This window comes from Myodes glareolus, chromosome 4, assembly GCF_982192425.1.
Source record: "Myodes glareolus chromosome 4, mMyoGla1.1, whole genome shotgun sequence".
NCBI classification, from domain to species: domain Eukaryota; kingdom Metazoa; phylum Chordata; class Mammalia; order Rodentia; family Cricetidae; genus Myodes; species Myodes glareolus.
Window position 1 is genome coordinate 71,924,053 of NC_142029.1, and position 70,819 is coordinate 71,994,871.

At 49.6% G+C, this 70,819-nt stretch overlaps 1 protein-coding gene and 2 long non-coding RNA genes across 3 annotated transcripts; 1 reads left to right on the top strand and 2 right to left on the bottom strand.

Moving 5' to 3' along the window:
* Window positions 1–438: 438 nt before the first annotated feature.
* Oaf (out at first homolog) lies at window positions 439–19,749 on the bottom strand. Its single transcript, XM_048417019.3, has 4 exons — window positions 19,071–19,749; window positions 3,585–3,719; window positions 2,566–2,749; window positions 439–1,373 (listed from the first exon to the last, which is right to left on the bottom strand). The coding sequence occupies exons 1-4, from the start codon at window positions 19,335–19,337 to the stop codon at window positions 1,114–1,116; spliced, it is 846 nt and encodes a 281-aa protein (XP_048272976.3). The 5' UTR covers window positions 19,338–19,749; the 3' UTR covers window positions 439–1,113.
* Window positions 10,532–12,184, top strand: LOC125388653 (uncharacterized). Its single transcript, XR_007228304.3, has 2 exons — window positions 10,532–11,227; window positions 11,699–12,184. It is a non-coding gene; the product is annotated as an uncharacterized LOC125388653 (long non-coding RNA).
* Window positions 19,750–19,898: 149 nt separating the features above from the next.
* On the bottom strand, window positions 19,899–44,396 carry LOC125389087 (uncharacterized). The gene is made up of 3 exons (XR_007228388.3): window positions 44,271–44,396; window positions 28,672–28,864; window positions 19,899–24,714 (listed from the first exon to the last, which is right to left on the bottom strand). It is a non-coding gene; the product is annotated as an uncharacterized LOC125389087 (long non-coding RNA).
* Between the last annotated feature and the right edge of the window lie 26,423 nt (window positions 44,397–70,819).

Genomic DNA, 70,819 nt, shown 5'->3' on the forward strand with positions numbered 1-70,819 from the left:
AGTAGCAATGAAAATAATTTTGTGGTGTGTGTGTGTGTGTCACCACAACATGAAGAACTGTGCAACATGAGGAAGGCTGAGAACCACTGATCTAGCCCCTTTTATGTTTAAGTGTGGGAGCGCTTGGAGGCCATAAAGGAGTGGCAGATCCCCATTATGCTGAAGTTACAGGTGTCTGTGAGCCTTCCCACCCTCGACGTGGGTGCTAGGAATTGAACTTGGGTCCTCTGGAAGAGCAGCAAGTGCTCTTAACTACTGCTTCTTCCAGGTCCCCTTGTTTCATCACCTTAAGCACAGAACCGCTCCCAGACAGCACAGTAGGAGCTTTAGAAGTTGCTTTGCCCAAACTGGCTCTAATTGTGCAGAGGCGCATTTCTGACACTAGGAGGCAGCATTGGGCAAAAGTTCTCTCAGAACGCCTACGCCAGCGCCATTAGGTGAGGGAAACCTTTTTAAAAACTTTTATTTCTGGTACAAACGATAAATATTTTGCATTAAAAATCTGGAATTCAAGTTTTCCTTGTACTTCATGCTCCCTTCATGCCCTAGAACCTTGCCAAAGTACTTCAGTCCAACGGGAGGAAGAATTGGTGCTTGCTGAAGCAGCCAAGTTTGGTCCCAGGAAAGGCACATGTGGCGATTTCTGGGGCAGCAGTCTCCTGCTCCCCGGTGCCTCGGAGGCAGAGAGAAAGCATGGGAGTTGGGACATGAGTCCGCAGAAGTTCCTCTCTGGTCAAAGGTCTCCTTGCTGGTGGGGAAGGCATGATGTCACACATACACCCCCAGAACAAGTTCCACAGAAGAAACCTGGGCCCGTGCATTTTGATTGCATGTATGTGGGACATTTCAGGGGACATGAAGAGGGGAGGATACCAGTCTGCAGAATGGTTTATCCCTCTCTGTCCCCCAGATGGGCACAGATAGGCATCAGGGCTGCCCAAGGTTGTCCCTGTTGGGCGACACCCTTTCACAGTCAGGCAAATGAGGCCATGGTTTCAGCGTCTGAGGCACAGGAAGGGACCTAAGGCCCCAGATAGGGTTGCCACATCCTCTGGTGGCCAGTGAAGAACTTGCGGGGCCCAAGCAGCTCTCCTTGGTTCAAGCTCCCCACAGTTAGGGGTCCTCATCCCAGAGGCACAACTGCCTCTGGGGTACATAGAAGTCAAAACTGTAGTTTTTCCTGCAGCTTCGGATGCCGCACTTGTAGGGTGCTGGCCGGTCACGGCTGTGGCAATACTTGAGCATGCAAGGGTACCAGGCCAGGCTCAGACTGTAGCGGCAGGCACAGGGCTTTCCTCGGTCCCTCACTTGCCCACAGCGGGGCAACTCCATCTGCTCCTTGGGGAGGGCCTCGAATATTGAACCGTCCACACCTGGGGGAAGAGGCATACATGAAGAAGGTAGGAACATCTACAGCCCAGCACAGCCTTCTCTCCTGTCTCCCCTTCCAAGGCAGCCTGTGGACGGACACAGGGCTGAGACCCAGGCCTGAGGCAAGGCTAATGGGTTACACTAAACCATAGCCATCCTCCTCCACGGAGTCTCAACTATGTGCCAGGGATTCAAAGTCGGTCCAGAGAAGTTCACTGACATGGCTGGAGTCATACAATGAAGGGGGTGGGAGTAGGGGGTCAGGACCTAAAGCAGGCCTGTCTGATTTCACAGACTACACTGGGTCAAGCAGCCACCAATGCTTTAAATAAAACTACCTGAAGGACATCACCTGAGTGGGCAGGGCAGGGATGGGATAATAAAAGCAGAGTGGGGACAGGTATGAGAAGAACACGCATGCGGAGTGCTGGGGTAGGTGACGGGGATCCACCTGACCAGGACTCTGGTGACTGTGGGAAGGAACTAGTGCTAGGGTCAGGCCCGTCCCTTCACTTGGGGTGTGGTCTGGTGTTATGGAGTCGGCCACAAAGTTCAGCCCTGCCTTGGGAGGGACAGGCTTCTCTATGTGCAGCTGGCTGGGCAGAAGGCCCGGGAGCAAGCATCTTGAATCTCCCTGTCCTTTCTATACACAGGACTTGACAGTCCTAGCAAAGGGACCTGGAGAAGGGCCAGCGGAGTGGCAGAGGAGCCCTGCGGAGCTGGGAGGAGACCCTGAGGGTTCTGGGAGAGATGCTGGCACCAGGGATGGTGGGATGCTGCCTGTGAGAAGTGCCAGCGGACATGACAACAGGAACATCTGTGTCTTCACTATGGGTAGTGACAAGAACGTGGCAAAGTCTCCTTTCCCAGGACTTGGCAGGCTGTCTCCTGTGAGTCTCCTCATTTCAGCCACGTAGTCACCACCTCCTCCAGAAGCCTTCCTGCCCTATTCTAGCCTACCCTGGGGGGTTTCGCCCTCCCCTGAGAACGCCTGTCACTCATGACTTCACACTCACACTTAACTGGTGCCGAACAGATCTACCCGTCACCAGCCGCAGCAACAGAGTGTCCACACTGGGCGTGTCTGCCTGGTCCATCCCTGAGAGGCCTCAGGAACTCACCCCCAAACACAACAAAGAGTCACTCAGCCAATTTGCTTCTCCCTCTTCCCACCGAGGGCAGCCCCCAGCTGACCTCGCTGCTCCGTCCAGAAGCGGACATCCTCCTGGCGCGTGTAGATGGCGTCAGTGGCCTCGGCACACACGTTGTGGAGATGGGGGCTCAGCAGGCCCGCCTGGCTGAAGTTCACGGCGACGTCCATGTGTAGCTGCTCCAGACTCCGCACTTCTTCAGCCTGCCGCACCGCACGGGGGTTTTTCTGTAGATGCAAGAGGAGAATATCACCAACCATGCCCTCTTTGATCCCAGGCCCATGGAGCCAAAGCAGTGGAGGGGCACCGAGCCCCAACCCCTGAGAAACCGACGCTCCAGGAGGCAGTTAAGGCATTTCTGGCTTCTACTCAAAGTGGGCTGTATACAGAGCTAACTTCTAGAGCTTGCTGGTAAGTTCATGGTGCAGCTGGGAGACTAGGGGTAAGTAGGCTAGACAAGCTGTTCCGGGGTACATGTCAGTATGGATCATAATGCTTGCTGAATCCAAGGGACTAAATCTTTCCAAGAAGATCCGGCAAAGGGAGGGAAGACACCACAAGGCAGGCCTGATGCACAGGTCAGCCGAGACAGCTGGAACTCCAGGGAGGGATCCAGTGGTCGGTGAGCTGAAAGGCTGTAAGCGGTCTTTCTGACACCCTTTCGTGGATGAGTTCTGATTCTAACCTGCTCCTCAAAGAGGAGACAAAGGTTCTAAAGACAAGGTCATTTGTCCATTAGTATCCCAAGCTAAGGAGGGACACGGGGAGAGGTGATGTTCAATACATCTTCAGAATCCACGCCTCAATCTTTATCCAAAAAGAGGTAGGGCCTGGGCCAGCAGCCCTGAGAGTTGGGGCTTGGTACAGATTAGAGATCTGGGCTCTGTAGTCAGCCTGGCCTGGTGCAAAACCAGGGAATCAGGACTCTCAACGAGTGGGGTGTCGAGAGAGTGTGGGGAGGAAGAATAGGGTCAGAGTCTGAGTTTGAATGAGGACCGGGTGACCTCAAGGGTGGGAACTCTGGGTCAGGGCCTGACCAGACAAGCCTGGGTGGGTGCTCACCTGCCGGAGCTTGGCCATAGCCTCACTGGGGATGATCTCATTGTGCTGCAGCCGGGTGACAAAGCAGAGAGCCTGGAACTGATTCTGCCCCTTCTCCAGCTCCCCCAAGATCAGGGCTCGGAAGATCTTCACATCCTGAAGGGGAAGAGAGAAACGATGGAGCCCAGCTGGAGGGAGAGGCCCCAGACCAGCCCTGGAGAGGTCAGGCCTAGACACTGCCCTCGCGCCTTCCCCAAAGACACGGTCTTCTCCTGCCCTAGGAAATGGCTTATGTTTTCCATTTATACCCATGACTTCAAAGATCACACCTCAAATGTTTCCACAGCTTTCTGGAAAATTGACAAGTGAACCACTGAAGAGGTTTTCAAAAGAACCCTTTGACCAGACAGACCTCCATCTCAAAAAAGACAGCACCTGTTTTTGATACAGACTATCTCCCGGTGGTGGAGACCCCAGTATTCTTAATCAGAGCGGGTCAGGGCTCCCGAGGCCACCGGGCAGAGCACCGTGGGGGAGGGGCTATGTTTTTTTACAAGCACCCATTCCTTAGCTTTCTGTTACTTTGTAGCTTCTGGGAAGAGGCCTCAGAATGTCCCTGGGTATTCTGCTCAGCCTAGTCCCTGGCCCTCCACCTCCATCTGGGATCAGGAGGCAGAAGCAGCCGGCTGCAGCTGGGGCAACCTTCTAAGGTTGGAAAGACTTACCTTTTCTTTCCCTCTCCACTTCCCTTTTCCCCACGGGGGTACTCCTGGCATGACCAATGGGCCAACAGCTCCTTCCTGTTCTGAATCACTGCATGCATGAGGGAGGCTGGGACAGGAAGAGCGAGCAGAGCCTCAGGCACCGTTTGCAGTCTGGTTATAGCTAGACTGTTAGAGCTAGTGTGTATGCACACACTCTGCCACATCCTCTACACCCTGCCCCTCAACCCCAAGCACCTTGCCCTTCTCACCTACTACATTCCTAACTCTGCTTCTTGGGGAGAAGGAAGTCAGCAGGTCCTAGTCAGGAGAGGTATCAACCTGTGAAGACCCCTCCTGCCATGGGGGCACCCTGGCCTCAGCCACTATGGCTGGGAACCTTCCTGGTCCCTATGTCAGTGGCTCTTCCTGGACACCAGGGCATGCATCCCTAGACTTTTCATTGCTCAGCGCTTACACCCTGGGCTGCCTCACCAGGAGGCCCTTCTTTGAGGACTCGCTGTACAACTGCTAGGGTCCAAGTGTTCAGAGAACAGGGTCAGAGTGTTCCCTGGGATTCTAGATATAGGCAGGGAGGGGTAGACGGTTCCACCATTAGCTGCCCCAAGCTTTTCCAGGCCTCACTGTGACAGGGGACAGCTTGTGTACCTGACAGGTTAGTGTGGGGCTCATGATATGGAAGGAAAGAGTCCTTAGCACCGTAAGCAGAAGTTACTGTCGTCATTGTAGCGACCAGCAAATGTCACTGATGATCTGGGACAAGTGCCCATCATCTTTGTGTTGTTTGAGACAGGGTTTCTCTACATAGCCCCGGCTGTCCTGGAACTCGCTTTGTAGACCAGGCTGGCCTCGAACTCAGAGATTCACCTGCTTCTTCCTCCCTAGTGCTGGGATTAAAGGTATGTGCTACCACACTGGGCTAAGCATCTTCTAAAGCCTTGTGGATTTCACCCACACTGTAACTCTACAAGGAATCTCTTGCACTTTTACTAGAAATGACTTTAATAATGACTTTATTATAAATGCTGGGGATGAGAATGAGGAGAGCGATTTCCTAGAAGAGAGAAATTGAGGCTCCGCTGGGGAGAAAGGTTCCACGAGGCCCCTTCTCATCCAGTGCCTTGGAAGGAAGGTGAGTCAGCTTGGCTTCACTCCCACTTCCTCTAGACAGGAAATCCCTTCTTGGGTCACCATGCTGGCATCTCCTTATCCTGCCAGCCTGGGCCATCTGATCTTCCATCCACTCAGGTCGGCTGAGGGGACACTGGGGCTGATCTGCTGGTGGCAGGTCCCATCCCGGACACAGTTCTTGTCAGGTGAGAATCCACACAAGATCTCTCTCTCCGAGAGTCTGAGTCAGGCAGTACCTGGGAGGTGTCTCATGTAGGATCCAAAGTCCACCTTACTGGTATTTTTAGCTCTGACCCTTGTGGGAAGGCTATCTGGATAAGGCCTTCTTTTCTATGCCACATGCACGAACTACCAGGTGGCCTCAGGGCTGCTGAGGGGCTCAGTGAGCAGCCAGCCGCCTGCCCATCGTAAGCAGTGGAAGGCACCGAATATTTAGAGCCAGACCTGAGACCGGAAGAGCTCTGTTTGAGGAGCTGGTAAGATGGCTCAGTGGATGAAGTGCTTGTCACACAAGCAGGAGGACCTGAGTCCAATTACCAGCACCTATGGAGAAAGAGGGTTTGGTGGTATGTGCTTGTAATACCAGCACTGGGGATAGATAGAGGCCAGAAGATCCCTGGAGCTTTCTGGTTAGCCAAACTAGTCTAAGCCATGAACTTCAGGTCCCAATGAGGGACTAGCTCAAAAAAAAAAAAAAAAAAAAAAAAAAAAAAGTGAGCAATGACAATGACACCTGAGATTGACCACTGGCTTCCTCCACACACATGCAGATGAATACATGTTCACAAGTAGGTGCACATGTGTGTACCTGTGCATTCATGAATACATAGCTGCTGTATGCACACAGTCAAGCAATGCATGCTTGAGCACCACACACACACACACACACACACACACAGGCGCACGTGTGCACGAAACCTGCTTGAGTTCCTTCCCTGTCTCAGAATTAGAAACCAACAGCAATGACAAGCGCCAGATGCTACCAACAAGGGAAGCTGTCTGGGTGCAGAAGGAAGGAGGACTTCTGGCAGAGGTAGAGGAAGTCCTCTGTAACTGTTGAGGGCAAAGTTTCATTGATGTTGACAACTGGGAAAGAGAAACTGTTGTTACTGTGTGTCAAACAGATTGCAACATCTTATCTGAAGTCTCATTGACAGGTGGCCTGACGAGCTTGGATTGGGTAACCTGCTCAAGGACATGGATTTAGGGGAAATGCCCCTGGGAAATGCCCCAGATAGTCCAGGCTGTCCCAAAGCTGTCCAGGCTGTCCCAAAATTGAGCTCTTTCCCCAGAAAACACAGTTGCTTCCTGGATCTAATTTCCCTGATGTTAAACTAAAGAAATAGGCTGAGCAGGTGTAGTACTTGGGAGGTGGAGGCAGGAGGATTGCCAATTTGAAGGCAACCTAGGCTACACAGAGAGATTTTGTTTCAAAAGAAAATGAAGGAAAAGCGGAATCAGGGAAGAAAGGAGGGAGGGAAGAATGAATGAACAGAAGCCCAGGCCCATAGAGCCAGTAGAGCGGCAGACAGGACTAGAACCGGGGTCACTTCCCATCATATCCATTTGGCCACTATCGCTAAATCCTTGGTTGAATGCCCAAGAACATGGCAGTTCCTGCTCTCACTGTGTGTGCCTAACAAACAGCCTGATGCAAATAAATCACGAGGCAGGAACATGGCCTACCCCATCTAGCTGCCCTGTGAGAAACTCTTTCTATCTAGGTTCTCCAGTCTTCTTGATCCTTTCTCCCCACAAGCCACATGTCCTTTGCTGGTCCAAGGGAGGGGGTGGACATCACATCCTGACCCATGGCCTTCCCACCTAGCAAGGGGTCCCCTAGCAAGGCTCCAGAACTTACAGAAGGACAGTGTAATGGAGCTCCTCTGCGGAGCAGATGCATTGGGAGCATCTGGACAGATGCTAAGTCGAAGCCAGATGGAAACCCGGCTCCCAGCCTCTCTCCCTGCCTAGAGTCCCCTGGGATGAGTCACCTAGATGTTGTCAAATTCTCAAGGCAGACAGCACAACAGGGTAAGAGCCTTTGGCAGGGGATAGAGATTTAGCATCTGGGCCTCCCAAACTTGGAGGGCTCCGTAATGTCCTTTCTCCCAGGAACCTTCAGCCCATAAGGAAGTACTATGGCATATAGCAAGAAGAGGCCAGGCAGGAACGGGAGGGTTGAAGTTCTGTCTGTGGATGAGGCAACATATCATAGTAGCTAAAATGGAATGGTCCCTGGCCTTGCTGCTACTGGCCACATAACCTTGGGAGGAAATCAGTGTAAATTCTCTGAGTCTAAGTTTCCACACTTGCAAAATAGGCCCAGCAAGAGTACTACCTTGAGGGACTGCTGGGAGCAATGGAAAAGTAAAAAAGCTCAGGACGTGGGTGGAACTCTGGGTTTCTCCCCTGATTCTGCAATCCCTCGTACCTGAAAAGCTCAGGACGTGGGTGAAACTCTGGGCTTCTCCCCTGATTCTGCAGTCCCTTGTCCCAGACATCATCCACTCCAGCCCTGAGAAGTGGTAAAGATTGCTCTGTAGAAGGACTGGAGACCCAGGCAGGTCGGGACCCCTATAAGGCTTGCATACAGGAAATAAGTAGGAGAACAAGGACTAGTCTTCCCTGAGGCAGGACTTTCACAAGTTTCTGAAAGGCAAAGGAAGAGCCAAGTCTAAGGGCCCTGTCCTTATAGGACTCCTGAGGCAAGGAAGGCTGACTTCACACAGTGAAGTCACACTTACACACACTTACACCTTCAGTGCAGGTATAGGGCCTGGAGTTGAAGTTTATGCTCACTACTATGGAGGCAACAGATGGGTAAGGGCAAGGTTGGGGTGGAGGGAGGACAGGAAGGCTCCCTAGAGTGAGGGTGGTCCTTGAGAAGGAAAGGATGCATACTTTCCAGCCAAGAGTGAGGTAGGACATCCCGTCACCCCTCCACTTTGCTGTCCTCGAGCATTTAATATTGTCACTGTCTGCACTATAAAGTGTACCCTAGAGGCTGCCACCCCAGGCTCCTGCCCACAGTAACTTTCATGTTGCTTGTATATTGAAATATAGTTCCCAGCATGAGCAGTGTTAGATCATTTCCTGGACCTTTCTGTGAGTTTGTTACTCAGAGGGGATGTCCCACCTCTGAGGAAGGTGGGAAGAAGGAATCTGTCTCAGCTCCCAGACACCGTCTGCTCAGGCGCGGTTCAAGGTCAGGAGCTCCAGTCCTTAGAGCCACCTTTCCAGTGCCCAGTCCACCTCATTTAAATTCTCTCCTAGACGCATTGCTCCAGGCCAGGGGCACATCTCCTTCGAGTGTACTCCTGCCCGCCAAGACACAGCAGATGCTCAAGAAATGCCTGACCAGGCAGACAAAACAGCAAGAGTATGATGGGGTCCTGAGACCAGCGGAGGGCCAGGAGAGATGGAGAGGGGGAGCAAGGGAGGGTGGGAGGTGGCTGAAGAGGCAAACAGCAAGAGTGGCAGGATCTGGGGGTCTAGGAACTGGCTAAGGAGTCTGGGCTTAAGTCACTGGTGGGTTCTGAGCCTGGGGCTGGTGTGGAGTCTGGTTCAGATCTGGCTTTGACTCAGTGTGAGGCTGTGCCCTGGAGGGGATACACTGACTCTAAAGCCACTCACTGTCCTTGTATTACATCTGCTTGGGCAATGATTCATTCAGGTCCTCTGCGGTCTGGCTCTGGGGTCAAAGACAAGTGGCTGGAGCCTGTTTATGTGGTAGCCCGGGGCTGGCACAGGGCAGAAGCTCTGCATTCACTAGCTGGGCGAATGGGTTCAGTGTCCACAGTTTCCAAGCCTTAGTGTCTTGGCCTTACCTATGGGGGCGGAGGGACACATTCCAGCCAGCGGACAGTCAATGACTACCACTGTTTTGCATTCTAAAAGGCCACTTCATGGGGTCACGAGGGGAAGGGGCTTCACTAGTCACACAGCTGTAGGCCAGCACCAGAAAGCCAGACTTCCCTACTCTCAGTGCAGAGTTCTGCTTCACCCTGAGGCGATTCCTCTGTGCCCTCCCCCGGCCAGTCTATCTTTGTGAGACCCAGTATATTTCCCAGAGAGAGAGAGGGGCTATTTTGGCTCAGCCTTAATGGGGTTCCAGTGGAACAGGGAAATGACAGACAGCTGTGCTGGAAAAACACCCGTGACAGGAGACACCCTGTGTGGGCCCTTCAGGCTGCTTCCCCAGAGAGGCCCAGAGAGTGCTTCCTGCAGGGGGAGGGAGGCCTGGGCCTGTGATGGGCCAAGATAGGAGCAGCATGGCCCTCCATGGCCGCCTGTTAGACGTAGGGAAGAGGGTAACACACAGCTTTGCTTGGGCCACTGTTATTGGGATGTTACTTTACTTCAGTCAAATCAAGCCCAGCGGACACACCCAAGTTTATATCGGCTTTTCCCACCCCTGGGCTACAGGCTGCCATCTTTCACACAGATCTGCTGTTCTTTTCTCACATAATGGCTCCCACCACACACACACACACACACACACACACACACACACACACACACACACACCCTCAGCCGACTCTGGCTCCCACCACACACACACACCCTCAGCAGGCTCTGGCTCCCACCACACACACACATACACACACACACACACACACACACACACACACACACCCTCAGCAGGCTCTGGCTCCCACCACACACACACACACACACACACACACACACACACCCTCAGCAGGCTCTGGCTCCCACCACACACACACATACACACACACACACACACACCCTCAGCAGGCTCTGGCTCCCACCATACACACACACACACACACACACACACACACACCCTCAGCAGGCTCTGGCTCACACATTATCTCACCCACTGCCCAGCCACTCTGCTCACATAGGAGCTGCCAGCCATGTACCATCACCTCGGCTCCCCTCACTCTTTTCAGGCTCCCAGACTCCAGCTCCCAGCGCTCCAGGATACCCTTCCTCATCACTCTTTCCACTACACTACAGAGCAGCTGAAACCTACGGGGGCTCAGGGAGCAGAACTCTGTGTGTGTGTGTGTGTGTGTGTGTGTGTGTGTGTGTGTGTGTGTGAGAGAGAGAGAGAGAGAGAGAGAGAGAGAGAGAGAGAGAGAGAGAAAGAGAGAGAGAGAGAGCCAGCCAGCCCAGACATTACTGGCCACTGCTCCTGGGCCTGCACAAAGCAGTACTTACCCCCACCCTTTCTAGCCCCACTCCCCTTGCTACTGGCCAGTTGGGGGCTCACTGCCTTCTGGGAGTGTGCTCTGCCATCCCCATCTCCTCATCACCAGAGCTCGTGACTCTGGGGCCCAGGCTGAGCCAATCTAAATATTTATCCCTCAGCTCCTGGCTGGAACTGCTTCATGACCAGACAGGGGCCAGATTCACTAGGCTGGGCTGGGGAGGGCAGACTCAGGAGCCCCTCTGTAGCTCTGTCTAGGCTCTTTCCCAGGAGGAGGACCAGATGCGCTCAACCCAGAGGTAGGACGGCACAGGAGCCATAGGCACCCCCACTGTGCACACAGACCTGGACAGAGGCTTCTTGTTATGGGGTTAGTACAACTACTCCCAGGACCCATGCCCCTCACTGCCAGTTCCCAGCCTTCCCAAGAGCCCCTCACGCTCTGTCAGCCAAATCCTAAAGGTCACCGCCATCCTGACTGCCCCAGGGGAACAATGTGAGGCTTTATGTGGATCAACTGCTCCCCACTGTCTAGCTGACTCAGAGCTCCTGACATGGGGCACCACACTTCCTTCTCACTTAGATTCCAGCCTCTCTCACTCCCTGTCCTTCATCCGAATCCCCACTGACAGGTAAGTAAACACTGGCCAATTTAAAGGACAGAAGTTCCTAGTGATGAATTGGTCCCTAGTGCAGAAAAAAAAAAGTTGGAATTACACGTAGGGATGGAGAGATGCAGTGGGAGGGCCTGTTTGGCTGCCTGTATTGGGACTACATATATTTTCATAGGTCCCTTGTTCTGTAGAATCCCCTCAGTCACTTTGCCCGGGAGAGTCACAGGCTCCAGTCCAGGCTCACAGAGGCTAAATGACCTGTTGCATCACACAGCCAGCAAAGGGAAGAAAAATGCAGGGAGTGATTGGCAATACTGGGGACCTGGCCTTTCACCCTCCAGAGCCACCCAGGGCACTGCTGAGAAATCAACCGTGGATTCCCTGGGAATTATGAGTTTGGAGAACAGGGTCCATACCAGCTGCATATAAAGAAGTGTTTGTGGATTCCTGTGCACTGGGTTCTTCCACACTCCTTCTGCCTCTCCACAGTGTGTTCCATCCTTCTCGAAGAAGCCCACGCGGAGTGCCAGAGGAGCCCAATCAGTCAGAATGTGGTACAAGGATCCCTGGGAGCTAACCCTGAGTCACTACCAGCTGTCTGACCGATCTTGTCACCAATGTCACTTCCAAGCTGAGTGTGTGATTCTGAAGAGTGGAGGCAAATGTGCCTCATGTTGCAGCAGTGTGGACAATTAAGACCATATGTGTGATTAGAGTAACTGTTCAATACAGGATGCCACATACCCAGTCTGCATCTCCAGTTTGGGTCATCTGCCTGCCTGCCTGTGGGGTAGGTGTCTGTGTGAGCTTACCTCCTCTAATCTGAGGAGTTCAAGAACAAATTCCACCCATGCCCTGTTGTGAAACAGAATATTTGTTCAACTAAGTAGAGATGTGTTGCATCTGTTTGTGTTGCAGAATAATTGTTTAACTATATAAAGATGGGTTGCATTTCTTCATGCTGCATTTGTTAAACCGTGTAAAGGTGTGTTGCTTTGGTTTATGCTGCATTTGTTTAGCTATGTCAAGATGTGTTGCTGCCTGCCTAAGGCCCATGATTGGTCTAATAAAAAGCTGAACAGTCAATAGCTAGGCAGAGGAGGGATAGGTGGGGCTGATGGGCTGAGAGAAAAGGCAGGCCAGTGAGTTGGGGGTAAGCAGGAAAGCATGCTAGACAGTACATAGATGTGGTAAACAAGCCTTAGGGCAGCTCGCAGATGAGCAGAAATGGGTTAGTTTAAGTTAAAAAGAACAAAAGAGGGGCTGGAGAGATGGCTAAGCAGTTAAGAGCACTGACTGTTCTTGCAGAGGTCCTGAGTTCAATTCCCAGCAACTGGTTACATGATGGCTCACAACCATCTATAAAGAGATCTGACATTCTCTTCTGACCTGCAGGCATGCATGCAGGTAGAACACTGTACACATAATAGATAAATAAATCTTAAAAAAAGATTTATTAAGAAAAGAAAAAAGAGCTAGCTAGAAGCAAGCCTAAGCTAAGGCTAAGCACTCATAATCAACAATAAGTTTCTGTGTCTGTATTTGGAGCTGGTTGGCAGCTCAAAGACAAAGCCTGCTACAACCCCCCTTTTTCGTCTGCAGCAGGCTATGCTATTGACTCTGAGGGGTGGATTTCACCACAAGTCAGGTTAGGACTCTATCTGAACGTAGCTTCTCTGTCAGGGGTGGGAGATGCCAGGGAGGGAGCGTACTTGATCACAGGCAAGACTTTGCACTCTGACCCAAGGTGGAGTTAAGCAGATATGGAGGAAGGACTAGAATTGGACCCAAGAGTCCCACATACTCTTTACTTCCTGTAAACTCCTGAGAAAATGCTCTGTGCTCCAGAGTTCTTCCTCAGAAAGCACGTCGGGGGGGGGGGGGGGTACAGAGATGGCTCAGTCAGGAAACTCCCTGCTATGCAAGCATCAGGGACTGAGTTCAGATTCCCAGTACCCGTGTAAGGAGCAGAACATGATTGCACACACCTATAATATTAGTGCTGGGCAGGAGGAGAAGCAAGGGACTCCCTAGAGCTCACTGGCCAAGATCAGTTCAGCTAGTCCTGCTGAGTCTGTGAGCTCCAGGTTCAGTGAGGTGGAAAGTGATTGAGGAAGACCCTTGATGCCAACCTCTGGCTTCTAACATGCAGCTGTACCCACATGAACATGTACACATGCATACATCAAACTCCGCACACAAACCCAAACACAAAGTACTTTTTTTTTTACTGTTCTCTGCTATCCAAGGTTTGTAATCCATCATGTCTTCCGTGCCAAACCATAGAGGACCCAACAAAAGGTGTGATTTAGGACCTGAAGATCTTTTCCTCTTGTCCTACAACTATGTGATATGACAGCCTCTTGGGACAGTGTCCATGTAAATACTGCAAGTCCTCACTAACAACATTCCACAGGAACCTCACCCTTGATCTGGGACAGGCACTCTGATGCTCCCTGGATGGTTCTTTCCTCTCGCTTCCACTTACCCATTGGTACCCAGGACAGGGAGCAAGTTTCTAATCTCCCTGAGTTGTTGGCCTTTTCGAGTAACCCTGGGCTAAGCCATGGCACTATGCGACTCTTGATATTGGCATTCTCTTCCCAGTTTCAGCCTGTGAACCCCCACAATCCCTTTCTTCTCCACTTTTGGAGTGGATGTCCTCTTCCTCCTCCTCTCCCCACCACCCTGATGCAATCGCACAGGACTTTTTTCATATCTTGCAGCCTCACCTACCCTGTGTGGCCAGCCCCAAAGCAGGCTGCTTGCGACGTGACTCATTCCTTCCCCTGGTTTTGGACATTCAGACAGGGGGACAGAGAGCTTGGACAGAGATAGCACAAGGGGAGGGAGCCAAGAAGACTGTCAGATAAGCAGCCAGAGAGAGATGGGGGCGCACCCGCTATTACTTGCTCAGTGGCTATATACATGCAGCAGCTCAGATTATATACGCAGGGTTTGGATGATAAAGAATGTTGTTCACCGTGTATACTAGGAGTAGGAGTTCCTGTGTGGAGGACATATAAATTTAGGCCCAAAGTATAAACACTATTTACAGCACACTGGGGCCTGGAGGATGTAGGTGTAAGGCTCAGTGGCAGCGTGCATGAGGCCTCGGGTTCAATACCCAGCACCAAAACAGACTAGAGTCTGAGCAAGGGAAGAATAGCAGATTCATACTAGCTGGTTTTGAAATGGGGTCGGGTGGTGATGGCACACGCCTTTAATCCCAGCACTCAGGAGGCAGAGGCAGGCAGATTTCTGTGAGTTCGAGGCCAGCCTGGTCTACAAGAGCTAGTTCCAGGATAGGCTCCAAAAGCTACAGAGAAATCCTGTCAAAAAACAAACAAAAAAACAGAAAGAAAGAGAGAGAGAGAGAAAGAAAGAAAGAAAGAAGAAAAGGGGGGGTCTTATGTAGCCCAGGCTGGTTCTGAACTCACTACTTCGTAGCTGAGGGTGACCTTGAACTACTTATCGACTTCCCAAGTGCCAGGATTACAGACGTGCACAACCATGCTCAATTCATGTGGTGTTAAGGATCAAACCCAGGGCTTCCTGCACAGTACACAAACACTACCAACTGAGCCCCATCCACAACCGCTAACCCCGCGCCCCCACCTCACTTTAACAGGATTTTCATAGCCTTGACTGGCATTCAACTTAAAGAACCCCCATTGACTGAACCTTCTGGTTCAGATGCTCTGTTTTAGTGGGACGGGGTTCTGCCTAGGTGTGAGGAGCCTGCAAACTTCCCAGGGGGCTCTTCAAAGCCACTGAACCATACCCTACCGGCATTCTTTCAGAACTACAGCTCAGTCAGCCTGGTGCGCATCAGCCTGAGGAAGGGCGCCCTCCCAGTGACACAGAATAGCCAGCCATGTGACAGTCCATGCTGCTCATGGGATCTGCGAGCTGAGCCTGGGCTCTAGTGTCCCATAGCGGATGGATGACGGCCTGCTTGACCAGCTTGGGGGCCAAGGTGCAGGCAAGGCAAGGAACAGCCAGTAGGTGTTGGATGCCTACCTGGGAAGGACGGCAGGCGGCAGGGCTGGGAAGAAAGGGTGCAATGGCTGGGACCCCTCCTGCACAGGGGTGTCACAAAGACCTGAGTTTGCTTAGATCATGGTTGACTGTTGTGTGGTGGGGGAGGGGGAAGCAGGCACTGGCCGGCCGGCCATTGATCCAGTAGCTTCCAGAAGAAGCTGGTACTTAGTGGAGGCTCATACCTAGAACCCTATCTCTTGAGACCGTGAGCGGGGCAAGAGGATCAAGAGTTCCAGGCTAGTCCTGTGCTAACACTTTCCTCAGAGATTGAAACAGCCCATCCTGAGGAAAAGCCCCTGAAGCAGGACGTTAAGCAACTCAAAACAGCTAAGGGAGTCCCTGAAACTGATCAGATGAACTAGAACCCCCGCCTCCTTGCCAGAGTAAACAACAAAAACTGAGTTTCAAGGAAGCTGAGACCAGACCAGCTGCCTGGAAGAAGCAAAAGCTAATGGAAGTGCATGGAAGAGGCTTAGACCGACTGAGGCACCGGGGAAGGACACTCTCCAACCTGCTGAAGTGCCTGCAGGCTGTGCAGTGAGCTCCAGGTTCCCAGCCTTGTGAGTGGTCACCCATGCTGGGGGGGGGGGGGTTGGTGATACAGCTGTCTTTGAGTCATTTCTCCTCCTGTAAGCAACCCCTCACCCATATTCCTGTAAGTAACCCCAATAAAATTCACTGGTTCAACAAGCTGGGCTTTGGTCATTTTATACTTTGGTCTGTCATGATTCCCTGTCTGGGGTAAGAAGATCTATGAATAGTATTTCCTCAAGAAAAGTTTTGTCATACTGCATAGTAAGACTCTGTCTCAAAAATTAAAAGATTAAAAAAAAAAGTTTCAGGCTATCCTGGATCACAAGGGAGTTCAAGGCCAAGGTCAGTCTAGACTGTATTTGGAGCCCTTGTCTCTGAGACAGAAAGAAAACAGGGGACAAAGCAGAACTCTAGTCTTCTTCAGGCTCAATGTTGATTTTCTCTGTGATCTATTGCCTACCCTTTAACCTCTTTAACCCCAGCTGAAGTGGGAAGAAACTGGCTGAAACGTGGAGCGAGGCAGCTTCCGAGCTAACGGTTCTTCATTTCCTGAGCCTCTGACACAGCATTAGAGGCAGGGTGGGCACACCATGTTCAGCTCTGCCCATGACCTCAGGACAGGCACCATAGTTTACATAGTTAACTATAGTTTACAGATGAAGAAAGGAAGGCCCAGAGAGATCAAGCAACCGGAGTGAGGTAGACCAGCTCGCCAGTGATAAACCAGACTTCCCTCATTCATTCCGTACTGTCTCTCCCAATGGTGATCAGATGGCAACATCACTATTCCCAAAAGGATTCAGGATGATTTCTTTCCCCCTAAAGCAGTCCCTAATGGGCATGGCACACAAAATCAGAGCCGGGCCGTTTTCTACAGGAGAAAAACACTACATCTAAGCGGAGCTTTCCAGTGGAAATCTAACAAAGGCTTTGAGACAAGAAACCTTGAGAAGCGAGCAACAGGCAACCTGTGGGGGCAGGGCCAGGCACAAAGTGGCTCTGGCCAGTAGAGGCAACACACTAGAGTAGACTAAACATTGTCCTCCCTAGTCCCTGTGTACCCCACTCCACCGTGTCCTGAGCCAAAGAAGAGGCCGCCAAGTCCTCTGACAGCTGGCTCTCCACTTTCTGTGACTTACACTCCCATCCCCCCACCCCCACGAAATTGGAGATGCCAGGAGCAGGTGTGAAATGCCAGCTCTGGGTCAGCGGCTAACCTGAAAAGCAGACTTTTGAAAACTAGGTGAAAGTTTGAGCCACTATGGCGATTCACATGCCAATCACTCTGAAGGTTGTCTTCATCTGAGCAACCGGACGTTCCCGGCCCCCTGCTCAGTCCAGTCCCCAGGGCAGGCCACTACCACCCCAGTCACAGCCTCCTGGTGCTTCTCTGCTTTCTTTCCTGGTCTCCTTTCCAGGCAGAGCAATAACAGCTTTTTGTAGCCTTTTGTAGCCTTAGGCTAGAAAAGTTCCACTCTAGCCCTTGCCTTTCACACCCCACCCAGCTCAGTTCTCAGAAGTCTTGCCTAGAGGTGGCTAAATCTATAAGGCTCCAGGGTGGTCACCACACAGAGCCAACGGGCAGGAGGGTGGGACACAACAGCACACACATTCTCTGGCTGGCTTTTAGGTCAGAGGGTTTAGGGCGGAGATTAGATCCCCACTTGTGATTGATTCAGACTCCATTTGCATCTTCCAAGCCCAGAACACCATAGATAAAATGTTCCTAAAGTTCAGGTGGCTACCTAGGCTATCAGCTCCCCTTCCTCCACACACGGGCTTGTCTGCCCGCTGGCATCTAAGATCCCAGCTTGGGCCTGTGCGGCAAGCATGGGCTACCATTCTGTTAAGTCCTCTGTCAAGATGACTCCCTGGGTCTGGGCCAGATCACCAGTTCAGCCTTGCCCCTACTCCACCCAAGGCTAGATTTCCTCTGCACCTCTGCTATCTATGAGAATCTCATGGGGTCTCTAGCTGGCTGCCCGTACTCTGCCCCCTCCTCCCAAGCTCTCCAAATAATTCGTTTCACAAAAGCAAGAGGGGGGCTAATGGGCTATTTAATATGCCTCACTTCTGTTCTCCCCCCAAAATAGAGGGACACAGCGCCTCCTTTTAGGGGGGGAAGAGCTGAAAGGAGATGATAAGAAGATTCTCCCCCCTCCCACACCCCATAAGATAGGGTCTCATTCTGTATATATCCCGGCTAGATTTTAACTTGCGTTCCTCCTGTCTTAGGATCCTGAGCACTGGGATGACAGGAGTGAGAACATTCCCCTTCACCAAAAACTTATCCATCTTCTTTTCTTCAAGATGCTTCTTGTTGTTGGGTCACTGTCTGTCACCCAGCACCCCTGACTTCCAGTTCCTGATAATCCTAGCACCTCTTCTTTCCCTCTTCTGGTTCCCTCCAAAACACTGCACACACACCCTCACCACCACCATGACACACACAGCACACACACGGGGGGGGGGGGTGAGAGAGAGAGAGAGAGAGAGAGAGGGAGGGAGGGAGGGAAGGAGGGAGGGAGGGAGGGAGGGAGGGAGAGAGAATGTATAAAGAGAGTAAAATTGTAAACTTCACCCGTCAGGCTTGGGTGAAACACTGACTACCTTTTCCAAGTGAAGGGGGCCTCCCCTCCCCTCCCCCAACTTTTCCTAGGTCCTCTTGCCGCAAGCTTTCCAGCCCTCCAGGTCCCGGAGGAGGAGAGAGCAACTCCTTGGCTTGTGAGGGACCGGAGGCCGAGAGACAACTCTGCCGGGAAAATGATCCCAGAATGGTGCTCCAGGGCTGGAGGTCTTGAAACCACTTCCTTGCCAAGTACAGAAGAGGAAAGGGACCTGACTTCATACCGCACTCACAGCGACAGGGAGTACCAAGGTCCCCATGCCACCTGTGGATTTCTCCCTTTAGTCACAGAAACTGTTGCCAGAAGGGAAGCTTTGTTAACGCGCACTTTGTCGGAGTGTCAGCTGGGAGTGCCGAGAAGGAAGCAGGGACAGGGGCTGTTAAGTGCGTGAGAAGGGCCTTAGCTGATCAGAGCCAAGTAACAGAAGGCTGGAGGTGTTAGCACGGGAGTTCATTGATGGGAATAAAGGACAGATCTGGGTGCCGGAGAGTTACAGAGAGGAGCCTGGCGTGACCTTGGGCAAGTTATGTCCCTCTTCCCGCGCTGCCTTTCTCTTCTGCAGGTTTGAGGGTGCCTGCGACCTCCGACGGCTAAGCTCGAAAGCAACCCCCTCCCGGGGCTTGCGGGGTGGAACAGGACCAGGGAGGGCGCCTCACCTTCTTGAAATCCGCAGTGAAGGAGATGAGAGTGCCGTCGGGTTTGCGCAGCTCGAGGCTGATGCTGTCGGCGTCGCTGTCCGCTTGCAGGCTCTCCTCAGTCACCTGGCCGTCGGGCAGCCTCACACGGACCCGCAGCTCCGCCGGCACGCTCCCCGCGTCCACGCCGCGCGGTGCCCCAAGCAGCAGCGGCGACAGTAGCAGCAGCAGCAGCAGCGGCAGCGCTGGGCGCGCCGAGGGGACGTCGCGGCGGCCGGGGGGCCGCATCCCCGGGGGCCCCGGCGCGCCGCGTGGGGGAGGGGAGACGCTCCTACAAAGTTCGCCCGAAGTTAGGGGTCCGGTTCAGGGATTGTCGGCAGTCGCCTCCTCAGGTGGGGAGACTCAGCCCCGAGGTCCCCACGACGTGCTGCGAACGCACGTGGGCCGTGATCAGCCACGCACCCCGAGTCCCGGACAGTGCCCCCCGTGCGTGTCCTCGAGTCGCCGCGGCCCCAGCCGCCCGGACTCCTGAGCTCTCGACTCTGTTCAGCACTTTTCATTCAATCCCACCCCCCGTCACTTCCTTCAGAAAACAGAAACCACCAGGACCTGCCTTAAAGAGACCGCGCACCTCCTGGCCCTTAAAGGGACCGCGGTGGCCCAGAGAGGGGCGGGGATTGGGGACCGCGGCTCAGCCGCTTTGTGGCCAACGCTGGCTTTCTCCGGATCCCTCCCTCCCGCCGCGCCCCGTCACCGGCCAGGCCTTGTCCGGAGTTTGCTCTGGGGCAAATCCCTTCTTCCCATTACGGGCGGGGCCGGTGACTCTTCCACCCGCCCCCCACACCCCTCTGGCTTGTTCTGGTGCCACGTGGATGAAATAATCAGGCTTGCATTTTCAGGGGTTTTGCTTAGTCTTTTAGTTTCTCTGACACAGCGAATTTCTCAAATGCGGCTGGGGAAAAAATATCAGGCCTCACCTCGCACTCTGTCTTTTCTTAGCCGGGGAGTGCGGTTGAGGGTTGAGAGCCATCTGTGCATCCATCAGGTGTGAGCTGTTTTGGTGAGTGAGACCGGCAATCTGGACGCGATTTTCAAGGAGAACTTTGTGGACCGTTATGTAGTTTCCCCCTCCTGTGTTGAGTTAGCCTTCTCCAGTCCAGCCCACCTCCCAGGGCCCCTGCTCTTTCTGGTAATACGCTGAGCACAGCCAGGGAAACGCTAGATTCTGGGCCACTGGGGACACCAGATTGGGACAGTCGTGCTTCACCACGACTGTCCATAAAAAAGACCATAAAAGGACCATAAAAAGACAGCCCTGCCAGATACTCCAACAAACTGACTGAAGACTGAAGGGGTGTAGGATCTCCGCCTGCTTGGTGACATGCAAGTGTACTTTAAAGATTCTTTGAGTCTAAGTGTCCCCTGGTGAACCCCTGGAGAGTGTTGAAGAGGCCATAGAGATAAGGTCCTCTGGGGATGTTCAGAACCTTTTGTTCCTCCTGTCTGTTTCCAACCTTCCAGAGGTTGTCTCTGGGGTCCTGATGGCAGATGGGTGAAACTGCCCCCACCCAGCTTCTTTCCTTCCTAGGGGATCTCCACCATTATCAGCATGAGCCCTTCCTTTGGCACACATACAAGACTGCATGGGACTTAAGAGTTCATCTCACACAAATTTTCCAAACCTCCAATATCACTTTGATGTTTGCTAAAACACAGCTTCCTGGATCTCAAACCCATGGCTTCAGACCTTTTTGGGACTGGACAGGGAGTTAGCACTGGTACAGAGGGTAATAGACACTTGGTACTTGACAGGGGCTTGAACGTGGAGGATCCAGAATGAACAGCATCTTTCTTGGGGAACCACCTCTCTGGAGGACTTCATCCTGGGCAGTTGGTGCAGACTGCCAGACAATAGCTGGACTGTTTCCTTGGGGTCTTACAGCCTGAACGGGCAGCACTGAAGACATAGCCGCCTGGGGTCTCAAGGCTGGCCTCTTGCCTGACAGGATGCTGAATCTCAAGGAAGCCTTCAAGCTAGGCCTGCCGCATGAGTCAGTCCTACAGTCACTAGGGGCCTCACCCACATTTCCTCACTTCCCCTGTTTCGGGTCCTGTCCCATCCATCACTAGTTCTGTCCTTGGCAGTATTCCCAGACCCTAGACCCTCCCACTAGTCCCCAACAAGAACCAAGAAGTGGGCAAAGGATCTGTATCTCTGTTCCGACCCTGTGGTTTGGAAACACAGGTGTGGAAGAACTTTTCTGTATCCCCACAGCTTCCCTGCGAAGAGTCCTCTGTTTCAGCTAGAAATCAAAACTGATCTGTCTTTTAAAACGATAGGGAACTTGCAACCTCTTCCATGAGCCACAACCATGTCCATAGTGTTTCTGGTGACTGTAACAGGTGTTCACGATTGGGAAAAAACCCAGGTTTCCCAGCAGATTTTCTGAGTCACCTCCTCATCTGTGTATATGTCCTGTTCCCCTCGGCCTCTGGACTACCACAGTAATTATTATACAGCTGACAGTCACTGTAGGGATCCTTGTTTTGCTTCATTTTTGAGACAAGGACTCACTATGCAGCCCAGGCTAACTCTAAACTCATGAGCTTCCCGCTTCAGCCTCTCGTGAGTATTAGAATTATGGACATATGTTATCAACCTGGCTTCATTGTAGTAGCAGGTCCGGGTTCTGTGCCTCAGACTTTATACACACCATCTTATTTAATTTCAAGATAGCCCTCCCAAGTACACTCTATTCTTAGTCTCTTTTGATTGGCTAACAAGCTGGGGTTTTGAAAGGTAATAATACCCAAGGCCACACAGGTAGTGAAGCCAGCATCGACTTAAGCAAGGCTGCCTGACCACAAAGCCCTTGCTTTGAATCGCAGTAGCATCTGCCTGTCCGCAGCATTCACTTTCTTCCAGCTCTGAATGAGCACACGCCCCACGCTATCTTCTCCTGTTATCTAATGGTTTCTGTGGGCAAGAGGCTGTCAGTTTAAACAGGCCAGCCCCATGCTGGGAACGGACTGCCTTCCACAGATCACCCGGGTATCTATTCATCTTGGACTCTAAGGCTCTGAGAGGAGAAGCCCTCACAGCTCTAATTACCCTGAGGACAGCCAAACAGCCTTCATCGTCAGGAAGTCCTTTATGTCTCATCTTTATGTGTCTTGCCATACACGATTTCTGTCCCCTTCGCATCTCCAGCCTGAGGGAAGCAGTTTCTGAGTTCCCAATAATGCCTCAGAAAGGGCAGTAGGATCTCAGGGCTAGGGCTTGGCTACTCGTGAGCTGTGCGCTTCCCTGAGCCTCTTTCTTCATCTGTGAAATGGGTACATACATGCTTAGCTTACTTAAAGATTTGTTTTTATTATTTTTAATTATGTATATGCAGGCGGATCTGTGTGGGGGGGTGTATGCATGTGATTTGAGTGCAAAGTGCCTGCTGAGGCCAGAGGGTTGGATCAATCCCCTGGAAGCAAAGCCCCAGGGGGTTATGAACTACCTGAGGTAAGGGCTCTTAATCTCAGAGCTGACTCTCAGTCTCCTCACATGGGTTGTTTTAAGAATTAAATGAAAACTTGTCTGTAAAATGGCTCACAACATATGAGTGGTACAGGCCCACTCATATGAGAGAAAGTTATTGTTATTTATGTCCTTCCTACTAAATGCCAAATCGGTTTGACTACGCATGACTTCCTGCCTTGTACTTGCGCAGATACACCAGCGCTCAACAGTAGTTTTTGTCTTCAGCTGGATCAGGTCTTTTTTTTTTTTTGGAGTATACTGCCCGTGGGCCCTCAAAGCAGACACAGACAGCAAAACCTTCTTTACCTGTGATCTGAGTGGGTCACCGCCTGGTCTGCCAAGGAAACACCACCCTGCTGTTTTCACCTGTAAACAAGTGCCCACAGGACAGGGGATAGGGAAACTCAGCCAGTGCCCCAGGTAGGGAGAAGGGCAAGCTAGCAAGGCAGCTTGTTTGTGGGTCGGAAGACAGGGAAGGGGACATGTCTCCCTGCTGTTTCTCCCCCAGCAGCCCTTGTGTTTGGGTTGTAGTACAACCCTCTGTTCCTGGGCCCTTGCAGATTGGGCAAAGCCACTTGTGCCCCGAGTCTGAGGGGGAGGGGAGAACACAGGGTGGGGTGGGTCAGTCCTTTCTCTGTGCCTCAAGACCACCTCCAAAGCTCCAATGACTTCATTGCCTGAGGAGAAGTGCAAATTAGGTTTATGGTATCACCTGATTATACTTCTGTCCAGCAATGGGCATTGGAGAGTGGAAGACAAAATGACTAAATGTCAGGGTCAGCCGTAGATCCTCAGGCAGGAAACTAGACAGGAGGGGAGCCAGGATGATTCTATGACTGTCAGCCCTGAATGATCTGAGCTACAAAGAAAGGCAGATCTCTCAACTCGTTGATCAGAAAGCTGAGGACTCCTGAAGATCTTGCTTCCCTTCCAAGCTAGTTTTTCTGTTCACTCCTTCCGCAGCCAGGCTACTGGTCCACGGGTGAGTCAGAGTCTGTGCTACAAGCCGATGACACAGTAGTGGATCACAACAGATACAGCAGCTCTGTAGCTCAAGATGGAACCAGAGCCTTTCAGAAACATCAAGTGAGATGGCTCAGGGGGTGAAGGCGCTTGCTACTCAGCCTGACGAATTCTATCTCAGAATCTGCACAGAGGAAGGAGAGAATCAGTTCCTGTAAGCTGTTCTCTGACCTCTACATGAACACTGACACTGTGGAGTGTACACACACACACACACACACACACACACACACACACACACGAAAAATTACAGTAAAACCAAAGCTTTATAATGTTGGAACTGGTATCATAAAGAACCAGAGGAGAGTGGCCTAGACCAGGAAGTCTTTTTGGAAGGCTCTGCTGGATCTGGCCTAGACTTAAAAACCCATGAATCAGGATTGATGGGCATAGGGGATATCCCAGTCACCAAGTGAAGTGGTGCTGAGTCTGATAGCTTTCCAGACACTTCATCAAATAGCTGAGGCATGACAACACAGGGCGGCCACCCAAAACTGTTCAGTAGAATTTTGCAGGGGCCAAGAAATGCTGGGTAGGAAATGCTGGTATTCAGGGCTAGGTTTTTCCACTGAGAACAGTGGGCAGTCACTGAAAGGTGTTCCTGGGGTGACATGATCAGACTTGCGAGTCTAGATACCTGGCAGATGGACTGTCGCCATCCAGTGCGAGGTGATTGTGGTGGGCTGGGCCGTGGTGGTGGCAGTGCGGGTGCAGAGAGGTGTCAGGCTTCAGCCTTGGGGGTAGAATTTGAAGTCTCCTTGGGTGGGGAGGGGCAGCAGTTGGGAGACACCTTGCAGGGAGAAGCTCTGAGGTGCCTTTGTTAGGAGTTCTTCAGGTCCTTGTCACCCTCTCTGCCCTGTTGTCAGGATTGCGCACGCACATTTGGGGTCTGAAACCAGAGGGCAGTGAACCACTGAGGCCAGCTTCTGGTGGCCCAGCTCAGGTGTCCTGAAGCTCAGCAGTCTCCTAGCACACAGCCAGTTTCCCACTTCCTCCTCTTCTCTGCCAGTCTCTGGATGTGGCTCCTCTGTCTGTTCCCTTCATGTCCAGCATGGTGCCCTGTACAAAAGGTTCTCGATGAGGGATAGCTTCCATCACCTGTGTGTCTGACTGTGGGGAGAGAAGCCACCACTCAATATCTGCCTTCAAGATCTTGTGAGTCACAAGGTCTGGGCGAGGAGCCCTTTCCTCCCAGAGCCCTCAGCTGGTCTTATTACTATGGACATTACTGCGGCTCCTTTTCCCATCTTGGAATCTCCAGATCCCATCTGGTTGATGGTATCACTGAGGCTTATGCCGGAGAGTTTAAGGTTGTAACATCATACAGGAAGGGAGGACCAGGACCCACTTCCTCCTCTGACAGAGAGGACACACCTTCTCCCAAGCCAGATGTCTCAGAACCACTCTTGCTATCTTTGTCTTCCTTTCTTCCTCTTCCTTATTTGAGAGACAGGGTTCCAAGCATTTCAAGTTGACCTCCATCCATGACAGCGTTCTCCTGCCTCAGCTTCCCAGATTGCTCTGATTACAAAAGTGTGCCTGGTTCCCTTCCTCCCGTCTGTCCTCCCTCTCTTTTCCCCTGCCTTCCTTCCTCCTTTCCCTTCTCTCTCTTCCTTTATTCTTGACAAGGTTCCTCAGACTCCTAATGCCATCAAAACCCCAAACTTTTTTTTTTGTCTTTTTAAAAATTAACTTTGTTTCTTTAGCACTGTTTTAGGCTTGCAGCAGAACTGCACAGATACAGTTTTCCCAATCTCTTCTGCACCCACATAGGTAAAGTCCCTCCGCATGAGCGAACCCCCACCTGGATGCTGCAGCTAGGGAATGAACCTGTGTTGACATGCCCTTATCATGCAAAGTCCATGGCTTCCACTACAGCCGGCTCTTAGCATACATTTTGTGGGTTTTGAGGAATGCAGCCTTATATTATCATAAGGTTTCACCCTCTCAACTCCTATGTCTGCCTATTCATTCTACTCCAAAACCCGGACTTCGAGATGGCTCCACAGGTAGATGCACTTGCTGCACAAGTCGGACAACCTGAGTGGTGTAAGGCAAGACCTGACTCCTGAAAGTTGTCTTCTGACCCCCACACTTGTGCCATGACATGCATGCAAAAACCTCATCCCAGTGCTAATAAGAAATAGAAACTTAAAATTGTATGTAATGTTTTTAGGTCTTTTGTGAGAAAATAAAACCTATCTAATACTTATTTCAAATTATCTTTTGAATTTTGTGGATTTTATGAAATTCACTCTGCCAGTTCTATATTTTCTGTTCTATTCTTCTCAATATTCTTTTCCTTTTTTCTTTTTTTTTTTTCTGGTCAGGAGTCACTTTAAGTCAGGCTGATGTGAAACTCGATCTGCAGCCTCAGACTCACAAAGATCCTTCTATCCCAGCCTTTCTTGTGGAATATTAGTTAAAGATGTATTGTTACATGGTATATGTTACATAAACATTTGTTTAATGATTCAAAGATGTGTTTCATTCTTTTATGTTGCATTTGTTTAACTCTGTGAAGCTGTGTTATTTTGCCTGCCTAAAACACCTGATTGGTCTAGTAAAGAGCTGAATAGCCAGTAGTAAGGCAGGAAAGGATAGGCGGGGCTGGGAGGCAGAGAAGATAAATGGGAGAAGAAATCTGGGAATAGGAGGATCAAAGAACAAGAAAAGAAGGGGCTAGCCACACAATCAGACACAGAATAAAAAAAATAAAGAAAAGACGTACAGAAATAGAGAAAGGTAGAAGCTCAGAGGCAAAAGGTAGATGGGGTAATTTAAGTTAAGAAAAGCTGACTAGGAGGTGGAGAGATGACTCAGTGGTTAAGAGCACTGGCTGCTCTTCCAGAGGAAATAAATGAATAAAATGTATGCCCTGGCAATGCTGAAGCATGCATGGACAGCCCGTATATGGTGGTTCTGTTGAACTTTTCCATATTGGGTCTCATAGTCTAAGTTGATGAGGATGACTGACCAAGTCTCTTTCTCAAGAGGGCACCAGATCTCATTACAGATGGTTGTGAGTCACCATGTGGTTGCTGGGAATTGAACTAAGGACTTTTGGAAGAGCAGGCCATGCTCTTTTAACCACTGAGCCATCTCTCTAGCCTGAGTTGAATTCCCAGCACCCATATGGTAACTCACAATTTTCTGTAACTCCAGTTCCAGCGGATCTGAGACCTTCACACTAGTGCACATAAAGTTAAATAAATTTAAAAAAGAAAGAAAGAAAGAAAGAAAGAAAGAAAGAAAGAAAGAAAGAAAGAAAGAAAAACTGGCTAGAAACAAACCAAGCTAAGTCCGAGCATTCATAAGTAAGAACAAGCCTCTATGTGATTTATTTGGGAACTGGATGGCGGGCCCCACAAAACAGCAAAGAGTAAAAACAACCAACAATAAGCTTTCTTTACAAGCATTAGGATTGTAGGGTTGAGCCACCATGCTTGACTTTAATATTAATATAAACATGTGTTTCCAGATATTGACGTAGTATGTCTATTTTTTCTCTTGATGCAGGGTCTGTCTACACAGTCTAGACTGGCCTTGACTTTCTCCCTCTTCTACTTCTTGGCAGTTGGGATTGTAGAACTGTGCTATCACATGTGGTTCCTCCTTTCTTGTGTCAGGTTTGTTTTGAACTCACCATGTAGCTGATGATTTTGAACTTATGATACCCCTGTCTCTATGCCCCAAGTACTAGGATCACAGCTATGTGCTACCATGTCCAACTCCAGCTTTGTGAGTGTGTGTGTTTGTGTGCATGTGTGTGTGTGTTTGTGCGAGTGTGTAAGGATTTCATTTTGGTCTTGTTTTTAGACAAGGTCTTGCTTTGTAGCCCATGCTGATTTCAAACACTTTGTCCTTTTGTCTCATGGAGTGCTAGGATTACAGGTTTGTGTCACTGTGCCTGCTCAAATCTAACTTTAAAAAGGCATCTGTAAGGCAGGGCCAGTGGAACGGGCCTATAATCCCAACTACTTGGAAGGCTAAAACAGAAGGATCTAAAAGTGTGAGGCTCGCCTGGGCAACTTGGTAAGAGCTCACCTCAAAATAAAAAGTAAAAAGAGGTGTCAGGGAAGGCTCTGGGCAGATGGCTCAGTTGGTAAAGAGCGCCCACATACTCCCGTGTGCACATACACACACAGAGTGTCGAGGATGTAACTCAGTGGCAGAGTGATTGACTTTCATGGACAAGACTGTGGGACCAGTCTACGGTCCTGAAAATCAAGAAGTGTGTGTGTCCTAATTGGAATTTTAAACGTTCCACATTTTAAAATAAAACAATGACAAACTATGTTAGGATTTAGCCTTCGCTAAAATGGTGACCCTGGAAGCTAGATTCATTTTATTTTTCACTTTTCAAAATTTGCTTATTACATTGATTTTGTTCGTGAATATGTGTGTGCATGTGTGTGTATGTGTGTATGTACATGCACACAAATGGCACAAAGAGATCAGAGGACAAGCACTGGGTGTTGGTTCTCTCCTTCTACTGCGTGTGCCCCAGAGATCAAACTCAGATTGACAGGCTTTTGACAAGTGCCTTTACCCACTGAGCTATCTTGCCAGCCCTCATTTTCTTTCTTAATTCTTCTAAAGCCTGGGGTGCAAGTACAGTTACTCATTTGATAGGTAAGGATGTAGACGCTTAAAGAAGGGAATGCACTTGCCTAACCAAGACTGTACTCCAAATTATATGAGTCTGGGGTGATAGACCTTGAGCTCAAATCTGACTGCAAGGTTTTTGGCTTTGAGGTTCTGACTGCCATTCCAAAATGCTCCAGAGTATCTATCTCATCTGTATGAGGACTAGCTCTCCAAGTTTTTCTCCACTTTTTAGTATTTTCTTTGAAGTCAGAGCCGTTAAATGCTTTTCCATCCTTAAAGTTGGCCCGAGAACAAGTTATTGACCAGAGCAGCCTTCAAACTCAAGACCTTGGGTGGGGCTAGCCTTGACTCCCCGCTCCTGGGGCGGGCAGAGCCTAGGCAGCCTTCCCTAGAGCACAGACCCTCCCCTGTGCCTCCCTTACCTTTGTCCAGTCCATGCAGGTGACAGTTACTCACCGATCAAAGAATGTTCTGTCAGGGATCATCCTTAGCCGTGGAACTTGCGGGTCCAGAACTCTGGGAATCAGTCACAAGGCTTTGGGTGGACTCGCGTTTTTCCGCAAATAGAAGTTTTGGAGGCTCTCTGGTCTCCAATTGATGTGAGGTCAGAAGCCACTTTCTGGGGTTTCTGCTGTGTGGACTGGAACTTCTAGAATTTAGGCAGCAATTTGCAATAGCAATAGTGAATATTTAGTCTCTGTTGCTAAATGGAATGCATCAGAGATCCTGACATTGAAAGCAACTTTCTGATTGAAAGCATTGAAAGCATGTCTCCCCATTCCCGTACTAGGGTTAGAACCTGGGGCTTACCAAATGTTAAGCAGGGTTCTACCACTGAGCCATTCCAAGCTTTTAGTTTGTTTGTTTTGTTTTTCGAGACAGGATTTCTCTGAGTAGTTCTGGCTGTTCTGGAACTCACTCTGTTCCAGGCTGGCCTCAAACTTAAAAAGATTCACCTGCCTCTGCCTGCTAAGTACTAGGATTAGAGGTATGCACCACCACCACTCAGCTTCCATTCCAAGATTTTAATTATTTTTAATGTGTATTGGTGTTTTGCCTGCATGTCTGTCTGTGTGAGGGTGTCAGATCCACTGGAACTGGAGTTACAGACAGGTTGGAGCTGCCTTGTGGGTGCTGGGAATTAAACTCGGGTACTTTGGGAGAGTAGCCAGTGCTCTTAACCACTGAGTCATGTCTTTAGCTCCCTAATTTTTGTTTTGAGATAGCTTCTTTACTAAATTGCCCAGGATGGTCTTTAATTTATGATCCCCCTGCCTCAGCCTTCAGAGCAGGTTGTAGATATGCACCACTGGGTGTAGCAAGAAGGCAGGTCTTGTGTTCAAATTCCGAAGAACCATTCATAGACTCTTTTTGTTTTATTTTATTGAGACAGTCCTATACTGTATTCCAGGCTGCTCAGAAACTCACTGTATAGCCTCTAACTCATGGTGATCCTTCTGCTTCAGCCTTTAGAATCCTGGGATTAAAGGCTTGAGTCACATCACACCAGGTTAAGCCTCACCCATTTTTTGTTTTTCTTTGTTGCTTACTTGCTTTTAAAGATAAAAACCAAAACTGGGTCTTGCCTAAATCAAGCTGGCCTTGAGTGAAAGAAGCTAAAGCTAGCCTTGAACTCCTTGGCTTTCTTGCTCCACCTCCCAAGAGCTGAGACACGGGTGTGAGCTGTCTGTCACACCTGGCTCCCACTCAGACTCTTCTTCCTCCCCTCACTCTTCCCACCCATCAACATTCTTTGAATACTTCCATAGCTATGCCCTGACGGTGGACAAACATCATTCCCATGGAACTGGTTTATCTTTATTGTATCTGAGTGTGTGTGTGCCAGCAGGCACACCCACGTGGAGTCCAGATGCCGACATCGGCGTTACTCTCCACTTTATTTTTTTATTTGTCATTTGCGTATGAGTGTCCGACATGGCATACATGGGGAGGTCATAGGACAGCTTGCAGGAGTTGATTTTCTCCTTTCACTTTGTGGGTTCCCAGGGTTACACTCAGGTCATCGGGCTTAGGGGCAAGCACCTTTGCCTGCTGAGTCATCTCGCTGATATCGCCACCATATTTTTTGAGACAGGGCTTCTCAGTGAACCTGGAACTCACTGGATGCCACCATGCCTACTTGTTTTTCCTTTCCTTTCTTTTTTCTTTTCTTTTTTTTGAGACATGGTCTCATCAAGAAATTTTGGCTGGCCAGAATCTTGATCAAGCTGATCAAGCTGGCCGTGACCTCTGCCTCCTGAGAGTGCTGGGATTAAAGGTGTGCAGCATCACACCTGGCCCTTGGGGGACCAAACTCAGGTCCTCACACTTGCACAGCAAGCATATCACCTGCTGGGCCGCTCCCCCAGCCCCATCCTGTGTAACTTAAAGTACAGCTCTGCAGACCCTGGTCACTCCAGAAACAGAGGCCAGATCTGAAGTTTAAGACCAGTTTGGTCTACTTATGGAGATTCTGTTTCAAAACCAAACATAGCAGGACAAGGTGGTTCAAAAGAATCCCAGCACTGTAAAGGCGGTGGCAGGAGTAACGTCTTGAGTTCAAGGCCAGTTTGGGCTTCAGGGTGAGACCCAGTCTCAAAAAACCAAACCAAACTAAACTAAACCAAACCCAAACAAAATGATAACAGAAGAAAACAAGCCCCCATAAAACCCGTTCCTAGTGGTCAGGAATGCAGGTGGGTAGTAGGATGTATGTTTAGTGTGTGTGAGGCCCTGGGTTCAAGCCCCAGCACCAGTTAAAAAATAAAAAGGTCCTAGACCTCAACCATGGAGTCATTGTCCATGGCCGGACATTTGAATCAGGTTCTCTGGGCTCATTAAATTAGGCTAAGAGCCATGGTGAAGCTGGCATCGCCTCCCAAGTACTGCCTCTGGCACTGATGTTCAGCAGAGTGTCCGTACCGTGGCTGTGCTTGAGAACACAAATACGTTCCTGACCCTTTCACAGACTGTGGTGCCCAGCCTCCCTTCTCACTCCCCGCTGCCCTCCTCACAATGCTGACCCCAGGAGAAGTGGGCAAAGGAAGGGGCTCCCCGTCAGTCCACTCCAACTCAGCCACTCTGGGTGCACAGTCCTGGGCAGATTGTGAACCCCCAGGGCAGAGAGTCTGTCCCTGCATGCAATGCTCCATCCTGACTGGGTGAAGATCTGATGGTACCAATTAACGTTAACAAGGCTCCTTCTCCGTCTGAACCTGTCTGGAGGTTTTGTTAATTAATACCTCTATGGTCTCTCGGGTCCCTAGAATGAGAGGCCTGGGAGACCTGGGAGGATTGTATGGTTTCATCTGAAAGGATCCATGAGGAGCCTAAGGTCTGGAATGGGTGGTGGTAGAAAAGGAATGTCAGCCATTGCTAACATTTCTTGAGCAATCCCTCCCTGGCTGGTACCATCCTGAACACTAAAGTAAGCAAACTCTTCGTTTCCACCGGACCCAGGAAATAGGGCTACTATTCCCCATCCTTTACAAAAGTAAAAAAGTGGGCATAGGCTTTAGGCCAAAACCATAGAAGAGTATGACAGCATTAGGACCACCTCTAGGCTATCTCACTCCCAAGGAGGGGTTCCCACTCTTGAGAGCCTGTTGGGCACACACTCCCTTGGTTCTCAGAGTTGCTGGCAGTCTTGAGGGCTGCACAGATCTCGTTTACCGTGCCCTTTAACCTGACTGTGGACTTCCTGTTTCTGGGAAGGTAATGCAGTGGGGAGGTGGAGCAGGGCAAGGACCGGCCCTTCCCTCTCCGGTGTGGGTATTCACGGCTTTTGAGAAAGCCTTCAGCCTGTGTCTTCCTGGGTATAATGCTCTCCTTCTTCATCCTGAACTCCTCCCGCCTCCAGGGGCATGGAGTGGAAGTCAACTAGGAAGTGAACTCAACCACTATAAACACTCAGCTGAAGTCTCTCTCCTAGCATGACTGTGGGACCACTGGGAGCTGGGTGTGATGGCACTCCTGTAATCCCAGCACTGTGGAGACTGAGGCATGGGGGATTGTAAATGAAAGGTCATCTTGGGCTAGGTAGACATGTCACAAAACCAAATGACACTGGGTATGACACCTCCCACTTGTAATCCCAATGCTGGAGAGGCAGAGACAGGAGGATCGCTATGAGTTAAGAGACCAGCCTGGGGGTATGAGATCCTGTCTCAAAACAAACACCCCAAAAATAACAATGACAAAATAGATCCCTGAATGAAATGCAAATTTCTGGCATTGATATCTGGTATCAATTGGGCCTTTGAAAGATGAGCAAGTCCTAGCACTTCAAAATCGGTGTATGGCAAGGACTGGGAAATCACATGGGACAAAGTTGAGCAGGTACTTCCACTGTCTGGCTGGGTGGCTTTTGGAATAGTGCTTTAACTAATCCTTTAATTCCTATTGTCAATACAATGTTTTACTTGTGATTTAAAAAAAATTAAATTGGATTCATTATTAGCATGCATGTGAACATGCAAGAACATGTGGCCTATGAATGACACATGTCAGTGTGAAGGTCAGAGGTCAACTTTCAGGAGTGGGTACTTCCCTTTCACCTTGCTGAGGTAGGGTCTCTCTTGTTTCTGTTGGACTCCAGGCTGGCTGACCTGTGAGCATCTGGGTGATTCTCCAGTCTGCCTCCCACCTTGCTGTAAGGATGCTGGGTTACGGATATGCTCCATCACCTCGAACGTTTTTATGTGGGTTTTCCAGGATTGAACTCTGGTCACCAGGCTTGCATGACAAGCACTTTTACCTGTTGAGCCATCTTTTTGGCCCTGTGTTTAGTTTTTTTGGGCCAGGGTCTTATGTAGTCGAAGTTGGCTGCAAAATTATTATGCATATTGGGGTGTGGGTGCATGCTGACCCTGCCGCCTCTTGGGATTCTAGGCATGCACCCACACAATATTATTACCAATAAAATAAAAAATAATGATTTCTATCCATTGGGCTATGGGAGGAATTAAATAAAGCACTGTACTTAATATCCCAGATCCCTCAGTCAGCAGCTCTGCCTCCTGATCAGAGTCTAGGGTAAACTTCCACAGTTCAGCCTGTAGTGGAGAGAAAGGTCCACGAAGCCTCAGGCCTTGGCCACACAGAGACACACCTGATAAGTGATCTGGAAATGGCTCTGCTTTTCCATACAGCTGGATCTACTGGCAATAGTGCTAGAGATTTTATGAGGAAGAGGCAATGGAGGCTGATGGAAGGGATATGTTTTGGGGCATTTGTGTTCTCAAGGAGAACTTGGGGAGAGAAGGGAGCCACAGCAGCTCAGGCTTCTGCAGGGAATTGTTTCCCCAGTTCCCCTCCTCCTCTCCCCATCTCTCTGCAGCCCCCCTCCCTCACACCCTCCTGACTCCTCCAACCACCACATCTGGATCCAACTAGGGAACAAGAAGCTTTCTGTGAATGCCCCCACCTCCTCTGCCCTCAGTCCACCACTTCAGAACTCTGTTTCCCACAGGGTGGGGGTGGGCTGGGGAGTCAAGAAAGCTCTGGGCTCTCTTTCCCCAAATCTGTAAGGTTAAGTACACACACACACACACACACACACACACACACACACACACACACTCCTTTCTACCCTCCCCTCTCCCTCTTGCTCTGCATCAAGCAAGAAGTCAGTCAGCTGCAGGTCAGTGTTGGTGAGCAGCCTTTCTTCCCTGCCAGGGAGAAGCCCTATCGGGCTCCAAGAGCCCAGGCCATAAACTGGAATGCAGAGTCACAGTGGAAGGCAGCTGTAACTCTCATTAAAGTGACATCAACCCCACAGTGAGAGGTTGCTGTAAATCCAGGGAAAGGAGGCATTCATTCAGGGAGAACCACAGACGCGCAAAAAAAAAAAAAGCCCCTTCACTAGAGAAGCCCTGGTGTCTGGAACTAATAGTGGGGCCCTCCCTACCCAAGGTCCTACTGAAGAGATGGGAGGGAACTAGAGGCTCAGTGCCTTGAAGGGACTTAGTAGCTGACGTCTTTCCTAGCCTTTTTTTCGTTCATTTTCTTGGCTAAGGCTGGCAAGGAGCAGAGTCAGCTCTTGTCTTTGGGGCTGGTTGGGGATATGTCTGTTCATTGGCTTTTCCAGGGACAAGAGGAACTCTTGACTTTGGCCATTAGGATTTTGTCAGCTTTGCTGGGAGAAATCATCTGTGGCCTGAAGTCTGGGCTGACAGCCACCTGGGCTCTGGGTTTTGTTTGATTCTATGTATGATATACGATCTAGCTATATGATATGTGTGTGTATGTTGTGTGGTTTACGCATGTATAGTATGTGCATATGAAATGTGTGAGCACACACACATCAGATACAGGACATGAGGCAGCTTCCCCTCTCTCTCTCCACGTTATTACCTTGAGACAGGGTATCTCACTGAAATAGAAGCTTGCCATTTTACCTAGGCTGGCTGGCCAGTTAGTGAGCTCTCAGAATCTGTCTGTCTTCATGCAGAATTTTGTCTGTCTTCCCTTGGGTTACTGGCATGGTATCTACTCTCCAGTTTAGGTTACAGGCATGTGCAGGGATCCCCCTGGATTTTTATGTGAGTGTTGGAGATTTGAACTCAGGCCCACAAGCTTTCAGAACATGTACGCTTCTTACTCATGGGGCCATCATCCCAGGCACCTACTTCTGTTGTTGTTGATACGGAGTCTCAAATAGACCAGGTTTACCCCCAATTCCTTCTGCAGCAGAGGATGACCTCGAACTCCTGACCTCCCTGCTTCCACCTCCTGAGTGCTAACATTACAGGTGAACCCGCATTGCTGAGTTCCCAGATGCCGATGATGCTCTTGACTCCACGCAGCGCGTTGAGGACGTCTGCCATGGAATGGCCTCACCAGGACTCAGGCCAGCTCTCTTCTTTTGCCCCAGACCTGCAACTGCAGGACCCCGTGTGCAGGAAAGCCAGTCAACAGGAACCCTCAGGAGCTGTCATTCCCAGCTGTGCTGACCCGAGGGTGGGCGGTGAGGGGTGGGGGACGAGGGGGTGAAATGCAGATCCTTCCCTATGGCCATCTACGTATTTACCTACCTCGCCAGGTTTGTGTCTTCACTGTCTTCTTTGGGAACTTGTGTTGTAGAGAGCTCTGGTGTTATGGGTTGGGGATGTAGTTCATTGGTAGAATGCCTGTCTAGTGTATTAGTGACCTTTCTAGTGTTATGGTAGAACACCACAACCAATAGCAACTTGGGGAAAGAAGAATATATTTCATCTTACAACTTAATAGTTCATCACGAAGGAAAGGCAGGGCAGGAACTCAGGCAGGAAGCTGGAGGCGGGAACTGAAGCAGAGGTCATGGAGCATTCCACTCTTAATGGATTGCTCTCATGGCCTGCTTAGTTTGCTGTTTTATACATCTCAAGACCACTCGCCCAGGGATGACACTGCCCACAGTGGTTTGGGCCCTCCCCCACATCAATCTTTAATCTTGAAAACGCCCCACAGGCTTGCCTACAGGGCAGTCTGACGGGGTTGGGGGGGCATTCTGTCACTGAGGTTCTCTCTTCTCAGAAGACTCTAGCTTGTGTTAAGTCGACAAAAACACTAACCAGCACACCTCGCATACACAAAGCCCTGGCTTAGCCTATGATTCGAGTGCTCAGGAGGTGGAGGCGAGAGGAAGAGAATCAATGCGCGGACCTCTCCAGTCACACAGCAAGTTGGAGGCCAACCCAAGAGGCTTACCGAGACAAAGACAGGTGTCAGCCCAGGTCACGTGGTCCAGGCTGAAAGGTCTAACACAAGCCAGTTGAAAGAAAGAGCAATAGGAGCAGGCGCTGAAACGATGTCCAGAAAGGTGGGTTTGGGGAGGAAGGCATGGCTTGACTTTGTTGGTGGTCAAACCAATAAACCTGGTGCTGGAGGAGGCCCTGTCAACTTCAGGGATGCTTTAGGGGCTCTCGTGGATGACTGGCAGCTGATACTTTCTGGGGGCAGGAACATGGGTGGTAGGGAAGCAGGCCAGAAGATTATTACCTGCCTTCTCATCAGACCAGGTGGGCCAACACCACTCCAGGGTGTGACATCTCCTGCTACCCAATGGCCACCAGCTCTGGTAAAGGCAGGTCTGAGTTCAACTCTTCTCAAGGGGAGCATTTTTTTTTTTCTGAGGCTCAGGCTCCTGTGACCTGCACACCTGCCACCCCTCTCTCCTGTCCTTGGAGGGCAGGGACCCATGTGTGGTTTCCCCGTATTAATCACCCCACAGGTTTCCTTCAAATTTCGGTCATTTTATCCTCTCATTTGTATCATGAGTAACAGAGCCTAAATAAAATCTGGGCAAGCTGAGCTGAGAGTAAAGGTCCCTGCCTGCCATCCCACCCCTGGGAAGGTGGAAGCAGGAGAGTTGCCATGAGTTCAAAGTCAGTCTGGGCTCATAGAAAGACTCCATTTCAAAGCAAAACAAACAATAGCAAAGATGGAAATCTGGGAGCAGGAGAAATGAAAAGACCTGTTCAAATCCATGCTAGGTAAGAGTTTCAGCCCTCGGAGAAATGTCACCGTTGACAGGTGACAGCTGGCCTTGCTGCTAATGTAAACTTAGCTCATTTTTTTGAAAGTTGTTGTTAGACTTGGAGTTGAAAGAGGGAGATGCAGGGGTGCAGGAGGTGTCTGGGTGCTTGGTGCAGCCTGTCCTTCCGGATGGAGACAGCCACTGCCTCCAGCTGCACAGTGATGTCTAGAAGGCCCTGGAATTGCCATGCTCCTCAGGGTGGCTCTGTGCTGATGGGAGCTGGCCAAGGACATGCTCGTTGTGGAAGCGTGACAGCCTGCTTCTAGAAAAAGTACTTGTCTCCTGGCTTTAATATGAGCCATCTCTCTAGGACTACCCCAACCCAGAGTATTCTCCATGGAGCTCTCAAGGCCGTAATTACACAGTCCCCCTAACCCAAACCTGCCTCTTTCTTAGTAAACACGTACAAAGCTCTGCTTCCAGGGGCCTGACCTAAGATGGAAGGGGGCCACAGAATTCAGAGTCCATGTGTGTGCATGTTGGTGAGAGGTGGTCCTTAAGACAGAGTCTTACTCAGTAGCCCAGCCGGCCTCATACTCACTATGTGATCCAGAGTGACCTCTAATTCACATACACAGAAATCCTCTTGTATAAGCCAGAATGCTGTCTGTCTGTTCATCTGTCTGTCTGCTTGTTTGTTTATTGCTTATGTTGAGGGGGACGCATCTGCCATTGCACACATGTGACAGAGGATAGCTTTGCAATCAATTCTCTTCTTTTTTTTTAATATTTATTTATTATGTATACAATATTCTGTCTGTGTGTATGCCTGAAGGCCAGAAGAGGGCACCAGACCTCATTGCAGATGGTTGTGAGCCACCATGTGGTTGCTGGGAATTGAACTCAGGACCTTTGGAAGAGCAGGCAATGCTCTTACCCTCTGAGCCATCTCTCCAGCCCTCAATTCTCTTCTTTAACCTTTGCACAAGTTTCATGGATTGAACTGAGGTTTCCAGGCCAGGCTTGTATAGTGTAGCAAACACCTTCACCCACTGAGCCATCCCTGTCTTGCCAGTCCCTGTCTGTCTCCCTCCCCACAGACCACACCTGGTTGGGGCTTTGGTTCTCAGTATCTCTGGTTACCAAGGAGGGGTCACCTATACCCAACCTGGTTGACAAGACCTAGGCTTAGTCCTGTCCTAGTGAAGGACACCACCTGAAGCACAATTAATGAAACTCAGAGAGAGAGAAATTGGGGTTCAACCTGAAGATCTGAAAAGCAAAACAGCCAGTCACTGGCTCTTGCCTCGACTGCGGTCTGAAATGGTGATCCTGCTTCCCGGAATCTCAGAATGAGACTGTGTCCAAGCGCTGTCTTCCCTCATTTTATATTCCTCTCTAGGGCTGGGATTAAAGGCATGCACCACCTGATTTCTATGGCAACTAGTGTGGCTACATGGATTAAAGGTGCATGTCATTGTGGTTGCAGGGATTAAAGGTGTGTGTTACCATAACCTGATCTGTAAGGCTGACCAGTGGGACTGTTTTACTCTCAGATCTTCAGGCAGTCTTTATCTATTAAAATACAATATAAATGTCACAACAATCACCAATGTAGGTAATGCTCTATTTGGTCTCCACACAACTAAGCAATGTTTCTGCTCATAGTCAAGACAGGTTTAGCAGCCTGCTGCCACGATCACGCACGCTCTGGAGCCAGCAGCGTGAAGACGACTCTTCCTGAGACTTTGTCCTTATAGACCACAGTGTAGACACAATACCCTTGATGTAGTCTCTATGAGAGGAAGTGCAATGCTAGGGTCCTGCTGAAGAATGGTGGACCTGGGAGGGCATCTGGAAAGGGTTTGGGGACAAAATTAGCTGATATCACCTTGGTTCTGGTGGACCTACTCAGTGCTAACCTCCCCCCATACATTTGTGTTTTTTGGAGGACAGCACGCTCAGCGTTGCCCTGTTGCTTGGAGATTTCATACATGTATCTACAGTTCACAGATATAACACCCTTGAACTTGTTGTGTGGCCAAGGGTGGCCATGAGCTTCTGGGATTACAGGTATGCTCCAACCATGCCTGGTTTATAGGAAGCCAAGGACAGAACCAAGGGATTCAGGGTGGTGGGCAAACACTCTCCCAGCTGACTTACATCCAGAGCTAAAATTAATCCCTTTACCCATCCCTGTTAACTTGGAGCTCCCAAGTGTGGATGTGAGTTGGAGATCTGCAGCCTTCCCCAAAGAGATCAGGCTCTGGGAGAGGAGGCAGGTGTTTAGAAGTGACATCTCCTGCACCGGTCAGTTGGAAATCTATTGTCTCGCAGCTAATGCTATGAAGTGTGGTGACTCAGTGGCCGTATGGTGGGTTGGCTTGGTGGTTATGGTGGTCTGAATGAAAATGGCCTCCCTAGGCGCATAGGGAGTGTCATTATCTGAAAGGATTGGGAGGTGTGGCCTTGTTGGATTGGTGTGTCTTTGTTGGAGGAAGTGCGTCATTGGGGATGGGCTCTGAGGTTTCAAATGCTCAAGCCAGGTCTATGTCTTCCTGCTGCCTGCAGATCAGCTGTAAATCTCTCAGCTCCTTCTCCAGCATTGGGTTTGCCGCACACCGCCTTGCTTCCCGCCATGATGATAATGGCCTAAACCTGTAATCCAGTCCCTGTAACAGGAAGGCTGCTTGTTCGTCCTGGCTGCCTGGCTAGCTTAGCCCCGAAATAACCACATAGAAATTCTGTTAATTAAATCACTGCTTGGCCCATTATCTCTGGCCTCTTATTGGCTAACTCTCACATCTTGATTTAACCTATTTCTATTAATCTGTATGTTGCCACGTGGCAGTGGCTTACCGGGAAAGATTCAGCATGTCTGTCTCTGGCGGCTCCATGGCGTCTCTCTGACTCTATCTTCTTCCTCCCTACATTCCGTTTAATTTTGCCCACCTACCTAAGTTCTGCCCTATCAAGGGCCCAAAGCAGTTTCTTTATTAACCAATAAAAGTAACACAAAGACAGAAGGACCTCCTACACCAAGTCCTGATTAAATGCTTTCCTTTATAAAAGTTGGTGTGCTCCTGATGTCTCTTAACAATAGTAAAACCCTAACTAAGATAGTGGCCATTTGGTGAGGTGGCTTGGTGGTAGAATCAGTTTTGGTTGCCTCACCTGGTAGGGAATATTCTTTCGTGTTCTTTTAGTCACAGAAGTATGCTGTGACAGCTTTTTTTTTCTTTTTGTGGGAAGAATTTTTTGAACTTTTTTTTCTTGCTATTTGCATGCTGAGCATCATACACTCATATTTTTCTACTTAGCAAAACATTAATTATCCCACCCGGTAGTCTTTCCATTGGGTGTTTGGTTCTCACCATCCCCCTAAGCTGTGGGGCACAAAGTGATGGCTGTGTTTTCTCCTCATCTCAGCAAGTCTCCTCAGCAAGTGTCTAAGGGGAGAGCTGTCCCATGCTGCTGGGTCCCACAGTGGCACTCAGTGCTCCTGCTGTCTCTGCACTTCTCACATTGTGTGGGAACCTGTGGTTTTCTTCCAGGAGGCTGTGAATGTACTTGCACTTGTATTCCCAATACCAAGCACCGTGGCTAGCATAGAGTCATGGCTCTATGAGTGTTTAAGACCAATCCGGTAAAGGAATGAAAATAAAGAACCAAGTGAAGCAGCTTCCCTTTGGCACCATAACGGCATCTCTTGTTCATTCACATAGGGAGCTGTTATGAACACAATTTACAACTTGAGCCTTTCCTGCCCTTGGCACTTGGTGAGTCCCATCCTCTGCCCTGCCTACCAAGGGGGAGGCTCTAGGGAACAAATGCAGAGTCTGAAACCATCTTAGCAACAAGCTGACTGATGGTCACGTAGATTTGTTGTGTAGAATTGGGACTCAGGCACTGGTAGCTGATAAGGAAGAACCTCCTAATTCTAAACATAGGCCTCTCTAGTCTTTCCTGTCACCACACTGCGTCACGGCAAAGAGGGAATGACTTAATTTTTCTCCATTTCCTAGATAAAGAAATTGTGGTGTAGGAAGTAGAACTGAGCTGTACCCAAGGTGACAGAGCTGCCCAGGAACAAAGTTCAGGCTGGGTTGATTTTTTTTTAATGAAATTTTTTAAAGTGTGTGTGTGTGTGTGTGTGTGTGTGTGTGTGTGTACCACTGTGCATGTGTAGAGGTCAAAGAACTATCTTCAGGGGTTGGTTTTCTCTTACCACCATGGGTTCCAGGGATTGAACCCAAGTCATTAGCAAATGCTTTTACCCACGGAACCATCTCACCCCGTGTGTGGCGCTACACTCGCGCACTACCCAACATGCCCAGCTCTGGCTGCAGCTCTGAGTCCAGGGCTCATCCCACACCCACCCTGTGTTCTCTGCTGGCCTGTCCCTGCTCCAGGAGCCCCAGGCAGCTGACTCAAGCAGTGTGTCTTTGTTCTGGAGGATGTCTTCCTGCCCAGGCGAGGCCTCTACCACAGTACCGCATCTCTGTGGTGTCTTCAAATGTCGGCCTCTAGGCCTAAGAGTTGGAAAGCGGAGAGTCTTCAAATGGGTTATCTCAGCTCAGTACACACAGGGCAGCCAGTTAAGACCCCAAACATACATTCTGGAGTTCCTGACAGGGACCTCTAGGCCTTCTCGGATGCATTTGCAGAGATCAAAGCTCTTGTCCAGTTAGAGGACGTTGCCAAGGAAATCCCCCAATACTGCAAGCACGCACTTGCTCAGTTCTGCCGTCTCCACTGAAGCCACCCAGAACTGTGACCCCAGAGCCAAGTGAGCTACTCTTTCCAGAGAGTGAGACAAAGGAACTGACTTGATCCACACTCCAGGGGTAAAGGAGACAAGGAATGGGTGGGTATGGCGCTTCCTGCATGCCTAATCACCCTCTGCTTCCCAGCACACTTCTTCAGATGAAGGCACAGGGCAGCTGCTCTGGGGGCTCTTTCTCAAAGACCAGGCTTTTGTGTTTCATCGTGTCTCCGTTGGCTGCTCTGAAGCTGTGCTTCTAAGGGAAGCCAACCTGGGGATGGGTAGATGAAACTAACCCAAAGTGGGAATATGCCAAATTCTTTTAAACCTTTAACTATGGGATCTGGTGAGGTGTCTAAGAATAATATCATGCCTAGTCTTGGCATAGAAAGCTCTGGAGCTGTGTTGTGGTGAGGGGAGTTAATATGTACTCAGAGGTACTGTGGAGGGAGAGCGTGGAATCTGGGGGCTTGTGGGATGGTGCACGGTTTAGAGCAGTCTGGCATTCGGGCAACAAGACAGGCATAAATGCAGCCTAGCCCCCTCAATTGTAGACTTACTTAAAGCATTATGAGATATCTTTTCCATTTAAAAATGATTATTAGAAGCCGGGAGGTGGTGGCACGCACCTTTAATCCCAGCACTCAGGAGGCAGAGGCAGGAGAATCTCTGTGAGTTCGAGGCCAGCCTGGTCTACAAGAGCTAGTTCCAGTACAGGCTCCAAAGCCACAGAGAAACCCTGTCTCAAAAAACAAAAACAAAAACAAACAACAACAACAAAAATCCCCCCAAATTATTAGATTGTGTGTGTGTGTGTGTGTGTGTGTGAGAGAGAGAGAGAGAGAGAGAGAGAGAGAGAGAGAGAGAGAGAGAACGAACACACAACTTTTAGGAGTCTTTCCAGCCTCTCCTTCTACCATGTAGGTTCCAGGGATTGAACTCAGGTCATCAGATGGTAAGTGCCTTGGCCTGGAGAGCCATCTTACTAACTGCAGTGAGTGTATTGTGAGCATGAACAGCCTACGGAGCAATAAGAAGTTAGACATATCTGGGAGTATTCATAGGGTGTCTGTTCTGAACTGGGATGAAAGAGGAGAAAGAAAACAGGTGTGTGGCGGGTGGGCTTGGTGGTGTGTGCAGTGTGTGTGTGTGTGTGTGTGTGTGTGTGAGAGAGAGAGAGAGAGAGAGAGAGAGAGGTGTGTGTGTGTGTGAGAGAGAGAGAGGTGTGTGTGTGTGTGTGTGTGAGAGAGAGGTGTGTGTGTGTGTGTGTGTGTGTGAGAGAGAGAGAGAGAGAGAGAGAGAGAGGTGTGTGTGTGTGTGAGAGAGAGAGAGGTGTGTGTGTGAGAGAGAGAGGTGTGTGTGTGTGTGTGTGTGTGTGTGTGTGTGAGAGAGAGAGAGAGAGAGAGAGAGAGAGAGAGAGAGAGAGGTGTGAGTGTGTTCAGAGGTGGAGCCTGACGCTTCCTAGCCCATGCTATGAGAACAGGGAAAGCCATCAGAGCAGTGTGTTCTGGGTTTGTTCAGGGTGGGGGTGGGGAGGGGTGGGAGTAATCCCTCGCAGCTGGGTCTCTTTTCTCCAGGCTGGTTGGGGCCCCAGTGAGGCAGTGGAACTGGAAGCCAGCAGAGCCTCCTCTGCTCTGGTTCTGGGGAGGCGCCACGGCATCTTTGTTTCCTCAGCTCTCTCAGATTGGAAGCATCATGCTCAAGCCCCATCCCCACTCTTTCCTGCGACCCTGATCAGACACCAAAATATTTCCACATTTCCTTTGGAAAAATCCTGGGAGGTCTGTTTATGGCTATAGCAGAGAAGCACACATCTGTGTGCAGTTTAGCGGGGACATCTGGAAACCCAGGAACTGGAGTTCGTGGAAATTTGGAGCCGCACATGGGACCTACTTTTACCCTGATCTCTGCAGAATTGTCATATCAGTGGGTCCTGTTTCTATAGACAGCCCCTCACTGTCCCCGTTTGCACATATTCGCACAGGCAGACACACTCTTGCACACACTTGGTTTCAGAAGGGCACATAGCACACAAGGGCATCCCTGTATTCCAATAGCACATTTATTCATGCTTCCCCAGCTCTAGGGACCCCTTGTGGTATTCAGGGGCATCACCCTTGAGCCAGTCATCCGTAAGTAACAGGTCCAGCCTTAGACGCGTGGACAACACACGCTGACTCAGCACACCCACGCAGAAGCATACAGCACACAAGAAGGCGTGATTCACTTCCAGCCACCCACAGAAACTCACCCCAAACTAGTCAGGGCCTCGTCGCTCAACCTCAGGAAAGGCCTGCCCTCCCCTGGGAGACTTGGGTACTTCTAGCCTGGGAGTGTTCCTCTGTTCTTCCCTAACAGAGTTAATTCCTTAATGCTCCTATGTGCCGCTCTGTAGGGCAGGCACGGACAGGGTACTTGAGGACCCCCCCCCCCACTTCTGATTTGCACCCAACATCTTTTCAAAAGAACATTCATCTGGCCGCTCATATCCTTCCCACTCCCCTGGCCCCCACTGTGGAACCTCCTTCTACCTCTCTTAGTCTTCAGGCCCCTTCTTCCTCAGTCCTGGGCCTCCCAGATTCTAACAAACTTTGGTCAGGCTAGGAATTTGTTCTTTAGGGAAGATGGGGGAAGGGGTGATAGAGGCAGCAGAAAGGGAGAGAGAGGAGGGGAGGGAGAAGTGGAAGGAAAGAAAATGAGCTGAATTGCTGAGAGGCCAAGGGAAGCAGGTGTTGTGGGTCAGGGACTTACTTTACTCTGCTGGGCATCGGTTTTAAGACCTAGCTCGGCCCCCATGGGACTGAGTTCCTTGGCTTCTCCAGCAGTACATACCAGACTTTTCTCTTCCCAGTCCGCACCAGGATTCTCCAGGGATCCCGGACAGTTTTGAGCCTCCTCTTTAGTACCCCCTCCTCCTCCATGGCCAGGCCAGTCTCAGCAGAGGAATGAAGACCAAAGGGACTCTGATCTCTCAAGCCTCCCCAGACCTCCTGGGGGTGCTCCCTCTGGCAGAAAGCCTAGGTCACTGCTGTCCCTGTGTTCCACAGCCTTTCTAGACTGGACCACTGAAGCTTCTCTGTTCAGTCGATGGATAAGTCTGGAATCTTCTAACCCAACCTCGGGCTAGGAACACCTTCAAATTCCACTGGAAACCTCAAAGCTTTTTAGTTTAGTTTTTGTTTTATGTATATAGGTGTTTTCCTCCTGCCTGTCTGAACATCATGTGTGTGCCTGGTGTCTGCGGAGGCCCGTGAAGGCCAGAAAATGTCACTGGATTCCCTGGAACTGGAGCTACAGTTGGTTGTGAGCCTTGTGTGAGCAGCCAGTGCTGTTAAACACTGAACAATTTCTCCAGCTTCTCATGGCTTTTTTTAAAAAAAAATTGGCTTAAGTTTTAAAAAAAATTACATTGTGTGTGTGTGTGTGTGTGTGTGTAAAAGTCACAACCCATATGTGGAGATCAGAGGACAACTTGTAAAAGCCATGTGGGTTCCAAGGATTGAACTCAGGTCCTCAGGCTTGGTGGCAGGCCCCTTTACTCAATGAACCATCTCACCGGCCTTTGTTTGCTTGCTTTTGTTTTGGGACAGAGTTTCTTGCAGATTGGGCTAGCCTCAGACTCTCTATGTAATAAGAGGATGGCCTTGAACTTCTGATCCTCTTGCTGCCACTTCCCAAGTGCTGAGACTGCAGTTATGGGCGACCACACCCGATTTTATGGTGTGCTGGGCATCGAACCCAATGCTTTGCCCAGGTCAGGCAAGCACTCTATTAACTGAGCGATCATCCTGAACCCTAAGCCTCAGCACTCTGAGTTCCTGTGTGTGAAACTGGAAGCATATTTCTTCAAAGCCTGGTACCTCAGTCACTCAGCGGGACAGCTTAGAAGCTAGTGCACCCTGCCATTTAGCTTAGTCCCCTGGCAGATGTTAATTCCCCTTTCTTCCCTTGCTTTCCTCTTGACTCCCCCGAAGGCAGATGTGAGCCAGGGAAGAGCTAGCTGACCTCACTGCCCCAGGACAAAGGAATGACGGCCTCAGTTCAAGAGCAAAGTACAGGAGTTTTTGATTAACTCAGAAACACCACAGACTTCCAGGGCCCAGCTGCTGCAGGGTGGGGCGCAGGGGTGGGGTTTTTGAAAACTCAGGAAAGGGATTGGTTGATCGCACAGAAAGTCAGGAGGGCAGGTAAAAGCTGGGGCCAAGGTCTCACCCCACTACCCTTTTCTCCCTGGGCCTGTCCACAGCTGGAGAAGCAGAGCCCAGTCTGTGTTCTTTAACCTAAGACTGGACTCTGTGTGCCTGGAACTGCAAGGGCACAGGATGGCCCCTTTGTCCCTGTTCCATCCCCCCAACCCCCCAGCCCTGAGTGCAGCAGAGGGATGTTTGATTCTGAACCCTGCTGGAGCAAGGTTATCTGATGGGGGCTCCGTGTGTATTAGGTCAGTGCTCCTGGAACAGGAACTTGGCCAGAGGGCACAGGGCAAAACTGAGCAAGGGCTGTGGGGTGTGTGGATGTGTGAGAAACCCTGCCTGGTTCCCACCATAAACTGCCTCCTGCTCCTTCAGAAATCTTTGATGCTCTCATCCAGGGGGTCTCCCACAGAACCAGCTCAATCCAAGAGATATCCCAAGTCATTTTAGGAAGAAGGCCAAATTGCTATGTTTAAACAAAGATTTTGTTTAAATGGGATCTCATGTGGTTCAGACTGGCCTTGAACTTGTTGTATAGTCAACAGTGATCTTGAACTTCTGATCTTTCCGAGTGCTGGGATTACAGGCTTTTGCCACCATGGTCATTTATTCGATACTAGGGATTGAGCTCAAGGCCTCAAGGATGCGGAGGAAACACTACCAATTGAGTCACGTCCCCAGCATTCTTCATGTTTTTGAGACCCATCCTTGTCCTTGGTGACTGCCCCTCTGGTCTGTACAGCTATCCTGATTTTGAATTTGAATCTTTCCCACATATCTGATAGAATTCTTTAAGTTCCAAGGAATTAGCACAACCAGTTTGGTTTTCCTCCTGTGAAGGAACCAAAATTTGGGGAAGATCCCTAAGTTGCTTATTTCTACCCTCCCATCCAACTACCCACCCTCCTAGCTGCCTTCCCACCCAACCACATGGGAAAATGTCCCCTTAGCCCTTCCAGTCATGCGAATGAGGCCACAATTCAAAGGCAGTGGGCAAGGAGGAGGCTGCATGGAGCGGTCCGAAAGAACCAGCCCTTTGTGCTGAAGCAGGGTCCTTGGGGGATGAGTGCATTTTTGGCGTATTTAGAAAGATTTCTTTTTTTATAACGAGCAGCTGAGCAGCCAAGGAGGGAAAGGGAGGGAGGGACAAATGGAGAGGTCAAAGGCAGGACGGAGAAGAAGAGGCAGGGACAGGGACAGGGGCTTGGAAAAGTAGTTATGGGGTCGAGGGGGACGTAGAAAAGGAGCCAGAGAGAGAGAGAAGCAGGAAAGAGAAGGAAAAGCCAGCCTGGGCAACTTTGTGCAAGCCGAGCCTCTTCCAATATAAGAGAAAGAAAGAAAGGAAGGAAGGAAGGAAGGAAGGAAGGAAGGAAGGAAGGAAGGAAGGAAGGAAGGAAGGAAGGAAGCCAAGGCTGTAGCTCAGTGGTAGAGAACTTCCCTGAAGTGCCCGAGGTCCTAGGTTCAATCTTCACTACTAAAACTAAATGAATAAGTGCATAGCATGGAGGTGCCAAGAAGGAATTTTAATTCCATTTATCTTCTCTATGCGAGACAAGTCTCACCAAGTTGTTTACGATGGACTTGAAGTCACTCTGTTGCCCAGGAAGTCTTGAACTTGTGGTGCTTCCTGCCTCAGTTTTCCAAGAAACTAGAATTATAGGCCTGTATAAACACATCTGGCCAGATTTGTGTGTGTATGAGTTCATGTGTATACATGCACATGTGCGTGTGTGTGCTTGCACATGCAGATAAAAAGCTAGCATTGAATATCTTCCTCAGTCACTTCTGCTTTGGTTTTTCAAGACAGGGTCTTTCCTTGACTCTGGAGTTCACTGATGTAACTCGATGCTCCCAACATCCCCCCGTTTCCACTTCTCTAGCCCTGGAATTACATGTACACACTGTTTGCACCCAACTTTTTTACCTGGGATGTGGGGATCAAACTCAGGACTTCATACTTGTATGGAAAATGCTTTACTAGTCAAGCCAGCCATCTCCCTAGATCCCTTGCTCCCATTTTCCATGTGGGAAAACCAAGACTGGACAGGGCATGTGGGTAGTAATAGCTACTGCAGAGTAACTCTTGCTCTCCGGGGTGTGCTAAATCTTTGCAGGCCTGACCTTCTCTAATCCTCACAACCAGATGAGGCAGGCAGGTGTTATTGTTAGCCCCTCCCTACTCTCTTCACAGACCAGAATGCAAAGCCTTGCTGACCCCTAACTGGAGGGCATTTACCAAAGCTGAGAAGTGCGCTGTGTGTGAGCCCTAGTCTCAGAGGATTGGGTCTTAAAAGAGAGAGAGAGATCCAGCTTGCTTCAGTTGGAGGAAAGAAGCACGGTTCATTCATTCATTCACCCAAAAATTACCTTATTGTCCACACTACACAAGCTGGACATTGTGCTAGTGTTTGGGGTATCCACAATGATGGTGCCACCTTCTTGATGCTCCCAGGTAAGTGAGAGAGGCTGTAAGCAGGCAGTCACCTCACTGAGACTGCATGGAGCCTGAGGACATGGCATCCTAGCTCCTTCAACCCGAGGGGGAAAAGCCAGCTCTGGCATATTTTTTGGAGGCAGATGGCTTGCCCAAGGTGATAGGACAAGTACACAGGAGCTCAAGACACTTCGTCATTCTCAGTATCCTGGCCCTGTTCCCTCTTACTTACCTGCTTCTTGCAGAAGGGAGGGGTTGCAGCCTCAGCGGTGGTCAATTAGGCAGGAGACAGAAATAAAAGGTATCCAAATAGGAAAGAAAGAAGGGAATGGTCACCGTCTTATATATGACGGTCATGTCTTATATATAGGAAGCCCCAAATTTACAGAAGAAATTTTGTTTTGTTTTGTTTCTTTTCCAAGACAGGGTTTCTTGGCTGTCCTAGAACTTGCTCTGTAGACCAGGCTGGCCTTTAACTCACAGAGATCTGCCTGCCTCTGCTTTCTGAGTGCTTGGATTAAAGGCACCCTGCCCGGCTCAGAAGAACTGTTTTAAGTAATAAAAGAACACAGTAAAGTTGAGAATACAAAATGTACACACAAAAAGCATTAACAGCCAGGTGCAGTAGCATGTGCCTGTAACAATAGCACTTGAGATGCTTACTGAGGCAGGAGAATGACATGTCCAGGCTAGTCTGAGCGCTACAGCAAGACTGTCTCCAAAATTAAGGGCTGGGGGTGTAGTCAGTGGTAGAGCATTTACTCAGCATGTGCATAGTTCTGAGTTTGATCATTAAACACCCCACCACCCTATCCCCCTCACACAAACAAGTGGCACTTCTGCATTATCTTGAATCACATGACATGGGTGAGACTGATTGGCAGGCGAAGGCACCTGCTAATCAAAATCAGACTTGACTATTTGAGTTTGACCCCTGGGGTACGCATGGTGGAAGGAGAAAACTGACTCTCAAAGTTGTCCTGTGACCGCCACATAAGTACCCTGACACACAAGGGCACTGACATACATACACACACAAAACAAATTACTAAGACCAGGGCATGGTAGCACATGCCTTTGATCCCAGCACTTAGAAGGCAGAGACAGGTGGATCTCTGTGAGTTAGAGGACAGCCTGGTTTATATAGTAAGATCCTGTTTCAAGAAAAAAGAAAAGAGGAGGAGAAAGAGAAGGAGAAGGAGAAGGGAGAAGAAGAGGAAGAAGAAAAAGAGGAAGAAGAAATGTCAATTAAATCAATTTAATTGCGATACATTTAAAATGAATTATGTGAAAAGAAATACAGAAATACTAAAAGAATCATACCACTTACAATAGCTACAAAAAATAGTATTAAATTTAACCAAGGGGGCTGGAGAGATGGCTCAGAGGTTAAGAGCACTGACTGCTCTTCCAGGGGTCTTGAGGTCAATTCCCAGCAATCACATGATGGCTCACAACCATTAGTAATGAGATCTGGTGCCCTCTTCTGGCCTGAAGGCATACATGCAGGAAGAACCCTGTATACATACTTAATAAATAAGTCTTTAAAAAAATTTTAACCAAGGAGGTGAAAACTTGAACACTGAAAACTATAAACTATGTATAACAAAAGTGAAGAACACACAAATAATTGATAAGCTATACTATATTCATGGAGTGGAGGAATTAGTGCTGTTAACTATCCATATTACCCAGAGCAACCTACAGATTCATGCAGTCCTTAATCAGATTCCAGTGTTGTCTGGACATGGTGATCATGCGTGTAAACACCTGCATTCAGGAGATTGAGGCAGGAGGATCACGAGTTTGAGTACAGCCTGGTCGTGAGACCTTGTCTCAATAAGTTTAAAAAAAAAATCAAACGAATGTAAATGCCAATGGTCTGGCTGGAGAGATGGCTCAGTTTGTAAAGGACCTCGCCTGACTTTGGTAACCTGAGTCCCATCCTCAGGACCATGGTAGAAGGAGAGGACATCCACAGGTTGAGGACGTCCACACGCACGCACGCTCACACACACCACTACATAAATAAATACAACTTTAAAATAAGAGTCCCATATATTTTTATTATTTATTTATTTGTAGAAATAGAAACAGCACTTTCTTCCAGATAGACCCAGGTCTCGTTCTTTCTTACTCTTCTCAGGGCTCCCAATAGATGGGGCCATGGGAAGGGCTGGGAAGGTAAAAGCCAGGGGTAGTCTAGTCTGTAGAAGAACACTCTTCTTTCTTGTCCCTGCCTTCTCTTTCCTCCCTCCCCATCTTCCCTTGCTCCTCAGGCTTCTCACAATCCAACTTCCATTTTTTGAAGTCCTCTACCTAATTACTTTTCTGATTCCCCCCACCATTTCCCATTTCACCCCCCCCCCCCGCCCGCTTTCTCTCTCCCTACCTTTGACTCACTACATCCCACCTCCTTTTCTTCCTGTTTCTCCCCCACCTTTTCTTTACCCCACCCCCATCCTCCTTCTTTTCTTCTTCGGACTAATTGCTTAAGAGGTGAAGACCAGGTCGGCTTGTGAAAACCCTGATCCATCACCATGGTGATGCTAATTCAAGCTGAGTTCAAAGGAAATTGCTCCAGTTAAACCTAACAAGCTGGAGCCAGGCGCCCCAGCAAGGACTGGTGCCAGGAGGAGGGGGCCCCTTCCCTCCCCCCCCCCCCCCCCCGTGCCAGTGCCAAAAAAAAATAGGAAAAACAACCCCATGGGGCTCTCGCACCTGCACCTTTCCTCTCTTTGTACCCTTCAGATCTGCCCAGACCTGAAGCCAACCGCAGAGGTCATCACAGTGAGCCCCCTGACTCCAGGCCAGAGTCTACCTAAGCCACCTCAAACAGTTGGGCAGCCAGGCTCATCCCCATTTTAAAGATGTTACACCATCTTTGGCCTGTGGTTCTGGGGTTTTGACCACTCCTGCCAGGGAGATCTCTTTATGGCTCATACCAGCCCTTCCACTGCTTTCTAGTAAGACTAGAGTTGGGAGTACCACAAATAAGAAACGGTGCTTCAAAGACTGTATGAGTTTGTGTTCGTTCTGCATACTGGTGACCCCCAAGTTGTGGCTTTCTGGGGATAAGGAAGCTTTTAGTGGAAAGGTTGGCTACATCTGGCTAGTTGAGGGAATGACATGGAAAGCCTTGAACTTAACAGCTTAACATTAGAAAGGGGAGAACAAGAGAAATGCCTTTGTGGGTGGGGGTGTTTACCACCAAGCCTAACGACCTGAGTTTGATCCCAGGGACCCATTGTAGAAAGAAAAAACCAATTCCCACAAGTTGTCCTGTGACCTTCACATATTTGTTATGGTGCTCACACTTGTGCATGCACACGCACGCACACACACAAATACAATAATAATTTAAAAAACAGAGAGAGGGTCTCAATTCCAGAGTACAAGAGAGCAGTCTTTGAACACACAGTTCCCCACACTGCTCCTGTCCCCACCCCATGGACCCCTCCAGCCCCACAACCTGCTTTCTGCCTGTCCTGCCTTCCACACTATGGTCAACCACAGTATGAGGACAGGGACCTTGACTTCTTTGTCCACAGCCTAGGTTTTGTCCCATAGCTGGCACTATTTCATGTCTGAATGTAGAATGGGAACCCTGGTGAGGTGGGAGATCTGGGGCCACCTCAGATCAAGATACCCCAAGGAGCATGGTTAGGGGCTACTGACTGTAGTCTGTAGGTAGAGGCCAGCCTGCTCAGCCTTGTCTTTAATAGCTTCACCCCGCACCCCCCCATCCACCTTCTGGAAGACCTCTTTTCCATCTTCAACCTCCCAAAATACCTACTGATCCCTGGAGGCTGAAGAGATGGCTCAGCAGTTAAGATGGCTGTACTTCCTGAGGGCCAGGGTTCAATTCCTAGCACCCACATGGCAGCTCACAACTCTCCATAACTCCACTTACAGGGGATCTGACGCTTTCACACCAATGAACATAAATTATTGTTATTTTTTTTAAAAAGATAACAGTCTAGAAGAGATTGCTTGAAGGCCAAGACCACCATGCCTTGGCTGCTGCCACCACACAGCCAGGAGCCAAAGTGTCACATTTGAATGATCAGGCTATCTGAGGTCTGGCTGTCCTGGCAGGGAGTTGGAAGCCTTGAGTCTGCTCCTCAGATGTTCTCTGTGACCTTGAGAAGACTCATCATCTCCGTGTTCATCTTCTCTGCTTCTTAAAAAGCAACAAAGGATGCTCACTTCCAAGCGAACAGTGACGTGAAGCTGGGAACATAATGCTGTCCCTGCCTGTGTCGAGGCCGGCTGTGCCTCCCACCCCTCCCATGTTGGGGATCTTAGTGCATTGATGTTAGCCCGTGCACGACAGACTTTCAAGGGTGACCCCATCACAGCCTTGAAGAAGAGTTGGTGTGTGTGGGTTGCAGAGGTGAAAAGGAAGTGACTCAGCAGGGGGCCAGGAAAGGCCAACCTCCCTCCCGGGACAACTTGCTCTGTGCTTTATACTAGCCTGGTTCCTTTTATCCCAGCATCTCAAAGCCCCTTTCAAGCTAGAAGTGGCCCTGGCCCTGGGAGTTGGGTCATTATCTCAATTAACTGGAGAAAACTGGGGTGGAGGCTGGTGGGTGGGGGTAACTTTCCTCAAAATTCTGCCTGGAGGCTGCCTGGGTTTCCCTGTCCCCGATTTCTACAGTAAGCACTCTGATACAGAAGGGCAGGAGAGAGAGTGGGAGTCAGATTTCCCAGGAAGTAGTCCCTGCGGTTACAGTTAGGAGCCATGGCCAGGCTTAGAGAGAGGGTCACATGTGAGTGAGAGAGTGAGCGAGTGAGCGAGCGAGCCTGGGAGTCCATCCTGCCAGGTTTGTGCAGACCTTCCATCCTGGACTGGAACAAGACACAGCCCAGCCTTGGGTTCCCTGAGTTGGATCAACCAGTGAATGGCACCGTGTCTCTTGCTTTTACTGCCAGAATATTTATCCATTGCCCATCAACTAATAACCTCTGGGTTCTGTGTACCCTTCTTGGGGCAATCGGTACAGTGTTGGCTTGGAAACTGCCTGGCTGTGCAGACTCGAGTTATTCTTATAACTTTTCTGGACTTCAGTTGCCTCGAAAGGTCTACTTAGAGTCTAGAAGACAGAAGAGGTGTCTTCCACAGCACTGCACGGGAGGGATGGCAGAGCATCCGGGATAACGGAACTGCCTTCAGTTGTCACAGGGAATAGGACATAGAGATGACATGCAGGGCTCTTGGGTCACACAGGCAGGCATAGAACCTAAGTTATCGCAAGAGACCTTCAAAGGGAGTGTGTCCCTGGCTCCCTAGGCTTGGTGAGGCAGCCTCCCTTCTGCTGAGTCAGGGCACAAAGGGAACCAGAGCTCTTGATCTCAGCTTGCTGGATAAGACGGGCCATGTGCAGGTGCGGTGTCCTGGGGAAGTAAGGTCAAAGAAAGTCCCAGATGTTGCACAAGGATGAGCTGGGGGGTGGAGAAGGTCCATTTTAATGATGATGATGATGAAGTGATTGGAGTCCAGGGCTGGCTTCCCGGACCCAAGACAGTCACCCGCCCCCATGCTGCTCCACGCTGCGGGATCAAAGTCACCCTGTTCTCTCTGCCCTAGGAGCAGGTAACAGTGCTGGGCCCACTAACACCCCAGCTTCTCACGGGGACCTGCTTGATGTAGCTGCCTTGGTTTTCCTCAAGCCCAGCTCACCGCCCCCGCTTGTTTCTGAAGCAGCCCCGTTTGCTCCCTACGCCTCCAGCTTGGGTTGCTGACTCAGTCTACTGCATTGATGTCCAGGACGCCTCTGGCTGCAGATGGCCACCTCATTAGTGCCAGGCTTTTTGCTGGCCCTTGGAGGCTCTCCCATCTCAGCCACTTTGTCTCACTTCCTTTGGCTCTCCTCTAAGCTAGGTTGACCTATTCAGTGACCTCAGTATCTGACTTTTGATTTTGCCCTTGGCTTTCACATGGTCAGCAAAATGTGTGTCAGAGGTCTGGTCCTGTTTATATTCTAGCCCCTTCAACTTATTTTGTTTATTTACTTATCTATTTGTGTACCTATTTCTTTAGTGTGTGCACATGTGTGTGTGTGTGTGTGTGTGTGTGTGTGTGTGTGTGTGCATGTGTATGTGTGTGCACTTGTATGTATGGGTGTGTGTAAAGGGAATGGGTTGACCTCTGGTATATTCCTCAGTTGCTTCCTACCTTATTTCTTTATTTTTTATTTTTATTTTTATTTTTTTTTGTGTGTGTGTGTGTGTAAAGGCCAGAGACAGCTTACAGTCCATTCTTTCCTTCTATTATATGGATCTCAGGGATTGAACTCAGTTTATCAGACTTGGCAGCAAGCATCTTTACCCACTGAGCTGTCTTGCCAGCTCCACCTTAATTTTGAATTTGGAGCTCATTGATTGGGCTAGACTGACATGACAGCAGGTCTCTGGCATCCTTACGTCTCTGCCTCCCCAGCACTGGGAAGGATTACAGGTGTGTGACACTGTGGCCGGCTTGTCACATGGGTACTGGGAACTGAACCTGATCTGGGGTTTTGTTTGGACAGCCAGCATTATGCCAACTGAACCACGTCTCCAGCCTTATTTATTTGTTTTTTGAGACAGAGTCTTATGTATCCCAGGCAGGCCTTGTACTCATGACAATCCTCTTGCCTCTACCTCCCACGTCCTGGGAGGTATTATATGTGCATACCACCATGCCTTGTTTATGCGGTACTAGTGATGGAACCCAGCATTCTGTGCATGCTCAGTAAACACTCTGCCAGCAAAGCTACACCCACAGTTCCTACCCTGGACCCTTTACAATCTAATCCTAGTTTGAATCCCCCTGACCACCTTAGGCTTCGCCAGTTCTCTTTCCCAGAGGTTCTTTTGCATTATGACCACACAAGGCCCAAGCCAGGCTAAAGGCCTTGGTCTGTCTCAGAATTATGGTCTATGGTAGCTGCTTACTCCTGGGCCTGGAGCCCAGATGAGGAAACGAGGAAGCTTGGCCAAACAGAGGCAGCTGGGAGCATATTCTCACCCAGTCTGGAAGACACATTAGGGTGGAGATGCATGGGAAAAATGCTTAAGTGGGAGGGGAGCTGGGCTGGACGTCCAAATCAGAAGGAGAAAAGAATGCGAGCTTCGGGGGTTTGAGGGTTTTAGAGAATGAGTCTGACTGCTCAGTTCACTGGCTGAGGTTCCCCACCCAGCCTCCCTCCTTGCCTAAGTTTTCATATTGCCCCCTCCAGCCTCTGGCTCAATGATCTGCCCAATGTCTTTGGCTGGGCATTGATTCCCTTGCTTTGCCCACGAGAGAGTGGAGACTTACAAAGATGTGGTGACTGGTGACCCACATAGCCAGAAGGTTCCATCTGGGAAACCAACCAGGTCTTTCTGCTGGCGAAGTTTGCCCCATTACTCTTTCACCCTTGTGAGGCCTACATGTGTGCCTGTGTGGTTTGTGAATCTATGTCTTACAGGACTTCCCCGCCCCCAGCTTTCCTGTCCATCCACACTCCCCCGCCCCCAGTCCTTCTCTCTCTCTGTCCCTAGAGACAGCTCTGGGTTGTCTCTGTCCATGACTTGTTTCTTGCCAGAGGATCAGAGGCAGAAGCTAGCCTGCACAGCTTCAGGACCCCAGCCTCTGAAAGCCCAGTGGCTTTTGTAGTGAGCCCTGCCTGGGGAGAAGGAAAATGGGTCCGCAGTTCTTCCCTGGCACAGCTGCAGCCATGTACTGCTGCGGTTTCTCGGTGAGCCTCGAGAAATGCTCTCTAAAGTCAACCTGAAGAAAGCGGCGAGGGGGGAGGAGGGTGTCAGAGAACCTGTGTTCCAGCCATTGCTTGCTCTTTTTTTCCAGTTATATGATCTTGGGCGTGTCTGTCTAGATTTCAGTTTTCTTAGTGGGATAACAATGCTATCGGACTCCTGGGAGTTGGATCAAAAGACGTAATGATCAAGGCCACACTTGAAAGACCACAGAGGGTAAAGTCTCTCTCTCTCTCTCTCTCTCACACACACACACACACACACACACACGCTCACACACACACGCTCTCTCTCTCTCTCACACACGCACACATACACACACAGGCTCTCTCTCACATACACATGCACGCACACATACACAGGCTCTCTCTCTCTCTCACATACACACTCTCACACAAGCACATACAAACACACACACACACACACGCTCTCTCTCTCTCTCTCTCTCTCTCACACACACACACACACACACACACACGTGCGCGCACGCATGCACACACACATCCATACATCCACTAGGAGAGTACAAATACATGCTCTGTTAGTTTTTTCTTTTTTTCTTTTTCTTTTTTGTTGAGACAGGATCTAGCTATGTAACCCTGGTTACATGGAACTTACTATGGAGGCCAGGCTACCTGGTTTTGAACTCACAGAGATCCACCTTCTTTTGCCTCCCAAGTATGAGGGTTAGAGATGTGGGCCACCATGCCCAACCCCCTGTTAACCCCACCCCGCCATTTTTATTTTATTGAAAACATATATTTTTTTAGTCAGGTGATGGTGACACACACCTTTAATCCCAGCTCTCGGGAAGCAGAGGCAGGCGTATCTCTGTGAGTTTGAGGCCAGCTTGGTCTATAGAGAGAGTTCCAGGGTGGCTAGGACAAAACAAAAAACAAAAAAGAAAACAGATATTTTTTCATACAGTGTATTCTGATTGTTATTATGGTTTCCCTCTTCCTACTCTTCCAACTAAGACCCTATCCATCTCCCTTTCCATCTCTCTTTAGAAAAAAAAAGACATCTAAAGAAAAATAATAAAATTTTTGTAAGCAAAGACTGCGTGTTTGTTTCCCGGCCACCCAGACCCAAATAATCACACAGAAGCTATATTAATTACACTGTTTGACCTATTAGCTCAGGTTTCTTATTAACTAACTCTTACATCTTAAATTAACCTATTTCTATTAACCTGTGTATTGCCATGAGATTGTGGCCTACTCGTAAGGTCCTTTTCCTTTGGCAGCTACATGGCATCTCCCTGACTCCTCCTATTCTCTCTCTATATATATCTCTATTTGGATTTTCCCCTTGACTTTACTCTGCTAAGCCACTGGCTGAAACAGCTGTATTCATCAACCAATAAAAACCACACATATACAGAAGGACATTCCACATAATAAAATAAAATAAGATGACAAAATCAAACAAATCCGAATAAGACAAAACAACTAAGCAAGAAAAAGAGCCAGAAAGAGTGCACAGAAATACATATAGATGCAGATACACATGTTCACACACACAGGAATTCCATGGAAGCCATAACCTCCTCCAAAGACACCTCGCCTTCATTTTCTACTGACTGTGTTTTTTCTGAGCACAGGGCCTGCCCTTAAGAGTGGTTTGTATCCCCAGTAAGACTCTTGGGGGAAACCTAAGTTTCATTTGTCAGTAGGTATCAATTGGAGATAGCTCTGGATTGGGATGGGGGATTGTTCACTTCTCCTTTCAGCTCTAGAACCCCCTCAGGCTCACGCAGGCCCTGTGAATGCTGCTACAGTCTCTGAGTTTGATGGATGTTGGTCTTGCTGTGTTTGGAAGCCATTGCTTCCTTGGTGCTCTCCATCCCACTGGCTCTCACACTCTTTCTGCCTCCTGTTCTGCAGGATTCCCTGAGCCCTGAGAGGAGGATTTGCTGGAGACATCCCATTTAGGACAGAGTGTTCTAAAGTCTCCCACTCTCCCTATGCTGTCTGTACGTTCCCTTCTAATGCAGGAGGAAGTTTCTCAGACAATGGCTGAGCTAGACAGGCACTGAGCTATGTGTATAGCAGAATATGTTTAGGAGTCATTTTATTTTCCCTCAGCAGAACAGTACTTGTTTTCCTCTAGGTTCCTAGCCTGTCTGGTCTCAGGTCCTAGGTTGCCTGCGCTGTGCTGGGGATGGGATCCATCGCATGGAGTGGCCTTGGATCCAATCAGATAGTGGTTGGTTGCTCCTGCAAGCTCTCTGCCACTGTTGCATTAATGCATCTTGCAGGTAGGTCACCACTGCAGATCAGCTGAACTGGTGTTTACCTTTCTCCTTTAGAATCTCGCAGCATGTTTTTCAGTACCATGAACACTAGTCATTAGGAGTGAAGGCTCTAGGCAGGCACCAGTTCAACTTCTTCATGTTCAATGAGTTGTGTAGGAATTTGTCTTCAGCAACACAGCCTTAGTGTCAGTTTGTAGAGAGCAACCAATAAGCTTGACCATAGCCTGGTGTGACGGCTTGACTACATCTTGAATTAACTAAAACCCCAAAATGTAGGGCACACCTGCTTAATTTGAAGTGGGAAGATCTACTTTTTTGAAAGTGGGTATTTATTTAGTGGGTTATGAATGGGAAAGGGAAAAGGAAAGGGGAGAAGGGGGAAGAGCAGAGAGAGGCAGAGAGAAAGAGAAACAGGGGGCTGGGGAGAGGAGAGGAGAAGCTACCTCTTTCGGAGAGAGACAGAAAGGCAGGAAGATCTACTTCTAATCTGGATCTTTCTTTCCTTTTCTTTTCTTTCCTTTTCTCTTCTCTTCTTTTCTTTCTTTCTTTCTTTCTTTCTTTTTTTTTTTTTGGTTTTTTGAGATAGGGTGTCTCTGTAGTTTTGGAGCCTATCCTGGAACTAGCTCTTATAGACCAGGTTGGCCTCAAACTCACAGAGATCTACCTGCCTCTGCCTTCCGAGTGTTGGGATTAAAGGCACGTGTCACCACCACCTGGCGTTATCCAGATCTTCAAGGTAGGAAAACACACGCTTAATCCAAATCTAATCTGGGCCACACCTTCTGTTGGAAGTCTTTTTAAGGGTACAGAAGAAGGAAGCTGTGCTCTTTGCCTGCTTGCTCTCACCTTGCTAGCAAGTCCATTCCTTCATCGGCATTAGAGCCCACTTCTTTGGAATTCCAGCGTAACTGAAGATCAGCAGAGGCCTCCAGTCTTGCAGACTGAGCAACTTCTGGATTCTGGAACTTTCCCATTCATAGCCAGCCATTGTTGGCTTTGCTGGAAAGTAGCCAGTAAGTCATTCTAATAAACCCCCTTTCTATACATACATACATACATGCATACATACATACATAGCTACATACATACACACAGACAGACAGACACACAAATACATACACACACTCATTCTATAAGTTCTGTTACTCTAGAGAATCCTGACTAATATGCCTGGGTTGTTTGTGAGTTCCCATGGGGCCTCTTTGGCCAACAACCTATTTCTGGTACTGGAAACTTCTTTGGGGATGAGAGCTGTGCATCTGGGGCTCCATTTCCCCACTTCTAGCTTTCGATGAGATGGCCTTAGAGCAACACTTACACGTCTCCTCTTCCATGAGGGTCTGATCAAACAGATCGTTCTCAAAGATTCTTCTCGCGGTAGCCTCCTTTTCTTTAATAAGGGTGTCGCTGGGGCCTGATTAGTCACTGGAGATGCTGAGGATACTACATGATGAGTGTGGTGATGCTTCTGGTGTAAATGAAGCTCAGGAGCGGGTGGTACTCCTTAGTGAGCTCAGCCGGGCTCACTGTTTTATAAGAAGCAAACTCAAAAGAGAGTGGCCGTTCTTCTTGTCAGAGCCAGACTGTTGACACTCGGAGAAAAACCACAAATACCTGCCGTGGATCCATCGACACATCCATCTATTGACACATGCTTGTTTTTAGGCTAGAGAGAGGACCTTACCCACTGGCCATTGCTTTCCCAAGCCAGCCTGCACTACAAAGTGGATGGTACCTGTTGGCCAAGTTCTAGGCTATGCAGAAGCAGCTCTGCAAGGGGAGGGCAGGTGCTGGGTTGCCGGGAGTCTGGGGAAAAAGACTTCAGGAAAAGGACAGGAATGAAAGAGCGAGACAAAGACGTGTGGGTAGGAATGGGTTAGAATGTCCTCAAGGCCACTGTCTGGTGGGCTCTCTTTGTTGCTATCTGGAAGGCTTTCTCTGGACGTTCTCTCTTTTCCTCTTTTCTCTAGACTGTCTCTAGCTACCGTGTCACTGTTGAGTTCTACCTGATCCCGAGGAAGAACCGATAAGTCTCACGGTCTCCAGCTTACTTCTCCATAGCTGCCCCGAGTGTGTTGCCCAGGCATATGTACTCAGGACAGCACTCCTTCATTTTCCTGCAGGAGCTTTCGTTGAGATGGGATTGAGGGGCCCTGGGTCCTAGTAAAAGACACTGTGGGATGGCGATGGTTACTGGCATTGCCCAGCAGTGGTGGAGGTGACTACCTAGACACGAGGGAGCATCCTGATGGCTGCTCATGATGAGCAGACACGGTCCCATTGTCGATGCTTAGGCTGGAAGCCGAGCCAAAAGGTCATTTTGTGCAGCTTCCTGCTTCAGGCAGGACTAACTTTTGATGTATCACCGTCTTATTATTCCCTATGTTTCCAGGGGCCATGGCACTATCTGTATATCCCTCCAACTCTCTCTCCATCCATCATTATTGAAAGGGGGATAAAGCATGGGTCCTTCCTCTTAAGAGCTTGCAGTTCAAGGTTAGGCATGATGATGCATGTCTGTAACCCCTGAGGATGCTGACACAGCAGGCTGAGCTCTGATTACTGCTCGGTGCACTGCCCCCTGTAGCATGCTAAATAGTCTGTCTTCTTCCTATTCTGATCTAAAGGGTAAGTTCATTTACCCCCTGCTCACCCCTTCTTCACTACCAAGGTGGTCAGCCCACTACAGTCATCACCACCTCCAGCATCAGGACCACTGTCCCCAGCGTCACCAACACCACCATTATCACTTTCATTAACACCATATCCATTGAACAAAATCCAAAGAATCACACAACAATAAAACCAAACCTCTCGTTTGAGTTTTCTTGGGGACTAAGACAGGAAGATTACAAACTTAAGGTCAGCCTAGACTATCTAGTGAGAGTCTATCTCAAAATAAAATAGTGAGAGTCTATCTCAAAATAAAACTAAGACAACAAAATTTACTTGTTTTCTTTTCCTTCCTTCCTTCCTTCTTTCTTTTCTTTTCTTTTCTTTCTTTCTTTCTTTTTTTTTTTTTGGCATGTATGAAGCTCAGGTTGACCCAACTATGTAGACTTCACTCCCCAATGATCCTCCTGCCTCAGCCTCCCACCTATTGGGATTACAGGTATGCAATACAGCCCCTGGCCAGACTTCCTCATCTGTAGGGATGGATTCATACAGCATGGAGCTGCTCTTGCTTCTGAACAAGGATCTGAGAACACGTAGGAATAGGATTATTTCCCAGAAGAGCAACAGCGTGGAGGGTGTCAGTCCCAGTGGCGCAGGGCAGCCTCAAGACTTGCTAATTCATCGCGATGAAATCCTGCAACGAGGAGCAGGCAGCCGGGCTAACCCCTTTGCCCCTGTCTGAACCTGTTCCTAGCCCTGCCCTTGGCTTCCCACTGCCTCCCCGGGGTCCTCTCAGCTTCAGAAGCCAGGAAGGAGGAGGTGGGCTGAGGAGGGGAAGGGATTGTCCCTTGAACTTTTCCCACCTCTCTTGACTCATCAAAGGGGGCGGGTGTAGCTGGCTGCTGGAAAGAGTGGGGGCGGAAAAGAGAGGGAGAGAGCCGCTCTGCAGGCTGGGAAAGATGCAGCACCCTCATTAACGTCTGACACCTCTAATAAAAGCTGCATATTCTCCAAAAGCGATTTTTGAAAATCCTCTACTCTTTGAAGCTTCCTGTTAACTAGCCACTCCTTCCAAGCTCCTAATGAGAAACCCAGCCCCTGGGCGTGCTCACAAGGGCCCTATCTGGGGCACCCCCTCTCTGCTCGCATCTGAGGTTCTCCTATGGGGACTCTTGATGCTTCTTGTGGCTGGGCATGAAAGGGAGCCCTTGGTCCTCACAGAATGAAGGGAAACTGCCTCCAGGGGCCAAAGCTGGAGTGGGTCAGAGCTGGATGGGGTTGAGATAATGGGGCTAAGGCCAAACAATTATTTTTCTAGACTGTTCTTCTTTCTCCTCTTCCCTTCCTTTACTTGGCTGAAAAAAGTAGCGTGTATAAGAATATAATGAAAAATAAGCCCCATTTATTTCAGGTCACCCACCTCCCAAGCATAACTACAACTATCAATATTACATCTGAATCACACACACACACACACACACACACACACACACATATATATTCTGAACCAGGCTTAGTGGTGCACACCTGCAATCTCAGAACTCAGAAAGCTGGAGCAGGATAAGTTTGAGGAGAACCTGAGCTATGTAGCAAGGAGTCCTCAAGCAAGTGAGCAAGCAAATAAACAAAGCTAGGCACGGAGGTGTGTATCTGTAACCCTGCCATTTGGGAGGTGGAGATAGCAGGGCCAGAAGTTCAAGGTCATCCTTGGCTTACCACTACCGGCTCTCAACAATAATACATATTAGAGATTTTTGTATAAACCTACTTTATTTATGCACGCATACATATATATGTCTTTTTTTTTCACACAAGTATCTAATTGACTTTGCTTTTTGCCTGGTATTATAGATAATGGCCACCATGATTTGCTGACCTCTCCCGATGAAGTAGATTTTACAGATGTAGCTGCAGCACCAGCCTTACCCATAGCCATCTGTGCAATTTCTAGAAACAGAATTGCTGCTGCAGGGATATGCATCTCAAGATGGATAGGCATTGCTTAGGTTGTCTTATGACCAGCATGGACCCAAAGTGGTGACAGAATTGTATGCCAACCTTGCAACTCTGCTCAAGGCTCCCATCCCCCTCTAGGCAGGGAGGCATATATACAGCAATGTGGCTGATTTCCCTGGGGAGTGCTTTGAGAATCACTTCTATGAGGTTCGGGGACACATGAAGAGAGAGGTCTTACAGGACATCCATCCTCCTAACAATGCCACGATGATGTTTGCTTCGGCTGAGCGCTGCTTATATCCCCTGAGCTGAGCTTCTGGTCTTCCCCCAGGGAACTCCATGGAGTTCCTCCTTGTATACAGTCTTGTTTGATCGTTCACATTGTGGCTCTAATATTTCAAAGCTTTTGCAATCCACTTTTCCTTCCATTTCATCTGTGAGGAAGGCGAAAGTGATATCGCTGGTTAGATGAAGATCCCCAGAGTCTGTGTGAGATTGACTGTGGTCACAGGAAGACTCTGGCTCAAGAGGAAGGAGTCTAGAGTTCAAGTCTAGTTTTGGGTTCAGTTAGCTATGTAGCCTTGAGTTTATGGGGACATGTTTCGTTAGGAGGATCACCAAGCCCTAACCATAAAGGACATGATTTAATGTCTGTCCCCGGTGCTTCAGTTAATTTGGGATCAAATGAGACATGCCATGTTCAATGAGCTGGCTGCTTGTGATTTGACAGCTAGCTATGGGTTGAATGGCTCCAGGCTTGCTTCATATTCCTGACAGGGCTCCTATAGAGAAAGCACAGGGCACTCTCTTTTTTGGGTGATAGTTTATCCTCAGGGGTGACTTTGGTGGGGTGGAGGGGATCCTGTATTGTATGCAGGGAGGCAGAGCAGTGGCTGGGGCTCTCGGAGTTGGTCAGGTTGCTAAGGAAGGGGTCCCAACTGTGGCCCTTCCCAGAGGCACTGTAGGAAGTGTCCATCTCCCATCATTATTTTCGTCTCTAAATTCATGCCACCTGTCCCCTGTAAAAATCTCTCTAGAGTGAGATTCTCCATGTGGCCTTGGGAGCCAAATTAAAGCCAGACTCTTTCCTGCCCTTCCACTCCAATCCTGATCCAGCTAGCAACCTTCAACTATCCTGGCTCCCAATCTCTTTAGCCGCTGAAACGAATCCCTGGCTCTTTTCCTTCTGTTTTAGCACCCTGGACTAGGTCACACCCAGGGGGAACATCCCCAAGTCAAGTGTGATGTCCTGGGAGAACGCTGTGCTCATGAAGCCTGGGCTTCTCTCCTGTAGCCATTACAGACTTCTGTGTGGCTTTGGAAAAGCTATTCAACCTAGCAGGGCTTTGGTGTCCCTGTCCTTGGCAATCAACATTTATACTGCAATAAAGAACTCTAGAATGTGTCCCACTTACGTGATTTCATCGAATCTCTCAAAAGAAGCTAATTACAACGCCAGGCGGTGATGGTACATGCCTTTAATCCTGGCACTCAGGAGGCAGAGGCAGGAGATCTCTGTGAGTTCGAGGCCAGGCTGGGCTACAGAGCAAATTCCAGGACAACCAGGGCTACACACAGAAAGTCTGTCTTGAAAAAAATAAAACAAAACAAAACAAAAAGAGGAGGAGGAGCTAATTACATCTCTTTGGATGACCATCACAGAGGGAGTTCAGGAGCACGTGGGGTGTGGGGACCAAGAAAGCAGACTTACTGGGCCGGACCCAGAGGGGTCACTGGGCCAGGCTGAGCTTGTCTCCAAGCTGACAAAGACTCACAGAGGACTCAGAATCTCTTGAAGTTCCTCTTTCTTTCCTTTCTACCCCCTCCCCTCCTTATTTGGACACCGGGTCTCATGTAGTGGAGACTGGCCTCAGTCTCTTGCTGCTCTTGCCTCTCTACCTCTCCAACTCTGGAATGACATACATGCATCATGACTTTAAGTTCACTCTTTTTCTGTTGTTTATTTGTTTTTCTATTTTTATGAGACAGGATCTTCCTATGTAGCTATGGTTGGTTTTAAACTCTCAGCAATCCAACTGCCTTAGCCTCGCCTCCCATGTACTGGGGTTACAGGTATGAACTATCCTGTCTAGTTGCGTCCCCTCTCTCCTCTCTTGCCATACCCCCCCCCCCCCCCCCCCCCCCCCGCTTCACTGCCTTATCCTCCCCTCCCCCCCGGATATTTTTTGACACAGGATCTTACTCTGCAGCCCAGGCAGATCTGGAACTCACGACATAGCTTAGGTTAGCCTCAAACTTATGGCCCTTTTTGCCTCCACCTTCCTCATGCCGGGATTTCAGCAGTGAACCACTTCACAGTGCTCTTCAGGGCCCTAGAGGACTCAGGCATCGCCAGAGGCTCTCAATATAACAAAAACGGTGGGATTAAGGAAGGTCAGAGAGGAAGCTACCCTGGGTCACTAGGTTGGGGGCCCATGTGGGAAACAACACTTCTGCTCCCGGGCACTCAGTTGTCCTCAGGCTCCACTGGAGTCAGAGCCCGACAAAGAAAGAGAACACAGGCTAGAGTAGCTGCGGGAACCCGACCCAAGGCAGCCGGCGTCGGCGTCCTTGGGAGGCTGGTTAGCAGTGGTGCGGAGACACCTTGTGGTCAAAATGAAAACTACACCTTGGTTCACTGAAGAGACAGAGCAAAGCCCTTTAGGTGCCTAGCAGCCCCTGCACTGGGGAGCAGTGTGGGCTACAGTGCGGAGCCCAGACTCAGCCCATCTTCTAGTTCCACTTACCAGAAGCCTCACATAACTTCACAAAGTCTCGGTTTCCTCACCTGTGAAATGAGGTGTACCAGCAGGTTGCGCCAGTGGAAGGGGCAGGTGCTTAGCCCAAGGTCTGGCATCGAACACCAGTCAAAGAAAGACTGGTCACTACTGGAAAGGGGGCCTCTTTCCCAATGTCCCATAGTTAGAAGGGAACCTACTGTGCCTCACAGGAAGCAGAGTTTGGACCCCAAGCCGACAACGGTTCTTAAGGTGGAGAGAGTATATCCTATCTCTGGTGGGGCAAGAGAAAGCTGATTAGCCACATCTATGTTTTGTTTTGTTTTTTTCTTTTTTCTTTTCTTTTCTTTTCCCTTCTTTCTCTCTCTTTTTCCTTCCTTCCTTCCTTCCTTCCTTCCTTCCTTCCTTCCTTCCTTCCTTCCTTCCTTCCTTTCTTTCTTTCTTTCTTTCTTTCTTTCTTTCTTTCTTTCTTTCTTTCTTGTTAAGCCTGCTCTGGCCAATAGGAGAACAGGATCTGTGGCAGTTGGAATAGTTTAGATAGACCGCCACCCTTCCACTTTTAAAGAGGAAACCATTAGTTGTCGTGATCCCAGTAGCCTGGGCAAGATAATCCAGCAAAGGCAGTGTTGAGTTAGGGCCATGGAACAAGATGTTTCCCCAAACATCTGTTTCTGAACTTAGCCATGGGTAGGTGACTGTGGTTTTCACTCTTTTGGGGCCCTCCTGCCACTTACCCAACTCCTGTAGGAGGCCTCTAAGGGGCCTGGGCCTGGACACCTTACCTTCCTGTCCCCTAGTCTTGCTTCTCCAAGGAGGGCCACCAGGGAATTTGTTAGAAAAAGAAGTTGGGTGTGATCGTGTGCATCCGTGGCTCTGATCACGTGCCCTAACTGTGTTCAGGAGAGCTGGCCTTACCCCAGCCCTTGTTTTCTTTCTTCATCTTTAAGAGGAACAGCAGAGCCAAGAATGAGCTGGGTAAATCAAGCAGCCGCTGGCTGAGTGATTCAGGCCCCTGGGGGTGGGGTGGCCTCCTGGGCTGGGATCCTGTCCAGAATCAGGGTGGGACCTCTCCTTGCAACATGCTAGAGCTGGCCCAAGGAGACAGGACTTCTGGGCCAGTTTCTTGGAGCTCAGGCTCCACGGCTTCCTGCTCCACCTGCTCCCAGACCCGGGTCCCTCTGCAAACAAACTTTGGCAGGGCTTGTCTATGGTCTGTCCATATCTGTGGTGGGTCAGGAGACCGAGATGAGGCCACAGTATGCTAGGCAGCCCACCCTGATGGGTCATACCTGGGGCTGGCCAGCTTGAGCTGCAGGGCATCAACCTGGATCCCAGGCTCCTGGTATGTGTGGCCCTAAGGATTGTAGCGGTGGGATATGAACCCCGGCCTACTGAGTTCATACTTACTGCCACGGTACCTCGTAGTCTTTGTGTCTGGTTTTGAGCAGGAAGCGGGGCTGTGGGCTGGGCTGAGAGAGGCCTAAGGCAGGGAAAGGAGTTGCAAGTCTTGGTGGGCAGCGGGGACTCCGGGAAATGGGGAAGACTGGGAAGAGTACGGTTGGCGATTCCCGTGGTAGACAAGAATTCTGGGCCAGAGGTTAGAGGCTGTAAGTCCCTCCTTAGAGAGCAGAGTCCTGTAGGTCATGTAGTACACAGATTACCATGCCAGGGTTATGGGTATATGGTCGGGATAGAGAGCATCCTATGCTCGGTCCATAAGTAGTCCCGACCATCTTGGCTGGCTGAGAGCAGTACCACCACCTTGTTCAGTGTGCCATGGGTGTTGTCTTTTCTCACTATGACAAGGGTCAGGAAGACTTTCCTTAGGGCATCCTGGGAGTAGGGGGTGAGAGGTGGGGTATCATCCCTGCAGCCCCTGGCCTCAAGGCTCCAGGCAGCGGCCCGCTGTTGCTACCTGCAGTACTCTGTGGGTGGCAGGGCCTGTCTGTCATGGGCTCTGCCCTGGAGCTGGCTATTTAAAATCCCTCTAGCTCGGGGAATTGCCAGTCTCTGGCACCCTTGTACCGGGTCCTCACAAGCTGCCTGGTCCTGGGTAGTTGGTCTCTTGGGCCCCAGGTTCTTCACCAGATTGATGATAACAGATGCTCACCTCAGAAGGAACTTGGGAGCAGAAAATGAGCCACTAAGCCCGTTTGGCAAGATCTTGCTGATTGTCTGCTCCTGGTCGCTGCAGGTTTACAGAAATGTATGAATTCAGCCTGAGGCCTACCCCAGGGAGGGGCCACCCCGTCTAGAGGCAAGGACAATGACCCTGATAGAAACGGTGGTGGTGTTCCCTGAGTAAGGCTCACAGGAGATCCAGGGAGAAGCCCCACTCCCAACACAAGCACCAGAGGAACCCCTGTTTGATATAGGAACCCAACTGGAAGAAGAATTTCGGAGCAGCCATCGACCTGCTACAGGGAATCCGAGGGCGATCATAAAGCTCATCCCGGCTCTGGCCAAGAAACAGGCCCCTGTGGGGGAGTGGGGAAGCGGTCATCAAAGCCTAGCGAGCCAGGGCAGGTCAGCCCAGGGCTGGGAGCCATGGAGGCATTGGCTTCCCACCGCTCCCATAGCACAGCAGCCACGCGGCAGTGCCTATTCTCACCGCACGGGGGCGCGCGCCCTCCCATTCCTCGGCCACCCTTCAAATTCCCTTTGCTGGCCCTTTGTCTCCCTTCGTTTTGCTTTTCATTCAAGCAAAAACGATGCCCACTGCTTGAACAGGGCAATTTTCCCTTCGACTGATTTGCTTCCCCACCCAGGAGCCATGATGGTAACGCTCAGAGCCAAGTCACTGTTGGAAGATGGTCGTCGATTCCCAAACCACCTACTCACTTCGTGCGGAGCTCAGCGATTGCTGTCCAACAAGACTTTGCCCAGCTGTGGATCATTTTAGGGACCACGGGATCTGCCTCCTGGGAGCCGTGGGAGGCTACAGCGGGGACTTAGGTCAGGCAGGGTGTGACAGAGGGAGGTGGTGGACCAAGGAGGTTTGTTTTGGAATGATCCCTCTGGCTGTTGTGGGGAGGATGGTTCTGAGTGAGGCAGCGTGCTGTGCAGACAGCAGCCAGGACACGAGAGAAGTCCCAGTGGTGATGGTGCCAGGGCTACATGCTTATAGAAACCAATGGATACGTCTGGTGGGATAGCACACTCTTGTAATTCCAGTGCTCTGGAGGCAGAGGCAGGAGGGTTACTGCAAACTCAAGCCCAGCCTGGGCTACATAACAAGACCCCGGCTCAAACAAAACAAAAACAAACAAACAAAAAATATCAAACACCAGCTGGTCAAACTGGTTCATGCCTATAAATCCCAGCACTTGGGAGACAGGAGGTTTGCAACAAGTTCGGGACCAGCTTGGGCTTCAGAATGAGACACTCTCAAAAGCAAAAACAAACAAACAAAACCATTCTCTCTCCCAGGCAACAGCACATAGAACAGTTCAATGTTGTGGCTCATCCTTGTAATGATATCACTTGGAAGGCTGAGGCAGGAGGGTTGCTGCAAGTTCAAGGCCATTCTGGGCTCTAGTGTGATGTTCCATGTCAGAAAACTAAAACAGGCAAAGTACACTAACTGACAGACAAACCAAGAGTCTAATGTCATGTATTTGTTGGTGGGAGAAGGGCATGTAGCCTCTCTTCATTCTCCACAGCCACCTCAACCTGTCGTTTGCTGGATCCTAGACCCTCTTTCCTTCCAGAGGACATTTCCCCAGGATGTGCTTGTCTTGAGGTTTCATACGAAATGGACCACACTACCACTAGGCAATGACCACAGCCACATTCATTTTATCTACAGCTGAGCTCTTGTTTAGCTCCCATGCCAAAATGCTTCTACACCTAGAGTGTATATGTGGGGGATAGGGTCACAATTACCTATCTAGCTTTCTGCTCTGAGGCACAATCCGTGGCTATCCATCTCCAGGGAACTAACTCATGGTAAGTTTCTAGAAGCCCGAATAAGAAACCATAGTGGTAAAGTAGTGTAGAGAGGTCTCACAGAGCTGCAGGACCCAGTTGATGTGGGATGGCCTTCTGTATATATGTTACTTCTATCACACAGTCCCAATATTATGGTGATATCACACACACACACACACACACACACACACACACACACACACACAGGCTATGTCTGCACTGAGTGTAGAGGGTGTGCAGGGTTTCTGTTAGCCATATGCATATGTGTCTGTTGTGGATTATCTTCTCAGAATTAGAGATGGCTCACCCATCCTTATACAATGCATCCAGGAAGTCCCTGGGCAGGCCTCAGAAACTCTTCTGCCTCCCAGCGGAAAGTACCTCTCTGGCACCTAGAAAGTCTCGGTTCTCCAGAGTATTGGGGTGTTCATAGCTCTCTGATCTGCCAGGATCTGCCAGGGGATGGCAAACATCTTGTCTTTGTTCTTTTCTTCCTGACTCTGATTTTTTTTTATTTAATAAATGTGTGAGGGTGTCAGATCTTGGAGTTACAGACAGTTGTGAGCTGTCATGTGGGTGTTGGGAATTGAACCGGGTCCTCTGGAAGAACAGTTAGTGCTCTTAACCACTGAGCCATCCCCCCAGCCTCATTGATTGCTTTTGAACGCTCTCATAGTCTTTCCCCAAACAGAGTATGCCTTCTCAGACTGCTTTTCTCCTTTCTGTTTTTGAGACAGGGTCTCAGACTGAACTCACTATGAAGTCTAGGCTGGCCTGAAATTGTAGCAATCCTCCTGCCTCAGCTTTGAGGGCTAGGATTACAGATATGAGCACCAGGCATGTCTGTTTCTCACCGAGCATCATTCATCCTGCCGCTCAGCGTGCATCTTAGTTCCTGGGCCTGAACATATAGGCTCCCAAATCCTTATAGCTTCCTGTTTGTGGACAGCCCCTTGGTCACTTCTCTACTTTTCTTTTGTGGTCACTACTCAGTTTGGTTCTTAGAAGATCATCCTCAGAGGCTCCTCCTTCCACAAATGTTGGCAAACGTATCCTGTGGGACTAGGCACACTGCTAGCCACACTCAGCTGGCCTGATGATGGTGATGATGATGATGATGAGGAGGAGGAGGAGAGCTCACCTTTGTGCACCTCACAACTTGCAAACTGCGTACTTCCCTTTGATCTTTAGAGCAATCCAATTCCTCTGTGAGTTACATTGATCCTGACACACCGGACACAGAAGTTCTGGGTAATGACTGGAATGACAGAGCTTGTATCTCTGATGCAGCACAGTAGTTTAGAACTACACTAAACTCTTGGGACCCAACCCCCTATTTGGAGCACCCCCTTTGCTTTCTTGTACAATTTGTGATTCAAATGAACCTGTTAGGTTCAGGGGCTGCCGATGGCAGGGACCTCATCAGCACACCACACCACAGCAATGTGGCCAAAGCCACATTGATACCACATCCGCTGTCTTGACAAACTCAGTTCATGAATGATTGGTACATGGTG

Coding starts and splice junctions, on each gene's coding strand:
- Oaf (XM_048417019.3), bottom strand. CDS start 19,337: ATGCGGCCCCCCGGCCGCCGCGACGTCCCCTCGGCGCGCCCAGCGCTG. Junction 3,720..19,070: donor TCACTGCGGATTTCAAGAAG/GTGAGGCGCCCT, acceptor CTTCCCCTTCAG/GATGTGAAGATCTTCCGAGC. Junction 2,750..3,584: donor CTATGGCCAAGCTCCGGCAG/GTGAGCACCCAC, acceptor TTGCATCTACAG/AAAAACCCCCGTGCGGTGCG.